This window comes from Neopsephotus bourkii, unplaced genomic scaffold (assembly GCF_033783945.1).
Source record: "Neopsephotus bourkii isolate Nb327-2 ecotype Australia unplaced genomic scaffold, CSIRO-AGI_Nbou_v1 NB_196, whole genome shotgun sequence".
Taxonomy (NCBI): domain Eukaryota; kingdom Metazoa; phylum Chordata; class Aves; order Psittaciformes; family Psittacidae; genus Neopsephotus; species Neopsephotus bourkii.
Genome location: NW_026900709.1, coordinates 1,604,054 through 1,676,142, shown reverse-complemented (window position 1 = coordinate 1,676,142; position 72,089 = coordinate 1,604,054). Strand labels below are relative to the sequence as shown.

At 44.4% G+C, this 72,089-nt stretch overlaps 1 protein-coding gene across 1 annotated transcript; it reads right to left on the bottom strand.

Moving 5' to 3' along the window:
• Window positions 1-38,890: 38,890 nt before the first annotated feature.
• Window positions 38,891-48,177, bottom strand: NABP1 (nucleic acid binding protein 1). Its single transcript, XM_061376632.1, has 6 exons — window positions 47,872-48,177; window positions 47,581-47,719; window positions 44,421-44,492; window positions 42,999-43,071; window positions 42,663-42,729; window positions 38,891-41,248 (listed from the first exon to the last, which is right to left on the bottom strand). Exons 1-6 carry the CDS (start codon window positions 47,960-47,962, stop codon window positions 41,064-41,066), a joined length of 627 nt encoding a protein of 208 aa, XP_061232616.1. The 5' UTR covers window positions 47,963-48,177; the 3' UTR covers window positions 38,891-41,063.
• Window positions 48,178-72,089: the final 23,912 nt, after the last annotated feature.

Sequence of the window (72,089 nt, the reverse complement as noted above, 5' to 3'; positions counted from 1 at the left end):
ACTCTATAGTGACATAGATCTATCTCATATATGCATACGTGTATGCATACATCTATTTACCCATGTGACACATATCTATCTCTATATGCACACCTGTATAGCCATCCATACTATTTAGTACAGGATTAATGTGCTAAACCCTAAAAAAAAGAAATATTTGGCATCCAAGTCTCATTAATTTTGAAGACCTCTGCACACCTATAACTAATTCTATAAAGTAATAAAGACAAAGTTCCTCAAAGGTTTTCCTCCTGACATTTCTTACAGTGTTTATGCTATCACAACATTCAGCATCCATTCTAAAAAACTACACAAATTCAGGCAGTCCCCTTTTGCATGATGTGACAGTAGTCAAAAATATATGCCAGCAGTGGGATACTTGACAAAATCCAAATGGGCTTAGACAAAATCAGGGATAAGAGACCTTGAACTGGTTGTTCTTGATCACATATAACACTTACACAAACTGCACCTCTAATAGGAGTAATTTCATATTACAGAGAGTATTTTGCTGTAAGAGGATTTCACAAAATCACTTTGCAAGTCTTTCACGCACTGTTTTGTGCAATATTTGTCAGGCAGAGGCAATATTCACACTGACACAGACGCAACCTCACTCTGCCCATGCTTCAAGCCAACTGGAAGACATGTTAAATGTCAGACGTTGCCCCAAGCTAATACGCCACGTCTCTTATTAGCTCAAACAGGGCCCTGCACTAACTGCATCCATATGATGCCTGGTCAGCACAAAACACAGACAGGGTGAGATCATCTCTGCCTGTACAATACTGTTAGGTAACATAGAGAATTTTGCCTGCATGAACAACACAGTTGTAGGAGGTTTTTCTCCACTGTTGCTCCGTTAATGCCTAGCCTACCCCAAGTTATAGAGCAAAATACATTTTCAGACTGTAAATAAGCAAAATACATTTTGCTTGCGGCTAAATTGAGGAAGTGTGGTCTGGATGATCGGGTAGTGAGGTGGACTGTGAACTGGCTGAAGGAGAGAAGCCAGAGAGTTGTAGTCTATGGGGCAGAGTCTAGTTGGAGGCCTGTATCTAGTGGAGTGCCTCAAGGGTCGGTACTGGGACCAGTATTATTTAATATATTCATCAACGATTTAGATGAGGGAACTGAGTGTACTATCAGCAAGTTTGCTGATGACACTAAGCTGGGAGGGGTGGCCGACACGCCAGAAGGCTGTGCTGCCATCCAGAGGGACCTGGACAGGCTGGAGAGCTGGGCGGGGAATAACTTGATGAAATATAACAAGGGAAAGTGTAGAGTCCTGCATCTGGGCAGGAACAACCCCAGGTTCCAGTATAGGTTGGGGAACGACCTGTTAGAGAGCAGTGTAGGGGAGAGGGACCTGGGGGTCCTGGTGGACGACAGGGTGACCATGAGCCGACACTGTGCCCTTGTGGCCAAGAAGGCCAATGGCATCCTGGGGTGTATTAGAAGAGGGGTGGTTAGTAGGTCGAGAGAGGTTCTCCTTCCCCTCTACTCTACCCTGGTGAGACCTCATCTGGAATATTGTGTCCAGTTCTGGGCCCCTCAGTTTAAAAAGGACAGGGACCTGCTGGAGAGAGTCCAGCGCAGGGCAACTAAGATGATTAAGGGAGTGGAGCATCTCCCTTATGAGGAAAGACTGAGGGAGCTGGGTCTCTATAGTTTGGAGAAGAGGAGATTAAGGGGTGACCTTATTAGTGTATATAAATATATAAAGGGGGAGTGTCACGAGGATGGAGCCAGGCTCTTCTCAGTGGCAAACAATGAAAGGACAAGGGGTAATGGGTACAAATTGGAGCACAAGAGGTTCCACTTAAACCTGAGAAGAAACTTCTTCTCAGTGAGGGTGACGGAACACTGGAACAGGCTGCCCAGGGAGTTTGTGGAATCTCCTTCTTTGGAGACATTCAAAACCCACCTGGACACGTTCCTGTGTAACCTTATCTAGGTGTTCCTGCTCCGGCAGGGGGATTGGACTGGATGATCTCTTGAGGTCCCTTCCAATCTCTAACATACTGTGATACTGTGATACATCTGGTAAGCATTTTACCTGCAGTTAAGTACTGAAGTTGAAGAAAAGAATTCGGCTGCTCAGAACTCATCTGATTTGCTTGTTATAGCAGGAAGCATGGCATAAATTCTTCTTTGATGCCATCCTACTGGAACAATCTGAAAAATTATTTTGGCCTTATAAATCTTAGTCGTCACACTACAATACAGCACTTGGTGTTTGCTTTCATTTACTCTGTACAGGTCCAATACAAGACGAAAGTAGGGATCAGCTAAACTGCAGTGATTTTCTCATGGTCTAAATCCTCTGGGTAAAGCTCACAGTCAGATCTGTCAACAGCAGCAGTTCTCCCGCCGTGGTTCTGCCATCCAGATGACCACAGGGACTTGAGGTGGAAGAAGAGGCAAGGTGCTCTTCTGACATTCCTGAGATCTACAGAATTCAAGAAGGCTACACAGAATAATTACTTTGTGTAGGTAAGGACAAGGCTTTAGCCTACTTCCCACTGTGATGGAGACATTTTATTCCTTAAGATTATATATTATTCAGTTGATTCTGTAAGCTTTCTCCAAATATTATTTTCACTCAACAGTGCAGCTGGCCAAATACTGCAAAAAAGCATTGGCTGAAAAAATTATTTGTGAGGAAACAGGGTTTCCTCTTCTCCACCTAATGCATTCCAGCAAGTTCCAGCTACAGTGCTTCCTCCCAGCATTTAACTTGACAAAGCATGTGGTAAGCCTGGCAAGAACCTGGAGACACCAAATGTTCACGATTATCAGCATTAACAGTTGTTATTTTTCTTATATCTATAGTTAAAGCTTGCCCTTAGCAAGAAGTAGTTCTTTTTTCCCTGAAATTTCTTTTGCACAATAACCCTCTTTATATAGGACCATGAGATTTTCAGATTTTCATTTTCAGCTTTGAATGCTACAGGAATACTGCCTGGTGAGGAAAAGCCTGCTACAATTAATATATATTATAGTTTCATTCTTAACTGGATTTTGTACAGTGATCACTTGTTCCTTTCCCAAGCTGCACTGCTGCGGCTGCTGCCTTTCAAGTTTCTGGTTTGTTTTGCATCCACATTTCCCTGCCATTGCCACCACAATTTATGTTATCAGGTTGTTTTTCACCAGGTTTCTAGTAACACATGTTAAAATTTTCAGCCATCTAACTATGGTTTTTTTGGTGGTGATGATAGGGGACATGTGATCCTGACATTCATTAGCAGTGGCATGCTGGAATCATTTGCTGCACCATACATTTACTTACATTTATCCCAGCCATATAGTAAGAGTCTTCAAATCCAACTGAGTTGTACATAGAATACCCAAAAGTGCCATTTTCAGAAAGAAAATCGTAAGTGGTTAAACTGAGTGAGGGGTAAGTATGTGAAACTTAATTCTACTCTTGTATACATGGATGTAGGTTTGGAATGAATGCACTGAAGCCCATGGAGCTGTGTAAGCTCTGTCTATGCTATGTAGCAGAAAAGTTGGTCATGGACCAGATTCTTTCACAACTAGGCTGGGATTGCAAAATTCCTATTTGTAGGAATACAGAAGCCCTGTTTGAGCTTCTTCAAAAGACAGTTTCTATCACCTTCAGGACTAAAAGCCTTACCTGAGAGCCAACTGATGGACTCAAATCAACTCCAGCATGCTTTGCATTTGATTAAAACCAAGATCCCCCTCTTTGCTCAAACTTCCCCGAATACTTTCACTACATAAACTAGCTTTTAAGATAACTTTCTCTGAACACAGATCGAGTACACATCTGTGAGACATTTCTTTGGATTCAAGGTATAGTACCCAGATACTGTTCTGAGGAATACGATATACAGATCTTAATTCTCACTCAAACAGTTCCTGTTTATCTGCTTGGAGGACTAACTCAAATATTAGCTTTTGGATTTGATAAGGGACACATTAAACAAACACTGATGCCTGTATCATAAAAAAGATGGCTTTCAGCCAGATAAGTGGAGCGCCGACTACAAGTTAAGTATTATTATATTCAGGCTTTGCTTGCCATGGTGTTTTCTTCTACAGACTGCGTGTTTCTTCAGTAGTGCATAAGCATATCTAATAGAGTAGCTCACAGGGAGATTTCAATCACCCCCTAGCACATGACAAATGAGACATTTCTTATGCAAGCTCAGCTGCACACACTATTCCTCTCCTTCCCAAGAACTTCGGGTCTGAGACAACATTTTGTTACTGCATTGTCATGCCGTTATGAAAGACATACCACTTTAATTGTTTTCGATCCATGAGTTAATTAATTACTCCCATCTCTAAAATAGAAAGGCAACAAAGGAAGGTGCATGAATAGTGATTTCCTTTGCCAGTCAACAGTTAAAACACTTGTCAAAAAATGTGACAATCGGTAAAAATCCACATAAAATTTGGTAGAAGCTTGACATTTTCAACATTGCACAGACTCTCACCTCATACTCCCAATTAATCAACCTTACTAAAGCTGAATGGCTCTCTAAAATGAATGGTGCTTCCTTTAGACTATGCTGCTTCTCAGCATGAATTAGACAAGAAAAAAAAACCCTGTGCTTTACAAGGAAATTTTGAGGTAGGTCTACATTAACTCCCAACTGATTCAAAAAAACCCAAACCCAACAAAACAAAATCAGCCAAGAAGACAAACTGAAAAAGAGGGGTGAGAAAGGGTCACATATAACAAAAAGAAATGAAAGCTTCCACAAGCATTTACCAACTACTTTACCCTGCAGTGTGCATATGTTTAAAAACACTCTTACTAAATCTTCCAACAGATAGAAAATTTCACCCCTTGAAGTTGATTTCCAGATCTTGTTAAGCCTGTGTTTTACCTCTGTATTTTCAGAAACCACAGGCACAGGCTAAAAATGCCAGAATTTGCCACTGAAATGTGCTGTCTGAATGCAGTAATACTTGTGCAGCTCCACTTACAAGCTCCTCTTCCGAGGACTCAGCCTTCTGCTGCTCACAACTTGAAGTAAAAATGCTTAAAGGAGTTACATTGCTCATGCTGGCCATGAATACTAACAGCTCTGTCACTCACTTAGAAACTAATATATTTTTCCATAAAACTTCAGAACATACCAAACTTCAGCCTGTCCCTCAGGAACTGTCCCCTTTCATCCTAGTCCCATTCATCATCAATTCCCTGCACAAGGGGGCTCTGAACCATGACTGTGGCTCTCAGATACTACCACAATAAAGAGTAAATAGAGGAAACAACAACAGGTTTCCCCCCAAGAGGATTGCATCCAGGCACTTGCCTCACAGCGATAAGCGAGCATCCAAACAATCAAAGACGCAGATGACATTGCTCTCAGAATAGTTCCTGTGTTCCTGAGTCTTCAGAGAGGTGACGGAGATTTCCCTCTCAGGGGCCACCACCATGCAAACACGCTTTCCTGAGCCCTGGTTCACCCCTGGCCCTCGCTGCTCAGCCTGCCCTGCTCTCCAAACAATTCAAATGAGTTAATGCCAGAGTCGGAAGCAGCACAGCTCACTTGTGCACTGTTTGCTGTAGATTTAGTGTGCTCTCTAACCAGCCCCCCCCAGGTTCAACAGCATTGGTTGTACCTGAGCACTACTATCTACACAGGGAGCATTGCTGAAACAGGTCATTGATGATGAGGGTCACCTCTCATGGAAAAGCAGCATTCTGTTTCAGAAAAGCTAGCTTAGAGCCTAAAGTAGCAAGAAAGAAGGGATGAGCACTGGCCTTTCCTCAGGCAAGCAAGCATCTGTTAGAAAGCTATTTCCAAAGATTTAGGATAGACTGTAGTACCTGCTAGGTGAAATAGAGCCCTAAGCTTCCTCAGCAGATCTTGTTCCACAAGCAGGTAAATAAGCTTTCTGCAGCTGAAGCGCAACACCCAGCTTTTGGTTCACATCCAGTAGAATCACCCAGGAAGTGAGATTTATTTTGCTTAAGGGTACAGAATGTCTGTTCCCACAAGAGAGCTTCTCTTCCTGCTTTGGGAAAACTAACTAGGTTGATTATGTCTGCTACAGCCTCATAAATCCATGTCAGATGCTGCCTCAGGGAGAGCCATTGCTCCTCTGGGTCATTTTCTTCCTCACTTAGAGAAGATGAACAGCTGGATATCACAGCTCCGGCAAAACACCCATAGCCTTATGCCACTGAAGGAGCAGGTTTCTGTCCCTGAGACCATAGGAAAGCAGGAGGCAGAGCAGAAGCAGCTTGTTTGCTTTTGCACCAGCTTTTTCGGGTCAAAAGACAGAATAGTCAGAGCAGGCTTTGGTAGTTGGCTTCCCAAACAGATCTAGAAGCAAACAAAGCCAAAGTTTAAACCTGCTTATGAATATCAAAACAAGTATAATTTGCTTGCACAAAATAATAATCTTATATACTAAAAACCTGCACAAGCTTAGATAAAACAGATTCTGTGCTGACGATGGAGGGCTGCTACAGAGAGACTGTGTCTCCAGACAGATGAGTTTCCCATGCTCTTACACAAGGCTCCAGTGCCAGGGCCACATCATGCAGACAGCACTGGTGCTCAGGATAAACAGCACCAACAGCTCTAGTGATGCAAACTTCAGATGACCCACAGCACACCCTGTAACCCACCCCAATTCAGCCACAGGTACAGCCTGTAGGTTGCCTGTGGGCTGGCAATGGCAACCTGGGCAGTGCAGTAAATTGCCGGCTGTATTGAGTCATCTGGATCCCACATGGTCAAATGCAGCTTCTCAGTCCAGGGCTTGGTCTCCAGGGTCAGCCTGAGCTTTAGGGAACCTGGGCTCATGCTACAGATGTACAGGCAAAAATACTCATCATCATGAGAAGATTCAGTAAAACCTGGTCACTACAAAGCTCCAAGAACTACACGCCTCTGAAATTTTCTCTGACAACAGATAAAGCTCCACCGATACCAACAGAGATACATCAGCTCATATTCACTGAAAATCAAGTGCAAAATAAATTAGGGTAACACTGGCAGCTTGGTGCTTGTAAGAATTTTTTAACACACACAGTTCTGCATGCATATTGGCAAGTTTGCAAGGAACATAAAGTTCCTTTACACTGGGGCAGAAGTATTATCACATGAGTTCTCAACAGTCTGCTTTTCCTTTCATAGCTGGACGTGTCAAACAGACCACAACCAGCAGATAAGAAATGCCTGCAAAATCAAAGTGCTGATTGGAGAGGCAGCAACGGCAGCTGAGAGAACCTCTGCCACAGCTGTGAGACAGATCAAGGGAGCTGAGAAAAGCTAAGTGCAGTTTCAAACTTTACATGACATTCAATCTATTACATAAATAAACAGGCCATTACAAGGCTGTGAAAACACTGATTTTCTTTCCTGCTTGTTAGCCATGGACTCGGTGGCATCAGCTGTGGCTAGCGCTGCCGCTCACGATGCCGAAAGGCATGAACACAGAGCTAAAATAAATTAGCCTCTCCCCTCAGCTTAGAGGGAAATGTTCATGTATCGTTGTTTGTGAGGATGTATACATCTGTTTTTCAGCAAACTGTCACAGCAATATTAAAACCTAGAACTATTAATAAGGGAGTGCTCTGTGATTCAGAGACATGCCTGACATGTAAATCTTTCCCTCCAATGTATGCATTCCCCAGAACTAAAGCAAGTACAACTAGACTAGAGTTTGCATATCCAGGAACAAATTTATGTCATGCAGCATCAATGTAAGGAATGCAATAAACAATGTGCTGACAAGGCCTGCAGTATTTTCCAATTCTTTGGAGTTACAAGTCAGCTGCCATCATCAATACTGGCCAAACACTTTGTGTAAATGAAGCTATGCAATATGGAAGTGGGTCCTAGTAGAGAGATCGAAAAAGAACATGAGATCATGAATTTCCCCAACTCAGACAACACAGGGCTCTGATCAGGCAGCCCTTGCTCACATTGGTAGTGGATCTCCCACTGGATGATCACAGTGGGCACAATCCCCAACTGAGCGAATATTGGCATTTACAGGTGCTCCGTGGGCTTCAGGCAAGCAAAGCCACTACATGTATGGAAAGACTAAAGCTAAGCATCTGCTGTATGGGATCATGTGGGCAGATGAAAGCAGTACCAGCTAGGGGAATTTAATTCCCTTTAATAAAATATTGTTTGTTAAGCCAATTGATTTGTGTTTGCAAGTGAGGAAAATTAGTTTATTAGGCACCAGGTAGTTTGGTTTAATTTTCCCGAATTTCCAGGTGGGAGCTCCAACCAGTGTTTAACTAGCAAACCCTCTCAATTTGAGCTGGATCCACGCAGCTGCATGCCAGCCAAACTCTGGCAGAGGCTTATCACATCTATAACAATGAGAATATCACCTGACAACCAGTGCCCTGTAACACCAACTCACATTGAAGAATCTTATAATGTAACAGCCATTGACATTTCCTAGCTGCTCCCCAGAAGGCAGCCCACAGAGCCTAGCTATTTTATCTCAGCTTTGCTCTAGTTAGAGGCAAAAGTACCCTGAAAACACATGGCAGAAATCAGACCATGCAATTTCTGATTGCAGTGTCAAAATGGATATGTTAAAAAAAACCTTAAAAACCATATTCCTCTTCTTCACCATTGTAGTCCTACAATCTGTAACAATTCTACCATCTGAAACCCACCATGCCCAAAACACATCTTTCTTCTTGCTATGAGGACAGCAACTCAAAGTGAAAATATTGGGTGAATGCAACTGTGTCCCTGATGTCAAAAAAAGGAACATGATCTAAGATTAAACAAGTAAAATTTACATGTCATTTGTCCTTCCCTGCAGAAGAGTGTTATGATGCACTGAGATCCATAATGCTCCTTAAAGCACATCTTCTGTCTGTACAGCTTAAAGCACTGTACCTTCCAGGATTGTATTTTTCCCCCACTCACAATAAGCCAAATAAAAAGGGTTGGAATGAAATTGCCAAAAGTAACAAAAGCCATTCTTGCAGCTTCAAACATGAACCCCATTTACTGCTCCATCTCAATGCGGCTGAAGACAGGTTTCTGCTGCAATGATGAAACTACTACAATGCACACACAGTACAAGAGCTAAGAAAAACATCCAGGGTGTTATTGAGTATCAGTAGAAAATCTTATAGCACTTAAAGCATCCAGTTATTTTTACCCAGGGTTCTGGTGATTAACAAGCTGTGAATGTCAGATCCATCTAACTCACCCTGAAAGTACAGGAGAGGGAACTGAGGAACAGGTCCTTAGCACCACTTACTGAAACAATACGAAAGTAAGAATTATTATTATTGCTAGTTCCACTATTGCACTTCAATTCAACTGAAAATCTGCCCTCCAATAGCACAAAGGTGAGTCAAGTGCCTCAGGAGATGAAACAACCAGCATTATTCTCCAGCTTGGCTTATATTATAACTTGGCAAGATGAAGCTATTAGAAATCAACATTCTTTGTATTCCTCACATATGCAGGTGCTTTTAAACCATAGCTCTGCCTTCTCCTCCCCTCCCCATGAAAGAGTAGGAAGGTTATGAATATCAATTAAGATAAGAATATGGTGCAAAATGCTTAACGTGCCTCACTACATGCTATCGACGGAGCGCATGCCAGCATGGCAAAGCATGGGGCCAAAGCAGGAGACAGTGTCTGCTTCAGGAAAAAGTGTGCAGTCAGGAATTACCTTTCAGTGGAAAATATTTAGCCAGATGGGAATTTTATATAGCTGTGGCACGTCCCATTAGCGGCAACTAACGCCCATGGTATGAAATCTCTTATTACAGCACCAGAGTTACGCCACACTGTCACTAATTAATAGCGCTATTCTCTTTTTCCTTCCCCAGCCTGTACTTTCAAGTCGTTTATGCAAGAACCACTGAACTATTATGGTCTGGTGGCCCACTTAGCACAAAGCAAAGTGGCAGCCAGCAGATAAGCAGCAAGGGAAGAGGGGCAGTGGTGGAGACTGGAATTTGTCACTGCGCTATGATTCACCACTAATTTATGTGGGATGCTGCGCAGCACAGGCAGAACCCAAGGACACACTCAAGTTCACCCTCTGCGTTTTCCTTTCTGCTCATAGGTGGGGCTGGGTTCACAGGATTTCCCCTTCCTCTACCGTCACAGATCTTCAAGGTCGCTTATCCGACAGGGACCAGGGGTCGGAAACGCTTTGAGAAACCCCACGTTTCACCCCAGCTAAGGGCAGTCTGTGCTGTGCCCTTGAGACAGCTCAGCTGCCAATGCCTCAGGACCAGCAACATCTGGGATGGGTCAGTGTATATTCGTACACCTTCCTTCCACAGATACTGTGCTTAAAACCCCAGTATATGACTCTTATTAAGAATAATATTTATTGCACATCGTATAGCACAAAATCCCAGTGAAGCCATGGCACGGGCAAACAGCGCCGGCCGTCCCCAGCTGGAAAAGCCTGAGGACCTGACCCCAAACACGCAGAAACCGGGATCCGACAGCCCTGTGGGCCGAAGCCCCCTCCTTCCGCACCATCCACAACAGCCGGGCTGACTGAGAGCCCCGGCTGGCCTCCACCGGCCCTTCGGCCCTCACACACCGCTCCGGGACCGGGGGCACCGCTCCGGGGCCGGGGGGCGGTGGAACCCCCCCGGCTACAGCCCTCCCGCGGGCAGCGCCCACCGCCGCGGCACTGCGGCGCCCCCTGGCGTCTCGCCGGCAGGCCGCGCCCGCCCGTCCTCGGGGCCGGTTACAGGCGGCGTTCAGCCCGCTCCTGCGGCTCCCTCGGCCGGCCCTCCGCCCGTGAGGGAGCCTTGACAACCCTCCCGGGAGCGGGTTCCTCCAGCCTCATCCGACCCGAGGGCTCGGTGCTCCCTGCGTGCCGCCGCCACGATGGGAGCCCAAACACGGCCCCACCATGCCACCAGGCTGCTCACTCCCCTTGCCCAAGCCTCTCCAACAAGAAACCTGCAGGCAGGAGTGAGCCCTGCGTAGATAACCTGGCTGCCTTCCACTCTGGATCTTCTTCCTCAGACCTCTCTGGATCTCTACAGACTGTAGGCTGTCAGGGGCAAAGGCCCATCTTACTTGTGACAAAATGGGCTAAAACAAACCAGTGCTCTGGCAGCAGTCCTCCGGCGGCTTTCCATCCGTGTTCCCCTCATTAAATCTCCTTTTAATACAGGCCTGCTGATACAGCAGCTTTCAGAGCTGGTGTATGTTCTGGCTGGGTTTCAAGTCCTGGTTGAAAGCAATTAAAACTGCTGGTGTGGTGATGAGCTCCCAAGGTCCCAGGCCTTGTTTACTAGGTCAAGGCTGGCAGGGCAGCATAACAGCATGTCCAGTCAGCATGTCGTGCCTTGGGTTTGTGTAAAGGCAGCCTGGTCAGGACATGGTATGGGATTACACCTAAGGAACGAAGAGAAACAGACTCAACTCTGTGCTGGATGACATGAGAACGTGTGCTTCTGTCTTAACGTTGGTCATCCAAATCCCATAGGACTCAGAGGAAATGTGGAAAGGAAAATCCTTTGTGTGCATTCCTTCTACCTTGGCCTGTCCATCAAGTTTGTCTGTGGCTTAATGGGATCAAATAGTAGGACAGGACAAAACTTGCATGACCACCCACAGAATCACAGAATGGTTTGAGTTGGAAGGGACCCTAAAGCTCATCTAGTTCCAATCCCCTGTGACAAGGAGGGACACCTTCCACTAGAGCAGGTTGCTCCAAGACCCTGTGTCAAACCTGGCCTTGAACACTGCCAGGGATGGGGCAGCCACAGTTTCTCTGGGGAAAAAGAAGTGATGATCTTGTGCTCCACTTACTAGAAAAGAGAGTGATGATATATATTTTGCCTTCAGCAAGGCTTTCTTTTCAGACATAATCATAAAAAAAAGACATGACTTAGAGTGCAGAAGACACTCTGTCCTCAGAGAGCAGTATCAGTGGTTCACTGTCAGATTGGAAGGATATTTTCCATGATGATCTGTCTTGGGTGACGTGAACACTTTCATAAATAATTTGGATGATGGAAAAGAACATGCTTACTAATTCTGCAGATGACAAAAGCTTTAAGGAGGTTTGAAGACAGCTAGAATGAACATGATCGTGACAAACCAGGAGAACAAATAGTCTTGAAAATCTAAGTCTTAAAAATGTAACTCAGTTTGCAACCTGGTGAAGAAAAATTCAGTGGCCTACACTTAGTAAGGATAAGCACCTGTATGAAACAGGGAAGGGCAAGGCAGTGGCACAGGAGTGCTTCTGGGATGCTTGTAAGTAATCATCAAATGAATATGTGTCAGAGTTACGCTGCTGCAAAGAGACTTACATCATAAAATGCAGTATCTATAAGAAATCCCCATGGTGTAACAATAACAGCAAACCCAGCAAGTCCTTAGACCTTGGCCAAAATACTGCATTTGGAAAGCTACAGGCCAGCAGGAGAGAGCCAAGTGTGTCAAAGGAACAGAAAATATGACATGATGCATTTGTCACAATTCTCTCACTCTTCCTGCACAAAGAGAAAGTTGAAGGAAAGCATAACTAACTGTCAGATACAAGGAGGACTTGCCAAAACTAGGTATTATCTCCCTAAAGGAAGGGGAAATGTAATGACTTCAGATGTCAAAGGGGTAGAGTGAACAGCAGAAGGTGTGAGGGGATGTTTAACAGTAGTCACCACAAAGTATAGCATGATTGCTCTGGGAGGCTGAAGAGTCTCCATCATCAGATGCTGATAAGAGCAGGTTGAGCAAATCAGGAATGACGTACCTGCAGCACTGCACCTCCAGTTCTGTACAATGGCAAGGATGGGAGACAGGATGCTTCTGAGTCAGCCTGTCCTCAAGTCTTCATCAAGCATCCACTCAGCTTTTTGCTGCCCTCAGCCTGCAGGAGTAGAAACACCCAGTGAGTTTTAAGAGATTGACCCTTCCTCAGAATGACACTGCTTAAAATACCTCTCTTCCTCCAAGGGCTATAAACAAACTCTGCATGTGAAATGCAAAACTGGAGTTAAGTCTGACTGGCCACAGGAAACGTGAAATTATATACTCTGACTTGAAAGGTTTATGTGAATCCAGTCAAAACTTTCTGAAGTGGATGCCTCAGATCAGGCCATTAAATCCCTATACAGAAGCCTAAATCAGTGGCCTCATTTTCAAACACACACTGAGCACTCAAGCAACTCCTGTAGAGTCTAAGAGGAGCCAGTGATTGCTTGTCACATCTGAGAACTTGTGCCGCTTTGGCTCTGAAATGTGGACCTTAAAGCAATTTCCTATGCAATTTTTCACAGTTCTAATCCTTGTGTTTTGTGAACATTTTCCTTTTTTTTTTTTTTTTTTCCTAGGCCATTATTTTCTTTGTAATGTTAACATTAAAGCAACTCCAAAGCTTCAACTCTGGAAGTCTTCAATGGGTGTAGAACTTCAGGCTGAGAACTACAGAATGCTGAAGATTTTACCATATCAAACACAGTTTGCACTCCCACATCCCCTCCTGCATTCGTAATTACATTCTGACTTGTGTTATAATCACATTTGGGTCCCAGTCCTGCTTTGGAAATTTCATGGCTGCAGGCAGGGACATATCTTCCAATGCACAGCACCCAACCATTGGTTAAGCCACATGCAATCATCATTGTCAGAGCCAAGAAACTGGTTCTTCACCATTTGAATGCACCAGTTACTGCATCTGGACTTCTGGCTGCAAAAGCCATATGGTGCAGAGTCCTCGACACCCTCTTTATTAAAGAGATGCTAAAAAGGAATACAGTTCTAGTACTAAATGGAGGGATTTTGTTACTGTAACTCTGAAAGAAGTTATAATGCTGGGGATTTTTTGGAGCTTAGCACTAGAACAAGTACTCTGTATCTGTAGGAGGGACAAGAAGTTGTGCTTGCCTACAATTATAGTAGAACAGGAAAAATCAGTTTTACCCCCAAACTCTGAATATTTTATGTAAAATGCATCAAGTGTGATTTTGGGTAAGCGCTGAATAGAAATTCAACTTTTCCCAGAATTCTTCCTCAACAAACTGTAAGAACACGTTTCAGGAAATTTGCCAGGAGGATGCACAGCCAATAGCAGATGCTTGCAACAATAATTAAAGCTCAGAAACAGGAGAAAAGGATCCACTAAAATCTTACCCTATTACTATGGGACAGTTGACATATGTGGTGGGATTACTGTCCCCTAACTTCAGATATCTACAAGGCAGACTTCTGCATGGGACACAGTCACCCTTGGCTGGCACTAGTACCAAAGAAATGAGCATGTGGCATCAAATGAAAGCAGCTTACCTAGGGCAGCAGCATTTGCACAGCGGGGAAAGGAAGAGCTCCTGCTTGCTTTAGTAACTGCTTTTCCTTGCATTATCAGTTGGCTTGCTTTAGTCAACTGCATTTATCTTCAGTGGTTGCTCGTATTTATTTTAGAGTGCTCCAATTCATACATTTCAACGTTCACTTTCTCTTTTTCTTCTTCACAAACCTTACCAGATTTATAGGGAGCTACACAGGTACCAGAGAATAAGAACCCTTACATGACCTAAGCTGCTTAAATTTCAGCCACTTAAATGAAGTACCAGTTAATTAGCAATCCATTTGCAGTACTTTAAAGACATTTCTTAAGCAAGCTTTATGCTTGTTCTTGCTGCCCTCTCATTTTCCACCCTAGAAATCAAAATATCCCAATATCTTTGAACAGTGCTGAAACTGTAAACATAGCCAAGTACGTCCTGAGCCAAATAATATCAGCAGCTTCCCTTATTTCAGTAATTTTCTCACTATTGAAACATGAGATTTTTCATATCTTAGCATTAAAAATCCTACCTGCCAATGACAAAAAAACCAAAACCTTCCAGTGAGTAAGTCACCCTGACATGCAGCAGCTAAAAATTTGGAAGCCATTTCCCACTCTCACATGTGACTCCTCCAGTTTCTCAGGGGAAAGTCAATCCAACATCACATTGCAGTCCCAGCTGCTTAATTAGTGACTAGGAGATGGCATCCCCATGCCTGCATGAGGCAGATGGAGAAAGCCACGTGCCACCATTGCAGAGGCCATGCAAGGTGGTGCTTTTCCATGCATCTGACACAACTCGCCTCTGCAGCACCCCACAAGGCAACAACCCACAGAGCCAGTGAGCAATTCACTACTCTTATCCCTCTCAATACATTACCTTCTGAAAACAAATAGGGAACAGAAAACAAACCAAGTCAACATCAACAGGTGCCTGAAGGAGCCACAGCTCTGAAGAGCTGAGCATGCAGCAGCAGGAGGTTAACAATATTAACATTATTTTGGGGTAGAATTATACATATTTGTAAAGTGACTTTGAATGCTTCATCTCTTACCAGGGAAGCTTTTGTTATTAAGAATTCTTTTGTCTGAGATTATTTGGGTTCAGAGAAAGAAGAACGGGCAGTGGGTTTCTTTGCATAAGAATTCAGTTGTATTTCAAGGTGAGTAAATAAATCCCAAACTAATTTTACCTATTAGCTACTCCAGTTAGAAATGTTGGGAACAATATAGGCAATACTAATCACAAGCTTACAACTCTTGATTAAATGATAGACATTTACATTTACCCTTAATAGAAAGTACTAAACACTGAGCACAGTCATCAAGGAGTTGTTTCGAGCAGAAGAGGCTCTTAATAGAAAGTACTAAACACTGAGCACAGCCATCAAGGAGCACAAGAGTCAGGCTTGTGGGCACTTCCAGCCCCGGAGGACGCTGATGTCAAGGATCAATCTGTACAAACCTCTTGAACATCCGCTGTCAGCCACAGGAGGGCAAAGCGAACCTAGCCAAACTAAAGAAACCACAGTAAAGCAGCCCAACCGAAGCAGGATCACTCGTGGTAAAGGGGAGAAGGGCTCAGGGCCAACCACGGGGAATACAATTATTTCCATACATCCTCCAGACCAAAGTGTATTTCTACTACTCATTAGCAGCAGGACCAGCTTAGGAAGGAGCAGCAGAGGGAAACAGCCTGCTGGGGCTGCCAGTCAACAGCAAAATGTCTCCCGTAGACCAGACCCTCTTTGCTCAAGCCAAGTCCCTGCCGGCAGCATTCTGCACATCATAAAATCAGGCCCAAACCCTCCATAGCTGCCAAGCATTTGCCAATCAGAGCATCAAGCACTGATTTCAGAGTAAACTTATTTGGCTGTCGCAGACACTGCAGCTATTCATAATGCCCCCTCCATCAAACACAATTCTGTGATTTGAAAGAATACTTGTTTTTCATAAACCCTGGCATCTCCCCAGCAATCAGTGAACTCCCTGGCAGCCGGCCAGCACATCCACTGGTGGCAGCAGTAATTCCTTCTCATTATAATGTTTATATGTGCATAAATCTAAGCCAGGTGAATTCACAGTATGCAGTGCAATGATAAATGTATCACATACAGCAAAGGATCAAGGAGGTGACTCTGGAGATTTTGCATCTCTGAATGGCAGCATGATCCAAATACACAGTTCTCAAGGTTTTTGAGTTCCCAAACTCATGGCCAAGTTTCTGCTAGACCTTAGCATTTTACAGAGTCCACAGATTTGCTTTAGTTTTCATTAAACAGATGATAACTTAAACAGTCAAGAAAATGTTTTTAAAAGTAAATGCTGTGTTTTGCTTTGAAAGATAAGGCAGATCTTTCCCAGATTTGCTGCAGGACCTGTGGGAAATAAAGGGTGCTTATTTTATGCATTTCTCAATGTAGCTTAGAGTTGTTACATACAGGTTTGTTTACTTCCCCACTTGAACACATTCTCTTTTCTCACTACCAGAAAATCAAGGTGGGGAAGAGGGGATGACACCCAACAGAGCACAAAGGATGCTCAAGATTTTAATTTGTTCACAGTATGTTTACGTCATCCAAACAGGAGATTACTTCAACACAGACATGTTGGAGACATGACCAGGAAAAGACAAAAGGCTGCCTCCACCTTCGCTGGTAATGAGGGATCTTTAACCAAGATGTGCTTTCTTCAAAGTGCTCGTATCAGCAACCATGTTCAAAAGAGCCTGGCTAAAAATATATGTCTTCCAGTGTGAGAGAAAACAACATACAAATGCAAAAGTCATACAAAGCGAAAGAGACTTTTCAAACCAATCTTTTCCACCCTAAGATATATTCCAAAGAAGCAAAACCAGGGGAAACTGTTCTTTCAGGTACCACATTAAAAATAAAAGCCATCTATGAGTAGTTGCCAGCAGCACACCAAAATTATCACCCTGGTTTCCTCCAAAGAAATCGTGACCTCTGGAGCCAAAATGCTTTAAGATAGGGGGTTCTGTATCTTTGCCTTGTGGTTTTCAAGGCAGTTGCGTCACCCTATTGAGCACTCTCATGCTTTCAGGCCAATTTGGTTTAATGAAAGCAGTCTGATCACAAGACTGGAAGCTTGAGCCCTAAGGAAAATACTGACTATCATGAGACTCCCCAGTAAAAGAACAGTAGTGAATTGTGAAGCACAGAGGTCTTTCAACACAGAGGCTGTGTTTCATATCTGTGCCACTTGCCTGTTTTTGCAGGAGGCTCATGCCTCGTTTCTTCCCTCAGGTGTCAGGCACTTGAGCTTTCCATCTGAGAACTGAATTTGCAGTTTCCTGGTGTATTTCAAAAGGAATCTGAAATATTCCCTGCTTGTCTGCAGGTATTTCAATCCCATCACTCAGGCAGGAACTGAACAGCTGCCACATTAAAGGGAAAGCCCACACGTCAAGGAGAAAAGAGGAAGACGTTACAAGCAGACCTGAGCAAAAGGCAGCTTATGATTAAGTCATGAGAATGTAATTAAGGGTGTATGAGCACTGGAATACCCTAGCTGATACTTTCTTTGGGGCCTCCACCATGGTAGGGCGTGAGGCTCTGCCATAAATGCATGCAGGATCTATGTCAGCTCTTCTTTGTCAGATCCCTGCTAACCTCCAGGGCTCCTACAAAGAGACAAGCTAAAGTAGGACCTCATGGAAGAAACTGTTGCCACCATCCAGTTAAATGTAAAGGACAGTTATACAATAAGGAAGATTGACTTGGGAAAAGATATAGAGCCTGTGGTAGCCTGTCCTCATGCATTCAGGTCTGCCATTAAGTTGCCCCAGTTACACCTTCTCGAGTGAGGATTTTTAGCTCATGGTTGCAGTGGGGCTGCAGACAGGCAGGAGAAATGGGATGCACCAGAGTGCTTAAGGCAAGAATGTAAAGAAGGAATAAGGCAGTAACTGAAGAACCAGAGAAGTGCTGCTGTAGTTGGATGCAAGAACGTGCAGGCAAGCAGAACAAAAGAGCATCATTTCAAAAAGAAGGCAGGGACAGGAACAGAGCCAGAGATAGCAGGAGTCAGCAGGGGAAGGACTTTGGGGAAGACAGAAGGAGGGAGACACTGCACTGAAAAGCTTAAGTGAGAAAGAGACATACTGAGGGTTAGCAAATACAGGAAAAGAGGGGAAAGTCAGAGTCTCTCCATACAAGGCTGTTCTGAGGAAGGTCAGGGTCCATTCCTTGCACTTGGCAGGGAGTGGAGATAAGGATTTTTTGTTTTAAATCCTTGAGCTGCTTTGATGCCTTTTGAGTTAACTCAGGTTGAGTTAATTCGCTGTTTGCATATAATTAGTTTTTACTCCTAGGTGGTCATATTTGCCACTTTGAGTCTAATTAGTCATTAATCACCTGGAGTCTTTCTACCAACATCTGAGAAATTCCATATATAAAGGCAGATTTGCTTTGGTTTGTGTCTTCGCTAGCCAGGGACAGAGCTGACACCACCCTAACGCTGCACTCTTATAACCTTCAAACCTTGGCCATATGCTACATCTACAAACATTTTTTTGCATGCACTTCTAAGTCAAATTCTATACTCGGAATATCTTTCACTGCAAAAATGATCTATTTGGTGCAGAAATAGATTATTAAAGTCAAATACATACAAAAAATGTAAGGGAGGGAGTAAAAATATTTCCCTGTCTGTGTGTGCTTAATCAGGGAGCCTGCATTAGGTGCCTTCTCAGGCAGTCATAGCTGGTGAGATGGGAATCTCCAGAGGAGGATTCAGCATTATCAGGACATTCAGGACAGCAAACAGACCCTGGGGAATGGCACAGCTCAGGGGACTGACAACAAGGTAGAAAACATGGGGCTAGGGATTCAGTTCTGCCCATTTTGCAGGGAGCAATTGTAATATCTGTTAAAACCAGGTGCTGATGCAGAGGGTTGACCAGCGTACAGGGGGGTTGTAAGGGGGGTTGTACGGGGGGGGGGGGGGGGCGGGGAATTTGCTTGCTTAACCAAAGGTATTGTCTGTACCTATCATGCCTACTAAGCAGAACAAAGGCAATAACTATTGACAAGGAAAAGCAGATACTTGGTTCTATTGACAAGGAAAAGCAGACGCCTGATTCTACTGATAAGCACCAATTGATAGGGAAAAGCAGACCCCTGAATCTACTGTTAAGGGGGAGAAGCAGATGGTTGATGGCTGGGACCAAACCCTAAGGCCATACGTGAAGACTAAAAGGTGAAAAGTTCAAGAAGAGGAAGACTCATTTACTTCATCTTGAAGACCCCTACCCACAGGAGGAAGACTCATTTACTTCATCTTGAGACCCCTGCCCATGACCAGAGGGGGCACTGCGCAGGCGCAAAGGACCTTCTAGCTCACTGTAATACGAAGCGGGGATAGGACATGAATATGTATAGGTGTATGGTGCAACCTTATAAATGTAGAGGGAAACAACACTGGGGTACGCATGACTTTGAGGAATTATCCCCGTGCGTCTCAGCACTGAATAAAAAGCATACCTACTTTACAACTTTAATGAGTTGTGGAGTCAATCCGTGCATCAGTGTTCCCAAGGAGCAGATGAGGAGGAGGTGTCTCAGACACTGGGACTCAGCCCAGTGAAGACCTTGAGGACAGACCTCACAGTGCCCTTGCCAGACTCTGAGCAAGTATTGAATGAACTAGTACTGGTTATCTGGGCAGCCAACAGGAATTAACAGGGTAAAATTCATAGCAGAAAGGTTTGTGAATATCAAAACTCACAATAAATACCTCAATTCTGAGTGCCTCAGACAGAGGAAACAAGGCACATTTCTGTCTAACACCGATTTACCAGAGCTACACTTTGCATTTTTGCCATAGTTTTGATTGACAGGAGCTCATTTTTAATTAGCCAGATCAACCAAGGCACAACATCAGCATTTCAGAAAGCATCTGAAAAAGCAGCCTACTTCTGCAAGAAAAGCTTATTTCCATTTGAAGATTAAAGGCTCCAGACAGCAGCAATATGTTTCTATCTGCCATTTCAAAAGGGAGACTTGAAAACATCAGGCTGTACCACAGGAGAGATTAAAAGATACAGGGAGATAACTCGCAACCAATCCTGCTTCTCAGAGGTCTTTCTTCCTTAATCCTGTCCAGCAACAGCCTTTAACAACAAAAGCATAACTGCATTAATCAAGGATTATTAGCAAGAAATCTTAATGCAGCATTTTCGCCCATCCATCTCGGATGTACGCCATGTACATCCTGTGTACAACTCACTGGAGAGTGCCATCATCCCTGAATTCATCCACAAGAGAATCACATGCTATGAAGAGGACTGCGTTGCATGGTTGGCCAGAGCAGGGGAACTGGGGACAACAGCAAGGTCTGCTCCTCAGCTGCACTGACCAGAGATCCCTACAGCTTCTCCCTGCATCTTCACTGCAACAGCAGCAGGAGGAAGCTGTCACCCCATTCAAAACTGTGCTGTGGGAGAAGAGGCAGCCAGGAAGGGGAGGGAGAGAATGAATGAGAGATACCAGAGCATGATTTGCCTTAGTTTTGCTCTTCCTTCCTGTCTGGCAGAGGCCTTGATTAATCCACAAATGCAGCAAAGTGACAATGTAGTAGAAGAGCTGTCCAAACCCCGTTATCTCCACTGTTCCTATCGCCCGCAGCGTTCTTGCTGTTTCAGACATTTTTAACCAAGCAACACTTTCCTGAAGCATACTGCTTTCCAGAAACCATTTCAGCTTGGAGATAGACTGCTTCCAATTAAAGCTGCTTGGGAAAACAGGCAGGGATGCTGAATGGGGGGCAGGCACACACATGCACACACCATGGGGTTTGCAGCTTGGTGCCACAGTGACCATGGGGGGACCTGAGTCTCCCAATAGTTGCACATGAGGACAAGCAGAAGCAGAATGCACAGTGTTGAGAACACACTTGCTATTTTTAAACCCAAACCAGATGTTTCCATTTTGATGAAAACATTCCAAAAGAATTTTTTTGTTTGTTCCAATATGAAACGGACACAGTTAAAAACCTTGAAAGCTGCAGCAAAGAGAAATCATCATTCCCTGGACAGCTGTGAGCAGGATGACTGCCAGCTACAGGGCATGGAAACAAACCCTTCTAGTAAGTATTCCAGGCTTCACCACTTACCTTTGTCCTCGACTTCATAGTCTCCTTATTAAACATTAGAGGGCCTGAGCATTGATTTCTTCTGCTGTGGAGTGGACCTGCAAACAGCTATCCACTGGGATCTGTTTGGAAGAAAAAGGTGAACTAAACATTTCCATATGATAAATTTAGACTCCACAAACCCACAGTTAGCTGCTGGAAACAAACACTAGAACAGAGCTCCTCTGGCAGTGGAGCCAGAGCCTGGAACCTGATGTTCCTACAGACCGCTGACTCTCCCTCTCTGATTCATACCAGATTTCCTAGGACTGCAGCACAACCACTTGTAAACCTTATAGGATATGACTAGAATCTGATCAGCAAACCATGCAATTGCATGCTCAGCATTCAAGGACTTGTTAGACACCCAGCTTTGGTTTAGACAATCTTTACTTTTAGCAGTCATAGCTACTCTAGCTGACACCAGGAGCTTTGTCATTTCTGCTCAGCATCAGCAAGGCTTTCACTTCCTGTCATAACCACTTAATGCTACACAGAACATGGAGACTAAGAGTCTAATTTCTTCATTGTCCTCCCTGCTGCAGCTTTTTTTTCTCCAGGACCTCATTTTAGAATCACAGCCTGGTTTGGGTTGGAAGGGACCTTAAAGCTGATCCAGTTCCAACTGCCTGCCACGGGCAGGGACACCTTCCACTGGAGCAGGTTGCTCCAAGCCCCTGTGTCCAACCTGGCCTTGAACACTGCCAGGGATGGGGCAGCCACAGCTTCTCTGGGCACCCTGTGCCAGCGCCTCAGCACCCTCACAGGGAAGAGTTTTTTCCTCATATCAAATCTCAGTCTCCCCTGTTCTCTCCTCCTGGCTCCAGAGCAGAGCTGCTGCAGCCCTCACAGCATCTCTGTGGCCTCCTCTGGACTTGCTCCAACAGCTCCACGTCCCTCTGGTGTTATTGCCCTGAGCTGGACACAGGACTGCAGAGGAGGTCTCATGAGAGCAGAGTAGAGGGGGAGAATCCCCTCCTTTGCCCTGCTGGTCATGCTCTGGGGATGCAGTCCAGGGCACATTTGGTTTCTGGGCTGCAAGTGCGCACTGAAGCTGGAAGTTGAGCTTCTCGTCAGCCAGCACCTCCAGGTCCTTCTACTCAGGGCTGCTCTCAATCCATTCTCCACTCAGTCTTTATTCAGGCTTGTGATTGCCTCGACCCAGTACCCTGCAGGACCTTGCCTTTGGCCTTGTTGAACCTCACGAGGTTGACACTGACTGAACTCTCCAGCCTGCGAAGGTCCCTCTGGATTCATTCCTTCCCTTCACTGTGTACTGAGGGAGCAGCACTCACCTCTCTCAGCTGCAGCAGTTGGGCTGTGCTGCAGGGCTGGGGGAGCCCCCAGCAGCAGACCTGGTCATTACCCTTGAGAGTTCACCACTGTCTGCCCTGACCCTCTGCTGTAAGACCTGTCCAAAGGCCATCCACCAGACACATGGAAGTAACATACAAGAGATGACACTGCCTCTGCTGTTTGGTACTGCCCTGACTATAGACAGTACTTATAGTTAAGATTCAGCTTTACTTACAGCAGGCACAGTGTTTAGTTTTTCCTTCTCCAATCCCACTGTTAGCCTGACAAACATACCGGAATCTTTGACTAAATGTTTCAGCTTTCCAGAAACTGCAGCAAACTTGCACCACCTATCGACACGGCAGAGCCATTGGTTTAGGGCCAGAAACCAGACTCGATTCAACAATGCAGTTCAGCAGTGCTCCTTAGCATGGAAACTAATCCTTGTACTGCCAGCATCTTACATTAAAACATGCCCCAATAAAGCAGTGTGTTATCTTACCAGCTGTTTGGCAGGCACCAGGGTGCATCGGACCTGACAGCATCCTCTGCCCTCCTACATGTCCACCCATCCCAGTACGGTGGGTGAGTATGGAAGGCCCCAAGGTGGGTAAGGGGAGCTGCTGCCCCTTCATGAGTGACTGCAGAGGAGGTTCTGTGCCTCCCCACCTCTAGCTCAAGCATTTCTGAATTCCTTGTCACAAAAGCCCTGGTGACAGAGAACTTCCTCTGCTTGAAATGAACTTTCTTTCACTTTCCTATGTATTTCAGGAACTCAAAGGCATCTTCTCCAGTTCAATTTATTCTTGCCACATAGGAAGCTCTCAGCTTACCCTTACACTCCACTGGTCCTGTAGCAAAGGAATGCCCATCCCTTGCGCAGGATGAAGACATCTCTGGCACCTGCACACTGCCGAGCCTTCCCTGCACAGTTCACAGCAGGCTCTCAGACAGCATCATCATCAGAAATACCACATTATATAAAGATTTCTCCCAGCATCATCTGCCCTTTGTGTGCATCAGAGAGCTACAGACATGTTGGGAGGCTGCCCCATCTGGTGACATAGGTGGTGACCTTGAATACCAGCTGCAGCTATGAGTGCTGAACATGATGGAAAGCCAGCACAACACCAAAGGATTCACTTTCTTCCTCACCTTTGACCACTCCTCAGTGCCCTGAGGCCATGGCCTCTGTGGAGGAGGCATCTCTGATACTGAGGACACAGTGGCATGACCAAGATGGGTATCAGCCCTGGGAAGCTTTTGGTTTTCCCTGGAGTCGGAAAGGAGATGTCAAACGCTCTCAGAACAAGCTCTCATAAGGAATATGGGGTTTCTGGCAAAGCTCTTCCCAGCCAGCTTAGCTGCTGTTCAGTATGCCCCATGTTTTGACCACAGAAATAGTGTATAAATTCCACTGTAATGCACTGAGCTTCCTGCTGTGGGTATTGTGGATTTGCCTCATATTGTAAAAATTCTAACTTGCAGGCTTCAGCATTACCAGCACACATTACACTCCTACTCCTTCAAAGCCATGTACTTGCTGGAGAAAGCTAGTTTTATTCCCATTTTCTCCATTCTCCCTCACCCATGCTCCACTTTCTATCTGCTATGACTTTTTCCCCAAGAATCAAATCAAGGCAATGGTGTCAGCATTTTCAGACTAGGTACAGATGTCTGAGACCCTCAGGGACTCATTTTATTTTGCTCATAAAAGAAAACAGGGGAAGGCACTACCACTCAGGATTTGTTCAGCACCTCCCTGTTCCTCGTAATGAATCTGTATCTCAGATATGCACATTAAGTCACGTCTCTTTCAAGTCAGATCAGTTCCACTGAAGATAAAAAAGCAGAGGCAATAGGCAATACCCACCAGGTGAGAATTTGCCCAGCAACTGTAAAATGCATGGTGCAGAGTGCAAAAACAAGCTGGCACCACTCAAAACCTTCTGCAGTAACACGGTTTCCCTTCAGCCCCTGCCAGGACTCATGCTTCTCTCCCTCCCCTGCAGCATGGGTCTGCTTTGATCTCTTTATCTACAAACCCTTTGGCTCCCAAGCCTTTCATATCCTCATTAAAAATACACTGAAATACACATAGCTAATGGAGGCTAAAATTCATATGTGGGCACTGCTGCTGTCAGCTCAGCCCATGGGCTTGCAGCAAACTGGACCCAGATGGAAACCTCTGGCTCAGGAGAAAGCTCTGGCCTCAGGTACCACATCTGGAGCCAGCCCAGAAGTGATGGGGAAGGGGAAAGGCTGGATAACTCTTTTGTCTGAGCATTGTACCAGAGTCTTCACATCTCTGAATGCTGTAAGATGCACACAGCAAACCTCAGAGACAACCAGAGAAGGGCCCCAGGCAGGTTCAGAGGTGGGACATGATGGCTCTGCTTCCAAAATGCTTCAGTGGCTTCAGCTGAGTTGCCTCAAGCTCAGAAGTGCCTTTTTAGGGCATTTTGATGCTTTGCTTTTAAGTGGAACTTCCTTCCCTAATGGAAATAACATACAAATCCTTCCAGGGAAACAGCAGCTGGGGAAAAAATATAAAAACACTGATTTGGGAAAATCTGGGAGCTTGGGGTTTCAAAGTTTAGCTTCAAATTTTATTAAGGTGTGCAAATGCTTCACACCTGTATCATAAGAGGTAGTTTGCTGGAGAAAGCCAAAAATACAATTCATTTCTACTCAGTGCCATGTCCGGTTACCTCTGATGTCCTTTAATGTAACAAGAGACTATTTCAGTCTTTATGTTATATTGATGCACCACGTGCAGCTAGGATACAAGGGATTCACAATTCGGAAGATACTTTTTCTGGCAGCTTTTAAAGACAGAGGGAGAAGCCCACCTTCACAACAGAGCTTGTTCAAATAAATGGATATTTATTTGAATATTCAAATAAAATGCTATTTTAGTCTTACTAGTATGATCTACTATGGTAGGAATCCATCAAATCTTTCAGAGATCCCAAGCAGCTTGTGTTATGTGCTTACACCCAGGGTATACTATTCACACTTGGAGGAGAAATTGGTGGCATCCAGAAGCAAATTTATTTCTTCTTGCAAAGGATTCAGCTTCATACCAGCTTTGATGCTCAGTTTTACATCACACAGCATCTGCCAAATGACAGCAATCTCATGCACAGGTAAGAATCCCATGCTAAAATACAGCAGTTACTTCTTCAACAGTTCATAATAAATATGCCTTAGCTTTTCAACATATCTATTAATATTACCCAGGCCATTACTCTGCATGAGCTGTACAACTGCCAGATTTGAGGTATTTTAATCCATTTTCTTCCAACTCTCTGATATTTGGAAAAAAATACACTGAAGTCTTTCTTCATATATATCAGTAGTTATTTGGGGCCTACAAGGATGCTGGGGATGGACTCTTCATTAGGGACTGTAGTGATAGGACAAATGGGTAACAGGTTAAAACTTAAACAGGGGAAGTTTAGATTGAATATAAGGAGGAAATTCTTTCCTGTTAGGGTGGTGAGGCACTGGAATAGGTTGCCCAGGGAGGTTGTGAATGCTCCATCCCTGGCAGTGTTCAAGGCCAGGTTGGACGAGGCCTTAGGTGATATGGTTTAGAGCGAGGTGACCTGCCCATGGCAGGGGGGTTGGAACTTGATGATCTTAAGGTCCTTTCCAACCCTAACTATTCTATGGTTCTGTAATTGCAGAATAACCTACTGTAGCTAGAAATCAATTACTATTGTTGCCTGGTTTTGAATATTCTTTGCCCAGGACACTCCCTTGACTGTGATAAAGCAAGCACTAAGGAACTGCAGTGATCCAGAAAGTGCTTGGCAATTCACATGAGGGCCAGATTCTCATCTTTATTATAATATTATTTCTTTCCAAAAATTATGTATGAGACAAGTGTTTTGATATTCAATAACCTGTTTACAGGAAATGACTTTACACAAAACATCAAATGAGCTGACAGCAAATTGAATTTAAAATATGATTTTTTAAAATGCTCATGAAATTCATACTGCTTTAAATATAAATTAGCCACAGTGCCAGAAGGGATGAATATATTTCACTACTTGACTGCAGCTAATTTAATTGTACAGTTTTACCTATGTTCTCTGTATTCATTGTACTTTCTTATTAAGGGATGAAGGAGCCTCCTTTGCTGCTCTGCTGCCTGCTTATATGCATTTCGTGGGAATGTCAGGAGGTGAAAGGGTGGAAGGAGAAGCCTTTGGATAGTCACACTGCTGTACCAGTGCCAGACCAAACCTGGCTAGCCTGGATCCACAGGATCCCAAAAGGAAACCAACAACTGCATGAGATGAGGTATATCTTTTTGCTTTCCAAGCCAGCTTGTCACCTTGGTACCAAGAATAGTAACTGCACTGCTGGACATGTATCCAAGTTAATAGTGAAAATACATCCTTTTAGCATCTGATCAATATTCACCCTATGTTTTCCCTCACTTAAAGCAGTATCGTACATCCTGGTCAGATTCCAAATCTAATAACTACATTCTTCCAACATAAATTCTTTCCACAGCTTTAAATAGAGTCAGCATTCTTTATTTTTGGCCCATAAGTACTCTGTGCTTTCAGAGATTTGCTGCCTGCTACTCTGAAGTGAGGCTGAAGTGACACATGCAAATTACTTTGAAAGGCCTTTCTGCTCCTAAGAAGAAATATGCTCAAATTCATAATTCTACCATCATTAATAACTTCATACAGGAAATAATAATACACATTCAATGGTTCAGACTAGTCTGATAGTCGCCTTAATAGTCATAGTCCCACAGCTGAGCAGGCTTGAATAAAATCAGATCCAAAATTTCATCTAAAATCTGAATTCAACCTCTTACATGAGAAATAACTTTCCCTTTGCTTCCTTACTTGCCATGCACACAACCAAACGCCTCTGGACTTCCTATTTTTGCAGTGGAAGCAAACCACAAGGCAGCCAAAATGATGAACCAAAACGCAATGTAACTTATCTCCACGTACTTGAGACAGAGTCCTCAAAGCCCCAACGCCTGCTCAGCCGTATGCTGTCTCCACATGAGCTCTTATTTCACCCCAACTACAACATATTTAAAGACATGGTAAAGTGCCGCAGATGTGCAAAGTTTAAGAGTGCTTCAGCAGAGAGTGACAACTAAAATAAACCTCTCTGCATAAAATCAGCTCTGTTTTTCCACCCTCTATCAAATTACAGCATCCCCAAATTATGTTAGGAGAAGCCCTGTCTAAAATGCGAGTTGCTGTATTTCATCAGCTATCAAGAGATGACTCAGGATTATAAATACTGAAATAAAATGAACACCCTGTTCCAGCTTCTTTAACTAAGTTCTCTCCCTCAAATAGCATCAACAAGTGACTCAGTACAATGTCATAACAAACAGTACTTTTGATACAGCAATGTACTTGGCAAACAACAACTCTTGCAAATACATCACTCACATTTTACTGTAGTTGCTAACCAAAAGATCTTCATTTTATCTTGAGGAGAAAAAAAAAGGAAAGAATGTATAACAAGAAGATAGCAAGTAAATAATATTGTTCCCATAATAAGTGGGAAACCTATTTGTCTGCATTTGGATGAACCAATAAAGGATGTTTATGACTAAATTTAGCTTCAAACTGTGACACTGATGTTATGGCGAGAGTGTACCACTGCAAGTTTCTTACATTTAAGGATCCTTGTAAAACACCCAAATAGCACTTTTTGCTCCTGAACAGTCAACCAAGGTTAGGTTTTGCACATTATATTTGGAATAAATACCCAAAAACAAATCAAAAGAAAACACGACCTACATCGCTACAATATCCAGTTCTTGGTAGATAATTCTGGATGAAAATACATGCCATATGGAGAATCCATTCCCATTAAACAAAAATCTCATTTAAAATAAGCTCCTTCTCACCTGTAGCTAACTCAATAATTAGCTGCAGCTACATTAATTAGTTATAATCCAGAGATTATGTGGGATAATAACATGCTCTCATAAGGAAAAATGATGCTCTGTTTTTGAACATGTGGGTTTGCAGCAATTTCCTTAGGGGGGAGCATGCTTTATAAAAACCACGGATTCAAACAAAAGAGCAATTTTAATTCTTTATTGTGAGAAGTGAACATGAAAACAGTTCTCAGAAGGAAACCAATTTTGCTTTGGCCACTTTGGTGGTTCCTTTGGCCACTCTCTTTCAAACATCAGGTAGTTACTTTGAAGCTTGGATTTCCATTGAGTAGTGTGAGTCCTGTGCTGCCCAGCCCAGCAAGGAAAGAAGCCATAGCCCTTGGGGAAAGACCAGAGTGCCTTCTGAGGCAGGGGTTTAGTAGCACAGATTAAGACATGGGCAGCCAACAATGCATGGCAAATCATGGTCAGAGCCTTCATCTTCTCATCAAGAGTGCAAGCAAGGTGGCAGGGCCATAACTGGATCAGCAGAGATGAAGGTTTCCTTTCTTGCTGCAGACATTAGTTTGTGCTCACCATCTCTACAGCCCTTAATAACATTCACTATGAACCACTCCACTGATCACCTCAGCTGCCCACTTCTCTATCAATTCATCTTCTGCATATTGGGGTTAGCCTAGTTGTATACACAGAATTCAAGGAATACACAAAACCTCCCATTATTCAACACCTCATTTCACCAAGAGAAGCAAAAGCAACATCTCTACTGCTCTCCCATTTGACCTGCCAGCTTCCTGCTAGATTTTTTGCATCACAGTTTCACCACATGAGACAGACTGCACAGCAGTCTCCCTCACAAATTAACCAGGCAGCAGGGCACTGGGTCTCACTGCAAAACCAACATAAAGCTACTAGCAATAAAAGCAAGCACAGATTTTGGGGAGGGTGATACCACATTTAAAGGTTTTAGTGGATGGAGCTGCTTTCGTTATTGTAAATGGTGACCTATTCTATGTGCCAGTAGAAAGCAGAATCCCTCTTTAGCCCTATAGATTCACAACACTTGTGTTTTTATACCTGAAATCATGCGGTTGTGCTTCAGGCATTCCCATGGATAAGCACTTGGCCTTTCAACCTTCTCTTTCCAAGTTAAGAAACAAAGTTGTGGTCTTCCAAATAGTTTTATAGTGACTTCATATTTAACTTGCATCCCAGCAGGCCAGAACACTTTTGATCATCTTTAATACACTTACGTGGTGCAGATGTGAGCATATCAAAGGCAGCATTTGCAGAACGCCTTCTTTAAATCACGTAATGTTTTGTCTCAAAAGAATTATTTGTTCAAACCCTAACAAGCTTCATGCTATGGAATTATCCACATAAACGTGACAAACATACAGCAAGTGATTTTAAAATGCTTATTCTACAATGATGCCACTAAAGCTGTTTTCTTAAGCAATTGTAGAAAGGCAGATGCATGGAAACAAATTATTTTTATCTTGTAAAGCTAAACATTTTTCTGCTGAGGAGAAAGACATTCTATTTTTAATGTAAATCTCTCTAGAAAAGGACACAGCTGCTGTTCACTCACTTAACCCACTACTGCCGTAGTCTTCAACAGCCTCTTACTGCAAACTCAGCCTCAGCCTGGGGATGTTCAGATTTAGTTTGGGACACTTGAATGGGAACCCCCATGAAGTGGGCTTCAAGCTGCCATTTGTTTAGTACCTGGGATGCCCCTGCCTCACACGAGACTGCCATATCAAATGCTCAGTCCAACTTTTCAGTCAGTTGCAGGTTTCAAGGTGTCCTGGAGTGGTATTTGAGGGCCTAAAAGTTGCTGTCAGCTCAATGTGCTGTTTCTGAGCCCTCACCCACAGACTCACCCCCCGGAGAACCCAGGAACGGCTCTCTGCTCTGCTCGTCCTGCTTTTAATGATTTTTCTGCAACAATTCCTTCTGTCACTGCGGAGTAGATAAAGAAAAGGATCAAACTGAGATTCATTAGAGCAATAATTAAAAGCTGACCTTCCAGCAGTCAAGCCAGACATCTAGCCTTCTGAAAGAGCCCGTCCTGCAGGTGCAAAGGACAGCTTTGATGCTTCACCCACTTACAGATGTGCAATTTGCCTCATTTTCTAAATTAGTGCCTCAAAACAAGACCAAAACAACCCAAACCACTCTCATTTTCCATTTGCAGGACTCAGTGCTTTTTCTGAAAGCATAAAAGCATCTATTTCAGTGGCAGAAGGAAAGCAGATTTCATTTTCCCCTGTACTAATCACTCCCGTCTTTGCATACAGAGATACAAAATAGGTGCTAGAGGAGAGGCAAAACTTACCCACTCTAGATTTAATTTCATTATTTTATAGCACAGATTAGAAAAGATCCTTTGTAAATAGCTTAAGCTAGCCTGGAATTAAAACAAGAGACTGACATCCCCATTTCTCAGCAGAATCCTGGTTCCCTGGGCACAGTGAGAAGGAAGAACAGCAGGAGACCTAACCCACTGCCTCCTCCACCCTAGCCATACATTGCTTTTACTCCATGGAGCTTTGGCCACCATATGTACCGTGCAAACATCTAAAAACCCTCTAAACATCCAGCAGCAGAGCACTACATGGTTTGCTGGATGGCAAGCAGCCACCAGCATGAGCCACAAGCACTGCAGCTACTCACCCCCTCCATCACTCCCCTCAAAAACTGATGTAGCAATAGGTATTTCCAAACCCAGCCAGCCAGCCTGGTGTGACAGACTCTGGGTTTGGTATTTGGAAACACAACAGTCTTGGTTTAAGCAGATACTTTGCTGTTTGTTCAAGCTCTTTTGTCCCACATCTTGGTGTCTCGTAGGCATAGGCTTCACTAGGCACTTACACGGCAAAGGTGCAAAGAAACCATCTGGTTAATTTAAGAGAGTGCAGCCCTCACAGCATCATCCCCCCCCCCCCCGGGAATTTCTTGAAGCACACAAAAAAATTTTAAGTTGCATCACTTTTTCTACCACATCATTAGTTCTATTCCCAAATCCATATCCTGAGGCAGGAAATAAGTCTCAATATCCTTTCTGCATTAGGCTACGAACTTTGCAGGGACAAAAGGAGCTCCCCTTTACAAGAAGAAAAGTTAACAGCAGGATTACAGTTCCACTTACAATCCAAATTGCTGCTGTTCCTGCCAAGAGTACGTTTTGTCACTAAAATAGTTGCAGGCCTGCATTAGCACAGATCCACCACATGTCAATAGAAAACAACTAACATATACCTATACCGGTTTCAACTTCAGCCCTCGGCAGGGACAGTGACAGGCAGTGCTGAGAAGCTTGTATAGGGCTGACAAGGGACAAGCTTAGGATCGGGCAAAGTGCGAAGCCAATACAGGGCAGGAAAGACAGGCAGGGTCCTGGAAGCCCTTGGAAATGTCAAGGTAACAGCTGAACCGCTGGAGCCACACAAGTTTGGACAAGCCACAAAGCAAGGCTGGGAACAAAGGAAGGCAAAACATCATCTATCAGTCTGTTTCAGCTCAAGACACGGGAGCAAGAACTGTAAGGAAGAAAGGGGGCTATTGCTCTGTGGGACCGTTGCATATTTAGACATAGAGCTATTTTAGAGACCCCCTTTTAGCAGGAGCAGGTATTGTTTAGGCAGCTTGAACAGCAAATCTTCCCAAGGCCATGAAGCCAACCAACAAACCCTTATCCTAGCCTTGTCCCCAGAAACTACCCATTATAAGGCTACTCCACAGTCCTCACTCAGTGCTCTGCGCCCCATCTCCCAGTGCAAGGCATGACAGTGACATTCAAAAGCAATCCAAGTCCACACAGGGCCAACCTGCCAGATGTCGGAGATGCAGAGCTACCACAGCAAGTCTACAGGGTATTTACAAAGCAGTTTGCTAAACTTATACAAAGGGAATAATTTGCAACGTAATGGTGTGTTTGCATTTTGAATATCCGATTTCCTGTTCAGCAAATAACCTAAACACTCCCAACCAAATGAAATGTAGACAAGACTTAAAATGTTTGAAGAAAAGCACTCATCCAGAAAATTAAGGTCAACACGGAACAGATGGTGCTTCTGAAAAATGTGGCTTCAACATTTATCTTTGTGTAAAATAAAAATCTCTTAAGAACCTCCGGCTGTTTGGTGACAGTCCTACTTGAAATATTGAATCTCGCACTCCACAGATAATAAAGAAGCACTAAAAAATTACTTCAAAATACTAAATCTAAATAAAGTTCTCTCAACTACTGCGCAATAAGATTTTTGTAGGCATGTAAATACATATCAATAGAAGATAGATTTGAGCGCTTCTGTAACTGCTATAAATATTGCAAGTGCTCTCCCCATTTCCATAAATATGACCCACGACTCCCAAGTGAAAAGCTTTTTCATTTGCAGCAGTCAGGGGAAAAAAAATGATCCTTTCTTCTTTATCAAAGCCTTCTGAAAGGCTGAATTTGAAGCCCAGTGCACAGGGAGCTGTGAACAGCTTGTTAGGATGATGCATGAAATGCTTTCTTCCAGCCAAGGTGGATTTGCTCAATGGGATTGCAGGAGAACTGCTGTTATCCTGGAGGGCAGGCAATGTCACACCTACCTGGGGAGGAAAATGGGGGCTTCCAATTAGGCAGGTCTGCAAATTACTTCGGTAGTACAGAAATGAGCTGGAACAACCAGAAATACTGAGGCAGACCTGTCAGACGCCCAATGAGCAATAACATGTTAGAGACAAGTCAGAGCGATATTAAAGAAGCTGAGTGTTGGCGTAAGTAGCAGTGCAAGTAATCACATGGCAAGGTGAGCAAGAGGCAGGGGAAGGCTCGGCAGGACAGCAGGCTGTTAGCAAGGATCTCCTCAGGACAGGTAAAAGAAAGGGTGGTCAGGGAAGACACAAAGCTGCACAGCAGGGATCCTTCAAGTTCACCTGAAACAAGAACTAAAAACCCAAACCCAAATTACACACATCCTGGGCCAGAATGAACCTGATATTTCTGAAGGAAAACACCTGCAGTGCCTAAAAATACAGTCCCAGGGAGATGTCCTCCTGTGCATCACTGACAGAGCACCCTGCTGACAGCCAGGCCCTCCGACAGGCTGTTACTTCAGATTACAGGGTACACATCACCTGAATCCCTGAATTTAACTGCCAAGGGGCCACCTCAATGCCTGGAATGAAGAAACATCTTGTGATAAGAAGTTTGGACATCCAGCTTCAGACATCAAAGCAGCCACAGCAGGATCTATGGGCTCATACCACCCATGCACATACACAAAACCGCGAGGTAATTACAGATCTACTGCTGGTTTCTGTTTGACAGTCACCAGACATCCAATAGAACAGCCATTATCAATGCATCTTTTTTTTCCAATGCGGCTCCCAGCCATTCGTATCTACTAGAAAGACACGGCTTTTTGTAACTCAAGCCTTCAGCCACAACACTGATGAAGTTGCACAGAAAGCTTCTACAAACCCTCTTTGCTAAAAAAGCTACAGGAAGCTTATTGCAGCAATTCTCCCAAGTTGACACATCCTTCTTACTGGCTTCATGATCCTAACTTACTGAACGTTTTGGGTCTCGCTTCCTCTAGAAATTACCTCTAATTCCCTGCTCTACTGGGGAAAATTAGCTCAGCAAGAACGTTTAGACTCACTGTTCTTAGCAATGGGCCCTGCCATCAGTAAAGCACAGCCAAAATGAAAGTAGATTGTGTGTTCCAGGGAAAGGCTTTCAAGAGTAGCCTCTATACAGGGCTTTCTTGCTTCAAGGCCATCCCAAATCACATCATAGGCAGTTCTGATAAGCAACAGCACAACAGCAGCTCACTGGAGTCTTACAAATAGTAGAGACTATCAAGGTCTCTTTCTCTCCTTACCTAGGGCTTTTTAAAACTAAATTAGACTTTTTCTCTTAAGAGAAGGTTGTGTTGGTTTTGTTGGTCCTACTGCACGGCCAAGCGCTGCTGCTGCACATAGAAACATCTGTGGGCATCAGGTCTCGACTCACTACTTCTAGAAGTAACATAAATCATATTAATTTGTTCCTCCAGCACTTGGTGCTTAAAGTTATTTCTTGACAACTTCTGTTCTTGGCATTTAAGCATTTTTCATATTCAGCCCAAGTCTGACAGCACTATTGGTTATCCTTCTCTGCCTCGCTAATAATTTGGTTGATGGCATGCAGGTGGGTTTCTCTTAATTAAAAAACCCATTTGCAAAGTTTGCATTAGGTGATCTGAAAAAATAGAACACTCCACTCAAAGGTTAAATATAAGTGGGCTGCAGAGCTCCATGAAAATATTGCATAATTTAGAGATAAAAATAGCTTTGCTTTATTCAAGCTAGGCTGGATAGGTAGATTTTTATCGCAATCAGCCTAAACCCCATCTCTCCAAGTTGCATGCTCAAGTTGATTACAGAAAATTAAATTTAGTATTAATCAACCTAGGAAGAAGGAAATTACAAAATTAAGCTAATGCATAAATCATGGAAAATAATGGTGCAGCTACAGCAGATCATTTAATGCATCTTCATGCTCTTCCCATACCAGAATCAACTCCCCCCAGCCCTCCCGACAGGTACTTGTCCTACCATTATAAAATTCACTCACAACACAGGTACCAGGGCCCCAATCCTCAGCCTTTCTGTTACAGACCTTGCACGAGCATCCTCCAGCTGTCCTGGTTTGGGCTACCTCCAAATTGCTGCCGTGGTGGGAACACACAGCAGGACGCAGCGGAAGTGCTGGGTATAACAGATCAGTTGCCAATGGCTGCACTACCCACCCGGCTGGATGTATTTTTCCCTTTCCTTCAGCAAAAACTAAAAGCAAGCTTCACCTGCTCAAGCAGGCTTCACATTGCTGGACTGCTGTGCCTGGCTGCGTTGCCATGTTCAGAGCCACAGCTTTTCACCCATGCCATCAGAGGCACCAGTAACTGGCACTAGGGTGTAAGGGGCAGCCTTGCCCTACCTGCTTTGGGGCCACACAGGTGCCCAGAGTCCCTGCACCATGCAATGGCACTACTAGAGCCCAAGCTATGCAGCCACAGCAGAAAGCACTCCTTGAAGCAGCACCAGCAGGCAGGTCCCAGGGAAGCAGCAGCCTCTCCTGGTCGTACCAGCAGGCTCTCCAGGACTGACAGGTCACTTGCAATTTTGGGCATAGATTTGCAGCACTTGGCACCTCTGGAAAGAGAACAAACCCAAATACCTATATAGCTATACAGAATCTGACCTTAGGAATAAGTATTCTTGAACGCTTCTTGATTTAGGAAGAAAAGTCTACACACTGATTGTGGATTTTTTATGCCAGTTTATCTAACACATAGCAGTGAGTCAGGACTGCAGAGCAGACACCATGCCATTTAAGCTTGCATAGTAATGAAGCATTTAGCTCTGAAGGCACAAGAATTTCCTAAACTAAATCCTGGTGTTTCACTTCTTCCCTAATCTTGCTAAGCAGGAAACATACAAGTCTGGACAGTCCTTATCAGCTGAGGGTGTGGGAGAGCAGTTTTAGATGAACTACATTGCTTTCTTCCTCAAAAAAACCCAGCAATTTGGAGACATTAAACAGAAACGTGAAGTTTTTAAGAGTTCCCTCTAGTCACTTCCAAACTTTTTTTCTAATCTCTTTTTCTAATCTCTTTGAACTCCGTCTTCTGTAGTTTAATCCAGAGTTTGATTAGGATTAAGTTTTTCCAACAAGACACTGTGTATGTTTATGCACGTTATAAACACACACAAACGTCCAACACCGAACAAATTAAAAATCATAATCCTTATAAAGAGCCGTAACAATTTCCAGTTCTCTGGAATCAAGAATAAAAGAATTAGCAGCATGATTAAGGCTGAAGTCAGAAAGCGTGTCTCTGAATGAACCCCTAAGGGCTTTGCTGAAAGCTTCCATCTCGGTTTTCAGGCAATTGCCCTTGTTTTGGTGTTTGTTTGGTTTAATTGAAGCCATGTCCACATGAGCAGCTCCCCCGTTCAGCCGGCTCCAACCTCCCTAATCACACAGATGCAAACAAAAGCACACCAGCACAGCGCCTGTTAAACCAAATAGGCACACAGCCCTGTCAGGTCTGCGTGTTTCTATGCTAAGCAGCCATCTTCCCCCTCCACAAAACCGAGCAGGCACTGGGAACACGGAGAGGCACCACCAGCGCTGAAGCACCAGGCAAGCCACTGAGGTAGGCAGAGCCCCTCTGTACTCTGAAAACACGGCACCCAAACCACTGCTCCGATAGAGAACATGAGCTCCTGCAAACAGCCAAGCAAACACTGCAGCTCCCTCAGCAGCCTCAGCCCATCTCCATGCCTTGCACTCTACCTGCAGCACAGAGGGGCTGGGTCACTGTAGAACCCACCCTACCCCTATGGGGTACTGCAGGCCACCCGAAGCAGGGCAGCCAGCCCAGGGGTTCCCTGGGATCCCTGTGCTTCCCAGCAGCGAGGGCCAGGCTCACCCCCAGCATGGGGAATGCTGAGCTCAGACGCAGTACCACACAGCTCTGCTGCAATCAGTGATGGAGGCTCATCAGACCCCCCACAGGAGTCACAGCCCTGTCACCTTCTCAGCAACATGCACTAGTGCTGGACTGAGGGAAAGCTCCCACCATCAGACAATTCTAGCTCAAGAGCTAGCACAAGCTGCAGGGAGAAAGCGAGGCAACTCCTGTGATGCCCTGTAAAAGAACTGCCAGAGACTGCACTCAGCAGCACAAGTAATTGCTGAGCTCGAGGGCTAAAAATAAACAGCATGTCTGAAATGGAGTCTATGGACATTTGAGAGAAGCAGGGGGGACAGCCTGGCAGCTGAAACCACATGGGCCATGAAGCAGCCCAGGAAACTTCCCCTGAAACACTCCAAACCCTAGCAGTGTTATTGATTCCTTACAAAGCACTTGGGGAGCTGCTGATGAAAATTGCCTCATAGAACAGGAGAGGATCCTTTGTTCTGAGGGTTCAGACATGAGCTGCAGATGATGACCACAGCACAGCCAGGTCACTAGCAGAACCCAAACATTAACATCCAGGAAAAACACAACACCCCAGTGGGCTACAGGGAACAGCAATTTGTCTACTAAATGTACCTGTGTCCAGAGACACACAAGCATTAACAGAACACAGATGACATCCCTGCAATGCTGCTAAGGGTATCATCTGTACGGACTGCACTGATGTGGAAGAGAGGTCTCATAGCTCCTCAAGCAGCTTTGTACAAGCAGCACTAGCTACATACACCCTTACTGAAATTTGTGTGAGGCTGAAGAACTACATTATTGGAGTGCACAGGACTGTAACCTGCCAGTCACCAGTTAAGGCCAAAGCTAATTAAATGAGTTATGGAGGCAGATGATGTATCTATCATGCCTTGCTCCAGCACATGTCAGCTCTACCAGCACCTTCCCCTTTTCACTGTGGACATGGAAGGCATGACTACCACACATCCAAGATTAGGGCAGTATTTCACGGTACAGGACTGCTTTTCCACTTTTGGGATCAAGGTGAAAGATCAAGGAACACATGGAAGACTCTGGCAGGCAAACAGGAAAACTCTCAACTGCAAAACTGCTACAGTCTGCCATCAGTCCTTTTGCTAGGCTGGCGAGATGAGAACTGTTGTGGGGTGATGAAAGCCGGGTGCCTTGTGACTCAAGTGTATAGTGGCTACTGAGCTGCACTGAGGCACTGCAGTTAGTCTGGACATGTGAACACCTTTTAGAGTTGTTTTTTGCCTTTGGCAATCTACAGTGAAACTACCCTAACTGCAGCCTTACCCTTCAATATCTTGGGAAGACTCTCTAATGACCTAACCCACTGGGCACTTATGAACTGCCTTATAGTGTCAGAGTAGTTCATGACAACTGCTTGTTTACATATTGGAATGTGTCTCTCTGTGAAGCAAGGTGGTATGATCCAAACAGATGTAAGGCAGGCTCCCAGATTCCTCTGCAAGCTGAGAACTATCTTGAGGCTGATACCACTGAGGGCAATGACTTTGTCTTAGGTTCACTGGAAGATCAGAAGACCTTGAAAAATTCCTATGATTATATTTACTTTAAGTCCATGCGACTTTTCAGGGCACAGATTTCCCCTGCAAAGAAGTAAAAAATTATTAATAGACTGAAATATTTTCACATAGGAAACAGGGAAGCAGGAATGCTACTAACCTTGAGAACATGAAGACCAGCCTCTTGCCTTTTTCCTCCCAACTGCAAATCAATCATCCACTTGGCAGAAAGCTTTCAATCTTATGCCACTTATCAGCAGTAATCATCCCACTTTCTATTTGGAATTTATGAACAAGTATTGTTTATTTCTTAATAAAAGCTCAAATGCATAGACCTACAAACACCAGGCACCTTAGCACACACCAACACAGGGTTCCCACCTACAGCAACCTTCTTTATGCTGTAGAGAAGTCAAGACCACCAGGACTGAGATCCATGGTGGAGATACCCAGGTAAGTATGAAGTGCCCACCATGCCATCACTCACTACCTTTACAGCTACTACTGGAAAGCACAGCTCTCACACCATACTTTTGTCTCATCCACCTCCGAAACATGTCATACATACTTCACAGGTTTGAAATCCTCTTGGCTTCCCTGTCACAAGCATATCAAATGTCTTAATGCAACACTGCATAAGAGGTTGTCCATGCATCCAGACTATACATGACTTACTTAATAAGCAATCCAAAGTCCCTGAGTTACACATCACCTCCTTACACCATTTCTCCAGAAGTCACTGCGTGCTTTTTCTTTCACCAGTTAACAATGCTCTTCCATAACAGCACCCATGGGTGATCTCATGAGGCATGCCACCCTCTTGTGTCCAAGAGAAGTTTCACTAGTTCCACCTGAAAGCAGGTATCAGGATAGCACTTCACTAGACCAGAGGCAAACAGCCCTTGGGTGTTTAAGCACACAGTCTCTACTAAACGTCCTTTGTTGTTGCTGCTGTTTGCATTTAGAAGAAAGTTCAGTAATTCAGACTAAGCAAGGACCTTCTGCCAATTAGAAGCAATTTCCAACAAGCAATCACAATAGAGTACCAAAAGCACAAGTATCAAATAGAAATAACATGTAAACATATGTGACATAGTAGTAGATTCAATTAACATGTACAAACACAGAGACAACTCACAATTCGGAAATAGCCTTTTGTCATGAAGTCTTTATGGCTTGACAGAAAGAAAAGTTAGATTTGTTTTTGAAATGGTTAGTGCAATTTTTTATTTGAGAGGTCAGCTATAAGAATTAAACATATGAATCCAGTATGACACCTCAGCTTCCAAGTTGATTTTTAACCTGATCTGAAATATGGCACTGGACTTTTATCTAGAGTCAAGGCATTTGTGATCTCAAAATAAAACCACAGCTGTTTCCCCCCAGGAGATGGTGGTAGTGGGGTTCTTTAAGGAATTATTCATATTTCTTATAAAATAGATGAAGGAAAGCCTAGCAGCTTAACAGCATCAGAAGTGCAGCTGAGTGCTTGGCCAGTACCTCTGCAATCCACATATCCATCCATACATAATTCATTTGGAAAAGTGAATGAAGGAAGAAGGCAGCCTCATTGAAGAGATGGGTAATGCAGCATTTGATAACAGTTCTTTCCTGGAAATTCAGACTCCTACAATGTAGCCTTAGGGTTTTTACACAAGGAGTGGCTACAAACAGCATATTCCCCCAGTACTGTCTGAATTCAGATCCTACTCTGCTGCCATTTCATGCAAAGCAAGAATGAATAACTAAGCTTCTATGCAAAAATCACTGTCACTGTCCTTGACAGTGATGGGGTTAATGGAGACTTTCTAAGTAGCATACACCTTCTTGGAACCAGCAGTCATGCTTCAAAACACTCACCATGTCTTCAACTTTTAGCTGAGTTACCTATTCTCCAACTCAGGAGACTGGGTGCTGGTGCCACCATTTCCTTACACTTATTGCTTTTACAAGCTATATTCATTCTAAGGACACCCAATTCACTAGCGCATCTTTGCTCTTTCCCTTCATTTCTCTTTCAAAACAAAGAACTCCCATCAACCCTAATAGAAATCAACATATGCACACACAAGACATAGACCTTTTAAGGCTACATGGCTGACCAACAGAAAAATACATACATGTAACTGAAATTTTCTTCCATTTAGCAAAAGGTACCAAGTTTTAATTGAGACACTTCAAGATGTTACCCTTAATTTCTTAAATTCACCTTCTCCCTCTTCCCCCTTAATGAGTAGGGAAGACTTCACTGTGCTTCCCTAAGCAAAATAAGAAATAGATCACATCAAGTTTGCTCCATAGACCAAAAGGTAAAAAAAAAAAAAAAAAAAAATAAAGGACAAACTGGTTCACAGTTAACTATAAATAAAAGTGCAATAAGTGTTCAAGTAGAGTGTAGAGTTTAAGCAAGCTGTACAACCACATTTGGCATAGTCATCTTTTAAAGGCTCTGCGTGGGTCCCTCCCATTACCAACAGGGAGAAAAGGCTGAACACTATTTGCTGGTGCTGGATTTACAGGTCCTCGTCCATTGCCTCTCCCACTACCTGCGTAAGAGTGGCCGTGATTATATGTAAATGGAAATCCACTTGATTCAGGTCCAGTTTGTAAACCATTTCCTAAAAAGACAGAAAAAAGGTTATCAGGAGTTCCACAGACTGAAATCACTGCTCCCTTATGTAAGTTTAGCAACAGTGAATGCATGGAGTTTGTGGCAACAGCAAACCCCAAGCAGCAGAAGAAAAAGGCCCTCTGGTATTTTTGCACCCTCCTAAACTACCTCCCCACCATCCCTACCTCCACTCCCAACTGAAGCAAGAAAGGTCAGAGTGGCATGCCAGTTCTTTGCCCAACAGAGACTGGAGTCCTGTGAAACTGGACTAGTGCTTTCAAAAACATGCATTGGCTTGTAGCTCACACACCAAGATGCTCCAGAGAGACAGCACAGCAGCAGAAGTCAAGTAGAAATCAGCAAAAGCAGGCTACACAAAGTTCCCTGTGTCATTCCCCACTACCAGGAACACAGACATAGAAAGCTGCCTTGTGAAGTCCAGCCACAGAAGCAACTCAGCTAGCACCAAGCTCTCATGAACTTAAGCTTTATAAGCATCACTGCTCATGTTTTGCTGGTAGGAAGAGGGACAGAGCTGAAAAGGCAGAATGATGACAGGAAGCATAGGGAGAGAAGGAAGAGACAACAGGAAATCACTGCATTTAAAAACCACACAAGAAGCAGGAATAAACCACCAGAAGTTTCAGAAGATATGCTCACGTTCAGTAAGACAGCTGTCTGCCACCCAAAGCAGGGGCAGTAAGGAGGCATCTACACACTAATTGGGCTGAAAGTGAAAGCCTACTCGCCTCCCCCTGGCACTGAGGAAAAACTGGCCTGAAAGCACTGCATTCCGTTGCTCAGGATAATTTATTTTCATGGGAACAGAAAGAGCTTGTTTTTAATAGCAAATTATGGAATCAGTATGCTGTCACCAGCAGGGTTTAGCTATACAGCTTCAGGTACTGAGTCTGGACATTAATAGCTGTAAGCTGAGAAGGAACCTCAAGTTCTTGAACCATTTTCTTATTTAAGCTTCAATGCTTAAATAAATCACAAAATAATCCAGCCAGGTCAAATACTGGAATTCAGATTACCACCACTTCTGTTCTGGGGAGCTAAACTGGCAGGAAAGCCATGGTGATTGGCAAGACTGAAGTATTAAAGTTTAAAAAACCCCCAGAATTTCAAGTACTGCAAAAACACTTTGAAACCATCAAAACAACCTAGGATCAGTCAAGTCCCTTTACATAATACAGGCACCTTGAACATTCTGATCTCTTCCTCTTCCAGGGAAGAAATCCTGAAACCATTATCCATTAAATGCTCATGCTTATGTGCTTGCAGGTTCAGGCCCCAGTCTAAGAGACTTTTCAGAGGGTAGTATACTTTTGCCCCAGAGTGGTGAAACCTTAGCAAGATAAATTTCTTTTTATTAAGTGTTTCTCATCCTTTCATTTCCACAAAATGAAAAAACTTACCCAATGGCCCAAAAGTACATGAACTCATATTACTTGATGCAGAACTATTATTCTGTTCACCCTGTGCCTTCAGAGAAAAGGAAAAAAAGAAAAAAAGAAAAAAAAAAAAAGAAAAAAAAATGGATCAGATACATTTCACATTTTTACAGGAAGGAGGTATTTCTCCTGTGTTCTTATAGTGACTCCATATGTAATTTATCTGCTACTAGTAATTCATTAATTTCTTATCTATCAAGTCCATTTTTTCCAGAAGAGTCACATCTGATCCCAGCCTGGTATGAAATACTCAGAACAAACAGCACTTTATGCCAGAAGCCTCAAACAGGTTTAACATACCAGTTTGTTCTGCCCCATGTGTTCCGTGTTGGGCTCGCTGAAGTTTGGCACTTCTGAATATACCATACAGAACCTGGGGAGAAATTAGGATGATGAGGTAGTTCTAAAGCCTACGGTTCTCAACTCTGCAACTCAAATGTTAACCTCTCCCATCACCTAGAAATAACTAATCCAGACCCCACCATTCAGCAAGAATTCATAGGTACTAAAAGGCTCTTTGAACCTTTTATAGGCTTGTGGTAAAGCTGCCACATCTTCCTGGTGAGGGTGTTTCAGTCAAGCAGAGGCAAGCACACAGTTATCTAAGAGGTAAAGTGGCCTAAAGAAAACAAAAGGTGATGAAAGGGCTGCATCCACCTCTCTTCCAGCTGCACAATCTTGGCCAGCACCCACTCACAAGGTCACCTGAGACAGAGTCACCCAGTCTCCTCCCAGATTGTGACTCCATTAGATCTCTAGGGAAAACTTGTATGTTCCCACACACTTCCACATAATGGAGTGCCCCATTAACATAACAGCAAAGAGGAATCCAAAATAGGGACTTAAAACATCATTTTCCACCTAAGGGGACTATGAAGGAACAGGCCCACCAACTCATCACATGGAAATTATGGCAGAGGGGAAGAAAGATTTGGATCATTACACAGCCTGGAGTGATTAAGAAATGGAGCACTCACCTCCTGCTGGGAGGCAGAACCCAGATAAGGACTCGCCTCTCTGCAGCCTGCTGGAGAGTAAGCCAACTGGCTGATGCTTCTGAAGCAATGCTTTTATACCAAAGGAAATCTAAGGTCATCACTTACAAAATCCAGCTGAATATGGGGTATTTCTGAACCATCCAAGAAGAAAGGTGGCCACCCCAAAGTCCTACTTTGCTGATCACAACAAGGCCTTCCACAGCTCTTCGTACAACCACAGTAGCACTCTTCTGGTTAGAAAACTGTTGCTATTTTTTCCTGTTGTTTGTCAAGTGTGTTACTCATGCTTGTTCTTAATCAGGAGGAGTCACCACTTCAGTTTGTGGGCAGTTTAAAGAAGGTTTAATGAAGCTTGCTTCTGTTTAGATATGATTCACTGGAGTTACCTCTCTCTTCCTTCTTTGCACTGCCTGTCTCTCAAGCATGATATACACACCAAAATAAAGTGGCTAATCAAGCTGAGGCCTAGGTAAGCAATGCAGATTAAGTCCCTTGTTATTTATACACCTCCTCCCTCTAGGTAAAAACCAGACCTATGCCAGTGATGGAGGCTGATTTTCCTCAACCTACTTAGAATTCAAAGAGGGTCAGAGCTCATTACCACATGGACACTTGCACCACAGTTGCCTGTGCTGTACCTATTCATGACTAAGAGCCACCATGTCTCGTACTTACCATGATGCTCTAAGTGGACACAACACAAGTATGAACATACAATACTTACTCCCCAATTTTATGCAGTTCCCCTCCTCGTCCTGTATAAAGTGTCAGGCATCCTTTCCACAGAGATGCATACCTGGTCAAAGAAAAGGGAAGCAAAGCAATCTTAGCAAATGAGAACTACCACTGTTGAAGAAAGTGGAGGCATGCTGTATTCCATGAGTTAGGAAGTATTACATACCACCATAAATGGATTAAAAAATTTCCCAGGGACTCCAACTTCACTGAGCTAGAAGTTGATGGATCCCCATATTTTACTTCTAGCAAGAGGTACTGGAAGCTCGGATGACTCTTTTGGTAATTCCAGGAAAGCAGCCAATTACGAGATTGGATGCTCCTTCCTTGGCTGAAGCAATCCTTATGACTAGTCCTGCAGAGGAAAGGCATTTTGCCAAACGCAGCATAGCAGTATCTGTGTTACCATTCAGAGATAACTCTCAGTATGAGCCAGAAAGAATCACCTTTGTTCACTGTATATATAGATACTGCTACAGAATGAGTGTGACAGGAAGTGTTACTTTTTCAGTATAGGTCCTTACCAGATATATATGTTGGGGTTTTTTAAGGCACAAGTTTGACCATCATGTTCCAAGTGAAGCGCAGAAATGCAATGAAATCATTTTTGGATTGCAGAAACATTCACTTACAAGACAGCATGAGAGCACTCCAGTCTTTGTAGTGGCACTTCAAGCACTGGAATTTAAGTGATGCAAAACTTCCTGCATAATTGTTCCTTTTGGTGAGGGGCATCACGTATAGGAAGAAAATAATGAAAATACAGGCCAGAAACCCAGGAGCAATCCAAGGGAGTTAACAGGCACATGGGTGTCTTCTAGCAAAGGAATAGGGAGCCCCAGCAACTGCACTCTCAGGAGTCACAGATAATCTGGACAAGGCACCACTTCCTTATGCTCCAGGTGTATCTCTGGAACACAGATAACCAACCTTCCTCTTGCCCTCTGCTTTATCTGCTGAGACTGGGAGCCGTTCAGCTGCACACAGAGCCTCAAAGAGAGGCACCAGGGAGGAATCAGGCCAGCACAACAGGACTGCAATGGAAATCCAATTATAACCTTCCCTGTACTTCAACATGAGCAGTAAAGCATAGTATCTACATTTACAGTGCCTGTTGGGAGTTTTCCATCCAGAAGCAGGATTAATGTGCTTCATAAAGCTACCTTTCACTTTAAAGATTCTCTTTATGCACAACCTTTAATAACCAGATAGTTGGACAGTCCTGTGGCAGAGCACAAGGGAAGAGAGCTACCAACTAAGCCAAACATACATTTACTGGGACAAGATTCAGAACATCATGGGACTGATAACCTCCAGCACAAAGTTATTCCACATATGCAAGCATTTGTTTTCTCAGGAAGAGCTGGCTATAAAGCACTAAACTCCAGAACTAACCTCAAATTTAGAAAACCTTAACCGCAACAGCTACCTATAAACGGATTTAATCAGCCAAAGACAAAAATCGGCCACAGTGTCTGCTTTGCAGAGGAATGCATCTATAAAACTTGAAATTCAGCAGGAAAAAAAAAAAAAAAAAAAGACATATTTACATGTGGGGTCTAGCTAAGTTTTTCTGCTTGTAATAGTGTGCATCTTGAAAAGTCAGATTAGCGTACGGAGATGAAACTTACCTGCCATTTAATGGCAACATCACATGCTCAGTCTTATTTAAGTATAGGATTGTGTTTGGAGAACCCTGCATGGCAGCACAAGGGCATTTTTTGAGCTTCTGCAATTTCACTCAGTACATAGTCCTAAGTGAACATGCAATTCATTTAAATGAAGGCATGACTTAGCCACCCACCAGAAGAGTGATGTCAGCTCATGAATTTAATTCACACAAGCCAACTTCACTTTTCAACACGAAGGGGTGCAATGAGCCTCCCATTTGTTGCACTGAAACACCAGAGCAGCTACTGCAAGCCAGCCACAGAGCAGAGTACAGTGACACTGCTGAACAGTGTCATTAGTTTGTTTCAACGTCATGTACACACAGGGCTTTGTGCTGGCTCAAGCTCTGCTTTAGTTCCACCCACAGTGCCTCAGCACTCCACGTGTTCTTCACGCAAGCAGGCTTCCTCAGAACCACCTCTGCTGAGTCGTCGGCTCTCTCTTGTAAAAGGACATTAGCATAGTATGAAGCAGCTGTAGTTTTGGTGGCAAAGGTTATCCGATTTCATGTCAAAACCAAAAATTACACTCAGATAAACTATTTAAGAGCAGCTCAGTTAGCAGCTCCACTGAGTAACCTTTTACCTACTTTTTCACAAAACCGAATTAAGAAGACGTTACACGTTGTGAAGCTCCACCATCTCCCAGAGTGCTGTAGGCCAAGGGATCAGTGTAATGCATTTCTAAGTGTAACTGGTATAAAGAACTCAAACTAAAATGATTTCACACTTTGCTATTTATAACTTAAGTGACATGGTAAAGGATTTTCAAGCTGAATCTAGTATGCTTTCTCACAACATAAGGTTTTGGTTTTGTTTTGGACATTTTTTTCAATTAAAACAGCTCTGGAATAAGTTAATTGCACCTCACCGAACTAATAACGCTCTATAATGTAGCCATAACATGAATGTTTACAGTAAAACTGAAAAGGTTCTCCCCTGCCTGTCATTTCTGTTAAACCCACTGCAATGAAAAGCAACTTTTCTGCATGAGAGACATTAATCATCCCCTTCTTCCATTAAGGAGCTGACTGCTAGAGTAAAGAATTGGCTGTGAAAATAAAAACATGCTTTTCACTTCCCTGCTTGATTTACATACTAGGACTGACTGTTGCATTCACCCCCCACCCCAAAAGAAATATTTTCCCTGACAGCCAAACCAAGTCTCCTATTAAACACCACCTCCTCATTAAAAATACAAGCCCCTCCTAGCTGTCTACCTACTATATGCTCAAGCCAGGCACACTGTGGGGTGAAAAAGGTGGTGGGATGTCAGGGTGCCACCTGGGTAACAAGAGAGCCGGGCCAAGGGGGTCCAGCTCTGTCATCCGTTCCTCCCAAGAGGCGGCCGAGCTACTCAGAACCCCGCACCTCCACCTCGGTGACAAAGGACTCCCCGACCCAGCGTGCCCTGGAACGGAGCGCAGGCAGCACCCGGCCGGTCTGGGCAGCGGGGCGGCGGCCCGGCCCCGTACGCACCCTTTGGTCAGGCGGATGATGTCCCCCGGCTGGATAAGGCCGCCGATCTCGTCCCACACGGAGATGGTGATGCTGCCCGTCTTGTCCGCCACTTTGCAGGACCTCACTTCATGCCCGTCCTTCGTCTTGGTGACTCGCCCTGCAGGGAGAACGGCGGATCAGGGGAGCCCGGGGGGGTAGGTAGGGGGTAGGCACGGCACATAGCACGGCCTGGCACCGACAGCACCCCCACCCCCTCCCCGGTGACACGCATGGGCGGCCCGGGGGTGGGGCGTGCCGGACGCCACTTACCGATCTCCAGCACAATAAAGATGACATTTAAGTTTTTCAGTCCGGGTTTTATGTCTTTTATAAGGAAGTATGTATCGCTCGCCGCGCTCATAATGCGGCCGGCACGGGGGGCAGGGCTGACGGGGCGGGCCGAGCCCGCATCCCGCGGGGGAACAGCGACAGCAGCGCAAAGCCGGGCAGGGGGGCACCGGCAACCCTCACAGGGAACGGGGACACGAGCACAGAGGGGCTACGCGGTAACTGTGCGGGCAGCCCGACCCCCACGGCTCCCAGTCCGAACCAACACCACTAATACAAGCCCCTACAATCTCCCGCTCCCGCCGGCACTGAGGAGCACATGTGCGCGGCGCTCGCATTTATAGGAACAGGGCGGGACCACCCCAGACGCCGGGTGGGGGGAAGAAGGGATGACGGTGCCTAATGGAACCGTCCTGGGGACGCGGAGCGCCGGGACTGGGGAGCGAGCTAGATCCGCACGCTGATTGGGCCGCGCTGCGGCCATCTTGTATTGGTCAGGGAGCTGACGAGGGGGAAGTGCTGGCTGCTGAGGCGATTGGAGGCAGCCTGTCCGGGCCGGGCCGGGCTGGGGCTGGGGCTGGGGCTGGGGGTGGGGCTGGGGCTGGGGCTGGGGTGAGCGTTCCTTAGGAGCAGCCATGGGTTGGCTCATTCATTCACTCACTGAGTTTATTTCTTCCGCGAAACAGCCCAGCAGCACCCCGAGGGCGGGCAGAGAGGCAGAGGGCTGTTAAGTAGCGACTCGCCTCCTCGCCGCGCCATTTTAAGTCCTGGTTGTAACACCGAGAGAGGTCTTCCAGAGATTTCTTGGGCACCGATTTCTCAACAGTTCCGGCCTCATTCGCTGAAAATACACGTTTAGGAAGACGATGTGTTTATGGGGGTGCCCGCTAGGGGCGGGTTTGTTTTTATTCTGGGGAAGTCTGGTTCGAGTCCCCACCAGGCAGAAATCACCGTTGGAGGGACTGAAGGGAGGAGCAGAAGTGCTGTGTGGTACCTCAGGGCTTTGCAGGGCTGCACCACAACCTAATCTGCTGGGACTAAATGTTCAGTGGATGTAGGTAAAGCTCAGGGTTATGCAGAAGTTCATGGTGCTGAAAATGTGAGCCAAAGACCTCTTGAACGCTGAAAACACTATCAAAGCACCCTGAACTCTAAACAGGAGCCTTCTGGGGAGACAGCTTACCTGACCTTGGTTAGACTGGGTCAACCATGAGGGGCAGGCAGCATCTCCAAGGGGAAAGCTGGTAAGGTGGTGGACTAACAACAAGCTCCCCCAGCCTTGTGATGGCTTTGGCTGGAAGGTTCTGAGGAAATGGCTCCCTGACACAGAACAGCCCAAAGAGATGCAGATGAATTAGAAATTCAGCTCTCCCCCTTAGGAAAGGTAGCAGAGTGCAGTATGTGCACTTTGCTTCTTCTTTCCAGAGCCAGACTTGGCTAGTTGGGCTTTCATCCTCTATTTCTGTAAGCAGAAGTCCATAGATGACAGCAGTTGTGAAATTCTTGGCCATGCATTCTGCCACATTGGAGCCTTGGTCCAACGAATGTTGCGTAGTGCTTATCTGTAGGCAGTGGAGCAGTGCTGCTGGGTACAACTCAGAGCTTGGAATAAAACGTGCTGCTTGCAGGAATATGAAAGGAAAGCGACATGAGCCACAGGAGATTTTGCTTAAAGCCCCAAAGAACTTAATCCACATCTGTCCTGAATCATTCAGTCGGTGCAGATGGGGGGATGACAGACTCCCTCAGTAGCCTCTCTCTTGACTGGCTCTGTAAATTTAAACTGGTAATGCTAAAACCTCCAGTGATCAACTGTATGTCAATGCATGAATGGCTTTAATTTAGTAAATTCAGAAGGAGTTCAGTCCAAACTCCAGCAAAAACTGTGTCCCTGGCAAAGGCTGCACAAAAATTGCTGTACAACTAGCAAAAATTTTCTATACAGATGAGATTTTTCTGCCCCATCTATTTTGAGCCCTTGAGAAAGAATCATTTTGCATGCTGTGTGCAAGCGCAAGTATGGTAAGAGCCTGTCCTGGATCACTCCAGGTGCTACCAAAACATGACAGTACCAAAACGTCTGGAACAGGACGGCCAAAGGCCATATACTGCTCTGCTTCAGGAAGCAAAACCCAATGGAACACCTCCGGAACAGGACAGCCGAAGGCCAAATATTGCTCTGCTTCAGGGAACAAAACCCAGTGGAAAACCTCTGGAACAGGACAGCCAGAGGCCATATACTGCTCTACTTCAGGGAGCAAAATCCAGTGGAAAACCTCCACAATGGGTCCCAGCTCTTGTGTTCTGACTTAACAGGAAGAGATAAAAAAGGGAGAACAATCATAGAGCAGATCTCATTGGAGATTTGAGGAGAATCCTTCATTTTGTATGAAAAAAAGTAATACCTTATGGTGAATGGTGGGTGGAGAGGAAGACATGAGGATGGTTAGTTCAAAAGCAGAAAACACTAACGAATGCTTCACCAAAACACACTTCTAGTCATAAGTCACTGGTAATATAGTTTCAGGTGGACATCTGTCCAGGAAGACAAGTGTCAGTGTGACACAGGAGCGAGAGAGGTGCAAAGGACACCAGATGGGAGCTACAAAGCCACCTTGCAGTTCTACTGGGTATACTTGCAGGCAAGCTACCTTTGCATCAGGGAGTGTGCCCACTTCTCTGCAACACATCGTGCCCAGGCTGCCTGGTGTTCACCACACAAGCCAAATTTAGCCTGTAGTGGATGTCTGCAGCAAGGGTTCCACTGATGAAATTAAATCTGTTTCCAAGCTCATTTGCTTGCTGCAGAACATTTTTCTTATGTGTGCAGGATGCAGGTGTTTGTAGGCTAAGACTCATGAGAATGTTTCAGTCCAAAGCAAAATCAGGGTTGAGTTTTAGAAGAGCTCTCTGCAGTCACAAGTCTGGCAGAAGTCCTGTGCACCTCAACAGGTCTGGGATTTCACCCTCTCGCTGTAATGCAGTTACTCCAGCAGAGACGTCAGTCCAAACTGCTTTTTTTCTGCCAGTTGCTCAGTATTCACTGCTTCTGGAGTCCCAGAGTAGATCTTCCCACAAGAAGTCTGCGAGCAAGAGCTATGTTTAATATTTTATTGTACACAGATATTAAAAAATATACAGAGACTTGAAAACACCACCTTTAACCAAGCCTTACCAGGCCATTACCGTACATCTGACAAGCTCCTAAATGAAGCTACAGATTCAGTCAGCTGGTTTTTAACATTGATGACACTTCAGCTCCCTGATGCCACTTCACAGTGGCAGCCAGTCTGGCATTATGGAGACCCCAGAAAACAATGGTTTGGTTCCTTCAGCATCTCTTAAGCACCCCATGTTCAGCCACTGGGGTCAAGATTTCCTTCAAGGAAATATGAATGACTTCAGGTGAAGCCACACAGACTTGAGGGGAACATCGACCAGAAGTCAGATGCCTGAAGCAGGAAGGGCTCCCAGGTGTCTGACTCCAGGATTTCAGGCAGCTTTTTCTACCACCTACCTAGCTGTTAGCTGAGTGAGCTGACTGAGTACCATGGCATCAAACCGTACCACAGGAGAAAAAACAAAACAACTAAAAATGAGAGAAAAAGCAACTGCAAAGTAAACATTCTGAATTTGCAGCATTCTTTCCAGAGGAGCCACGTGCGTGTCCTGCAGCACTCACACAGCCTTTTCATCTTCAGCAACACATGCTCTAGCAGATGTTTAGGATGACTTAATGAAATCCCTGATGTGGGGTAATTCTAGGCAACTTCCCTGTTCAGGTGTGAATCTGGGTTTGGACCACAGGAATCTGGATCTAGATGGAGACATAGGAGTTAGTGTGTCCTCATCTTTTCCATTACAGATCCAAAGGACAGCGCAGGGGGCATGTCAGGGACATGAGCTGGAAGGAGTGGGGGAGAAGGGTGGCCTTGAGGGAATATCATGAGGGAGTATGAGGGGTGGCCGTGAGGGGTGATGGGCAGTCATGAGGGGAGATCATAAGGGGACAGAGGGGCAGCCATGATGGAAAATCATGAGGGGAAAGGAGGGTTTGCCATGAGGAGTGAAGGGTGGTCATGAGGGGAGAGGAGGGGTGGCCATGAGGGGAGATTATAAGGGGAAAGGTTGGGCAGCCATGAGAAGTGAGGAGCCATTGTGAGGGGAAAAGAGAGGCAGCCATGAGGGAAGATTATGAAGAGAGAGCAGGGGCATCCATAGGGGGTGAGGCGTGGCCATGAGGGGTAGGGTGGCAGCTATACATTGTGGGCCACTATGGGGGGCAGATGAGGGGTGACTGCAAGTGGGGATCAGTTTGCCCTTAGTGACACGGTTTAGTGGTTGGCTTGGTAGTCCTGAGTAATGGTTGGACTTGATGATCTAAAGATTTCTTTCAACCTAGTTGATTCTGTGATTCTGTGACTATGCACAAGAAGTCTCAAAGATCTGTGGGCTTTAAAACTATACTCACAGCTGCTGTTATTTGGGTCTCTAACAAGTGCTATGGCAGAAAACGGATCTCACAACTTTGCTCCTTCATCAGACTGATCTCTACTTAAAAGGTTTAACAAGTGCAAATGGAGGGATTAGCACTTTTCCACTGTAGCTGTGCCAGAATACCCCCCCACTGTGATCATGAAGACACCAGTCACAGTTGCCTAAACCAGTTCGGTAATTCCTGTTTACATGGAGAAAATAGATACAAGCTTTACCCCAGCAAAACCGTGGAGTGATCCCTTGAACTAGCCCCACTGCCATGGTTGGTTGGCTGATAAGAGAGGCAGATGCTTCAAGTCAGAGGAAGAAGGCAGTTCCAGTGGGGCACAGAGCTGTCTGCACAGACCTCTGCCTTTCCGCCAAGTGAGGTGAGTCACTAGTTTCACACAGTCGTGGCTCAGCGCAGGGCAGTCAGCACTAGGGAGTTGTCTAAAGTGGCTCAGAAACCCTTAAAATACCAGCAAGGCAAGCCCTTTCCTACTGGTGTTAGCCAGAGAAAGCTACATTTCAAATTGCTTTACAGCTGCAATCTCCTTTTGGCAGCCCTTGTGGGCTAGCCCTCCAGTTTGTCCCATGACACCCCCATGGCAGCAACATACGCCTTTAGAGATGAGGATCTCTTTAATGCTTTCTACCCCAGGAAGGGTTTTGCTTCTCACCTCTTCTCCAGTGCCTGGAGGAGGTATGCAGACATACCACATCACCCGTCTGCAGGCTGGCTCCACAGAGGCTAATGGGTTGGAAGTTCAGTGTTGGTCTTGCATCAGCTAATGCTGACCTTCAAAGGAAAAATAGGGGATTTATGTCCAGGAAGGAGGCTTTGAAAATTTAATTTGGTTTGGATTTATTTTTTGTAATGGGGATTTGGGTTTCTTTTCTACTTTTTTTTTTTTTCTCCTCCTGTAGCAGTGTCTGGGTTTTTTTCCTAAAGGTTTGTTGGTAGTCTCAACAATATAGACTTCTACCTTTCTCAGATCTTAATAGGTTGTGTTAAGGATGGGAAAGTCTCAATCTTTCTACAGGTCTGTACCCCAGGCAGAGAAGCCACGTTTTGTCTGCACTGCCACAGAGCTGGATGAAGATGGGATGACCTTCATCCTGCCCAAGGAAGTCACCACCCCTCCTCCCTGAGCTCCCGACAGTGCTCCACGTGTGACCGCTGCATTCCTGTTAGGCAGACGGCATGCCTGCCGTTCTGCAACACCTGGTGGAAAAAGGGGGTGCGGTTCTGGGATGAGTAACTGTGGGAATATTAGCCTTACCCTCCGTGCTGTGCAAACAACACCATGCTGCTGGTGGTGTGGCTTATAGCTGGAAGGCGTAGGGCACGGAGCAAGCTTGTATCTGCACAAAGAGCATGTAGATACAGTCTCAGTTGTTTAGCTCTGTGTTAACAGTGAAAAAAAACAAATCCTAAGTGGACTAAACAAATCTTATCGTGGCAAAGTGCTCCATAAATTAGTAATTCAGCCTCCGGCAAACTAATAGGAAATCAAGCTGTTTACTTCAGAGTATGACACACTTTTCTTTCTTGCCTTCTCCCTGTGGCACCCAGATAGATTCTGATGTGCAAAGCTTTGTGTCAGTGACTAATGAGTACTTAGCAGTTGCTGCAGATGTCCATAGGCTGCACATTATCACTGCTATTTACAATATCAGGAAAGGACCTAAGTATCATCATTTGGGCCAGAAAGGGTCAGCAGATTAAAAAATGTTCTTTCAGAACATCAAACCTGGCAACGCAACATGTTTCAAGTGCCACTGGCAACACAAAGAGGTTTTGTACTATAGCTTTTGCAGTTCCACTTTAATTTTCTGACCATATATAACATGAATGTTCCTGTCCAGATGGGATAACAAAGGAAATAGTTCCTTCTGAAAGCCACCAATGTACGCAGTCTCAAACGGACACTCCCAAGTGGTCTTTTGTGATGAGCACCTCTGGGAAGGTACTGTTTGAAACCAAGTTGGAGTTTAGGATATTTGTAGGAACCATTTTACTGCAGTCTGTGTTGTTGCCCGAGTTGTTAGGGTGTGGGAGGGAATGAAAAAAATAAATGCAGTGAAAGCTTCCTAGGGTTTCCTAGCTCTTGGGTTTAATGAAGGTTGACAGCTCAGGAGCAGACATTTCTGGACAATTCCCGAATAATCCAGGCAGGGCAGTTCAGAATAGGACAAGCCACCCTGCAATTTACTTGGACATAGATGTTGCACTTTGAATTCAGATACAGCTGAAAGGCATACACTCAGGAGAGGGCTGAGCTGCTCTGGCATAACAGCACAAACAGGGACAGAGCCATACAGCTCCTTGTGATCCTACAGCAACTCCAGGCACAAAAGCTGTGCAACAGGCTCTCGGGTTACCAGCCTTACGTCAACAGCTGCAGACCAGCTGGGTGATCATTCCCTCCTGGCATCTTACCCCTACCAGAAGGTTAACCTTTAGAGGCTTGATTTAGTTCTCCCTGCCTCCCTTAGGAACTCCTCCAAGAAGGCAATGCCAGTGGCATAGTAAAAGGGGATTCTACACAGGCTGTAAAAAACCAACCACCCGTTATCAGGTGTCTTAAGTGAATGCAGCTTCACTTTAGGAAAGAGGATTGTGATTCTTTACTGGCACTGCTGGGAAAATGGTTATCCCAAGGTTTCAGATGCCCTCACTGCTTTTATTTAGAGGTTTGCCAGTTGGGTGGTTTTCTGCTACTGTAAGACTTGTACTACCTTGAAATAATTATTTTCTGTTCTGCTGGGTCTCCTTGACCTGTAAAAGCCTATAATAATAGTAAAGTATCAGATACTGTGTTCATGTTGAGGCAAGTCATTCAGTTCCCTTCCTGTTACTTTCAGATATGTACAAAAGAGAGCTAGAAATTCAGTTCTTGTGTGGACCATTTCTTCTTTGTTTTTAACCATGGAGACACTGGTGCTGCCAGGTATACATCTTCCTGTTGAGGTTAAAGCATTTCTAAGAGTCTCATCTTTGCTGCAGGCTGGTATTAGATAATAATATATTTTCTGCAAGAGGGTACTTAATTATTGGAATCAAGCTTTCTTGTATTTCCAGAGGACCAAAAATTCCTCCAGGTTGTTCAGTTTGCTGGTGATGCCTTAATTTCATTAAGTTCTCCATTCAAGTTAGACAATACTGAAATCTTAGCAGACAAGAGAATTATTTGGTATTACAGATACTTCACGATTCTTTTGTAATTTATAAAGAAATAGAAGAGCATCAGTCCAACTGTTTTATGTAAGTCATCTTCACTATATGTAGATTTTGACTTCCACCAGGTACAACCTGAGGGCTGTGTTTGGCATCTTGAGCTCCAGGAGGGAGTTGGTCCTTAAAAATTCCACCCAGCCATTGCAGAAAAATACCGTTGGCCTCTTCTCCAAAGGCTGGGTAGGATGGCAAGAAAAATATGAGTGACCCTACTTCAGATTTGAAACTTCATCTCCTTTTTCTCTCATGTCTTTAGAACAATAAGAAGTGCTATGGAGAAAGTAGTGTCAATGATAACAGTGAGAAAAAGAGTGTTAGTTAAGTGGCAGCTACCTGAAGATAACTTGTGAAATACTTTAGATAATGCCTAACCAGCAGAGCTTTTGCTGGCAGATGACCATGAGCTTAGAGTAGGGTTGTTGACTGTTGATTTACTTCCTATTATGAAGGATTTTAGTGTAATCAAAGTCTCTAATCTGTTGAGTTTGTCTGTATGCTGGAGTTCAGTGTGAAAGATTAAAGCCAGTACACATGTATAGCAAAATTTTGTTTTACCCCTTCTACAGCAGTCTTTTACCTTCTGCTGCATTCTCTAATTTTCACTGTACCCACAAGGAGTTTTTCCAGTAAGTTCCACTACAGGTTTGTTAGACTGCCGTTTCATATGCTGTTAAAATAGTGCCAGGTAAACTAGAGCAAAATCCTGTAAAAACAACCCACTAATCTTGCAGTACGGATGAAATGATAGTATTTTATACCTCTCTACCATCTTCTATTGGGTAGAATCCAGGCATGTTATCAATGGTATATTAATTTAACCCGTTGAAATGATTGTAAATTACTGTATATTATATTTGGATAACAGGTGAGGACATACAAAGGAAAGTGGGTACCTGCTCAGTTTGGGACCGGCTAGATTTCGGAGTAAAATCCAGTTGTATTGCAGTGTCCGCTATTTCTTTCCAAAGGGGGCAAACAGCAAACAAAATGATCTCACCACTGACATAAGTAGGAGCGGTACTTCATTCCCTGATACAAAGTATTTTAAGTGTTTTCCTGTGTTACCCTCAGGGCATTCTGCCTCTCCCTGCCATGTGAGCGCACACAAAAACAGTCTGACTGCGAAAGTACTGGGACCTATGTGTGTCCATGGAAAGTCCTCCATTTTGTCCAGGTTGTTTACTTTCTATAGGGTCATTAGGAGGCACATCATCTGCTCGTTGTCATTTAGTTATCCTTCTATTATGACTGAGCTTCAGCTGCTGTGATGCAGAATTGAGAGACATCAACACCTCAGTAACACAGGGGTTTTAGTAACCCCCTAAGGAAGTTAGATCCTGATCATTGTCAGACGCCACATAAAAGATAGGTAATGACACACACGAATATTTTTGTACAGGTTTTCCATATTCAGGGTAATTTTTATCTCGTGGTAGATACAAGAGTTTTAAAAACAAAAAGCCGGGCTTTAACCTGATGTTAATTTCAGAAGCTTGATGGCACCTTTCAAGCTTTGAAAGCCAGACCTATATTGTAACTATAACGACATTGCAATATACATGTTATATTAAGAAAACTCATGACATTTGTCAACCTAACTACCAGGGTGAGATCATGGCTAATCCATCGTAACAGAGCTGGTCGTCCCTGCCCTTTTGCAATGCACAAGGACCATCGAGCAGATACCAAGACCACCTTGCTGAGACTCAGGGGTTTGTTTAGGCTGACAGAAACCCTCTCAGCACAGCCCCCTGCCCTGGCTGCTCGCCCACAGAAAACCCTGCTGAATTCCCAGCACCGGGAGCCAATCCTGCACTTCCCCTCCGCCTTCTCTGAAGCCTGCAGGGCAAGAGAGCTCCCTCCTCTGACAGCCTTTCTGCATGCCTGTAGCACTGTGGCATCATTTTTCTCCCTCCTGTTTATTTTGCAAAAATGCATCTCTGACAACGCGACTGGGTTTCTTTTCCAGCCAGATAAGAAGAAATGGCTTTTCCTACCACAGTGTGCTCACTTCCCTAGAGTTAGGAACCATGACATTTGTATACATTTGCCTCAATATTGCTGTATTACTGAACAGGAATATCAGTAAATCTGAAGAAGATAAAAACCCAACCAACCAGACAAGCAACCACTGTTGTATTAGTGTATTAGCGATTCCAGGTTCTCTGTTAATTTTTTTCCTTCCTCCTCCAATCCTCTGAATCTGATGGTCACTGCACCAGAGAACACGCATCTCAACTTTGCATCTCCCCTTAATTAGCAGGTAGCAGAGCAACACGTAATTAGCCCTGTTGTCTGTTTTCAGCCAAATGATGCACCAGGGGAGGGTGCAGAGAGCTCACATGGAGCCTGTGTCATGCAAGCCACCCCATGTTGGCATTACAGCCATGCGGGCTCTTCCTGGGAGAGATCTCCAGGTTACTAGATACCTCAGCAGCTGAGAAGTGCAAGACACATCGTTTTCATAGCCACCCTCTGATTTCATGGGGTTGATTTGGCACGGAGGTATCCGGTATGCAAATCACAGACCAGGTTAAGGGCTTTATAAATAGCCCCAGGCTTTCTATCAACCATTGCCCCCTCATCCCACTAGCAAGAGGTATATCAGTAGCTTGAACCCTGTTGTTAAAGGTGCACCAAGCAACTGAAGTCAGCAGTTGTGGCTAGTGTTAAAACACTTGCTCTCTTTAATGTCAAGACCTAAGAGTGAGAAATACTCATTTTTACCAAAGCAAGAGTAAAGATACGACAGAACAGTTTCAAGTCAGTGGGAATTTAGTCAAACAGCTTCAGTTTGTTAAACGGCATAAAAAAAACACCAACCAGTAGGCATTAGCAGATATATACCCAAGTTGCCAGAGTACTTCATAGGAACTACTGTTAAATTATTTCTGGACTCCATTGTCGTGCATGGACCATGTCCCCCCATTTAATTTTCTATCCCACTGTACCCACTCAGCACCAACAGAGTCTCATATGGTTTCCCAGAACAGTACATGGCACAGGAGATGCTGCTCTGCTGAAAATCTGGGCCATGGAGGAGAACTGAAAACACAGGGCATCCCCACTGCAGTTCCCATGAGCATTGCTGCTGCTCAGGCAGGGGACTTCTCTGCCCGGCTGACCTGGCAAGCACAGCTTCAGCATTTTAGAGTCGTGATCTTTTTTTCAGCAAGGAAAATGACTGTCTTTGTCTCTCCCCTGGGGGAAAATGAGTGTCAAAGCAGCAGAGTTCTCTGTGGGACAAAATCTGTTGTTATCAGCTCTCCTGCCAGGAGCCCAGAGCCACTCAGCCCTGCCCAGAGGAGGTCAGCAGCATGTGAAGGCTGCCCTGCATGCACCCTGTCAGTAGTGGATAGGGACAGCCATCAGCAGTGACTGGGAAAGTGGAGTAAAAAGAAAAAAGCCCAAACCACAATCTGACGTTGGATGCCAGAACACCATCAGCGAAGCTTCCCTGGGCTTCCTTATCAAGAGTGACAGTTTTGCATGGATGCTGTCAGGCTGCACAGCACTGCAGTCCCACCGGGACTGCCTCCCCCAGCACACAGCTGTGCTAAGTGACCCAGCACACACCTGAACCAGCACATTAAATTAATTCTGGTTAACTCTGCTCAGGGAAGTACCACTCATTTGAAGAGCCAGTCACTGGAAACCAGGTAGTTACTAGGGCAGGTAATTAAACCAATTTTGACATCCAAATGGCAGTTATCTTGCCAAGGTGCAGCAGCTCCTGGCAGGCAGCCCTCCCAGCTCTCCTGCATCCCACCGTTGCCATGGCAGCACGGGGGATGTGCACCTTAGTGCTTATGAAGCGCCAAGAAGCATTTCCCATGTGAATCAGGCTGTGCATTCACAGGCACAGAACTGTTAAACCCTCATGGTATGAAAATTAGCAGTGGCCACAATTACACAAAACTTGAAGAGCTGGAAGAGCGCTCATCTTCTCTGTGCGTTGGCTTGTCTCTATTTAAGGCTTTATCTCTTCACTTCCAAAGCACCCCCAGTAAGCAGTGTCTGCCATGTGGGGACACCAGGTAAACAGCCATCCTTTAACTCTGCCTTTGACAAAGGAACCTTCCTCCCTTTCCACTCCTGTTACAGTAATTCCTTTAATATTTACCCCTCCATGCAATGTTTATTCTGCAGTCAGAAAGGAAATTCATCTGCTGTGCCTGTGCTAGCGACCTCCTGGAATTGCCAGCAGCAAATGTAAACTCCAGCGTGACCTCCTGGGTCTATAAAGTCTGTTGCCCTGGATCCTGCTCTGCTGTTTTATTTTTTTAGGATTCCACAGATGCCAAAAGTAATCTTAGTTTACTTTAAGTAGAGACAGGTCAGAGGCACTTCTCTGAAGCCAAGAGCCCTACTTGCATGGGTAGGGCCTACTCACAGGAAAAGGATTGCTGGTAGAAATAGGGATTAAAAGACTGAAGCCATCAGACCATAAGTCTCTTTTTTATTTTGCTATGTCGGGTCTTGACTATATAAACTGATCACTGGAGCTGAAAGACTCCCAGGATGACATTGCCTGGAGATCACAGCCCCACCTACATTCCCCCAAGTTTAGGCTTGGGGCTTTTGAAGTTTTTGCCATTTTGGAGAACACCCAAGCCTAATTACAGCAGGACTGGGTGCTGCCAGAAGCATGGAAAATGTCTTCATAGCCTAATATTGCAAAAGTGGTTTGGTGAAGCTGAGCAGTCGGCCCAGGCTCTGGCTCCCAGCAGAGCGGTGCATTAAGGAGTGATGCAGTGACCCCTTTCTGGGTTGTCACAGCACTCTGTGCCAGATTAGAGCATGGTCCAGCTGGCTGGCATGAGGGTCTTTAAAAGCACAAGGGGTACGAGTTTTGACAAGGTCAGTAGCAGGTTTTGGGTGACCCAGAGTGTTAATTTGAGACTTTGGCAGCAGAGGGGAAACCCTGCAGTGTTGAGTAATGTCACACAGCCACTACATTGGGCCTGTGATGTGGCTACAGCCAGGGATGTTGCCCTGCCTCCTGCATATTAACTGTGGCACAGGGAAGGGCTTTGACCAGACTGTGGCCTGAGAGACTGAAGAGTGTGAGACAAGGTGCTTCTGGTCTCTCTTTCTCTCCAACTAGAAGAATCTGTCTTTTGCAATGCATCCTCCACCAGTGAACTCAACAGCTTTCTGTGATGGCTCCAGGTCTGTCATACACTCTATAGTAGTGGACATCACAGCACTGATGTCTTTGCAGAATGGGGTTAGGTCTGGTTAGGACTTCCTCACATGTTGACTTGGTACCAGTTTCTCTCTGACCATCCACAACAAACGCACACCTCCTAGAGAGGATGACCAGCAGCCTGGTAAAAAACACTGTGCTGACAAGAGTAGCAATCTCTGTGGAGTGGGTAGGATCGATGAGGAGAACACTAACACAGGGACAGAGAGCCTTTTCTTAGCAGCCTCCAGTAACAGCAGCACTTCAAACCCCCACATACATGCAAGCTGATATTTCAATGCCTTCAGGTTGCTACGGACAACCAGAGATTTCTAAACTGTCTTACAGAGCAGAACCCTATCACACTATACACAACAACAACACTTGGCATTTTTATTACTGAGAACTCTTATGTCAGAAAGTAAGAAATATTGTCATCGCTTTACAACTGAAGATACTGAAGTTATCATGACTTTTAGGTAAAACTGATCCCTTAGGTAAACCACACCCATTTAAATGCTCTAGTACCTGAAACTGTCTCCTTAAACATACAGCCCTTCAGATAACCCACACAGGGCTGAGGCACAGGCAGATATATATGCAAGTCACTGGGATAAGAAGAACAGGCTCTAGAAAATGATAGGGGGATTACTGGGAAGAAAGGTCCCTGGAGTGAAGTTTCCCCACGTGTATAATCCCTGCTGCCGCAAAACTGCACACTTATTTACAGAGCAACCTGCTGATTGTACACACAGCAGAGCAAACCTGATCTTCAGGTGGGGAACTTTCCTTGCAAAGGGACCACTACAGCATGGGTGGAAGCATCAGATGATCAAGATGTGTATTCCCCTGGCTACCCCTTTGCTTGGGAAGAGGACCATCCTTCCCAGCTAGGCAAAGGCATAACAGGATTAGGGCTAATGTGATTGCATGCACAGTGAGTGGTGCTTCCAGGGGAGTGCATAGAGCTGAAGAGAAAGCCAGGGACAGGGTGCGAGCCTCAATGTCCCCTTGTCTGGCCAGCAGGCATCTGCTATGTGCAGTGCATTCTAATCTCACACAGCTTCAAAAACCTGAATATTTTTAAAAAACACACCCACAGGTTCTTTCTTTGGATTTATCTCATTAACATAAATCCATGTGGCATTATTAACACTGTGCCTCCTGGACGCAGAGGGTACTGTTACCTGTATTCAGACAGGGAAAACACAGTAGACCAAAATGATGTGACCTACCCAGCATCATGCAAGAGGTTGGTGGTGAAACTGTGGCAGATGTAGGTCTCTGCAGTCTGCTGACAGCATTGCAGTTTCATCAGGACCAAAAGAGCTATGAAATCTAGCAGCATTACTCCCATTTTAAGCTGGTGAAAATGCCTGTATAATCTGCAGAGTTACAGAAACTCACCCACTGCAACCTGTTGCCCTCAGCGTAGAAATACACTTCCATTTGCTCTAAAATGGAAGCTACAATACAAAGTGATGCAGGATAGTTAATAAAATTGCCGTCTCCGAACTGTTCTTTGGCTTAGCACAGAGAAAATGTCACAGAAAAAGGTCTAGGAGTAGATTTTGCTTATCCTTCTCCATCTATACTCAGTGCATGCCCTCCTCCCTTTGAGCAGATCTGCAAAGCACCACCTAATTTATCTTCCCACCAACACAAGCGCAGGGAGCATACCTCCATGATTAATGGAGTTTTTTACCCTAGGAGTTGGTTACATTGCAGCAGACAATGAGAAATTTGATTACCCCTAATACAGTATTGACACAAATGTCAGTGCTGCAGACAAGCAGTATCATTTTGAATCAAGGATTCCTTTTGTTGTTATTTTTGCCTGCTTCTTCCATTGTAATAAGGTACTGCTTTGTGTATTACCCTAGTACTCCCAACTAAAACTGTCTGGGGACAATTTAGTTTTTATGTAACCCTTCATTAAGTAGGGGGAACAGCTTTAACAAAAAGGTGCTGTGCGTTCACGTAGCCCTATTACCATTTAAATACACAATAGTCCAGCCAAAACCTCCTGTCAGCTGATGCATTTACCTCAGTAATGGCTAATCTGCTGCTTTGTCAAAGTCAAATACAGAAGGAAGCAGGAACAATGGCATATATTTTTTTGTCTCTGGAGAATAGAACTGATCAGATCACTCAAATCTTGTCAAGATCTCCTCAGAAATAAGCATGGGAATTCTGTCACTCAGCCAGATGACTGAGGGAGTTGTATCTGTGGGTGAGGATCTTTCCTTGCAAAGGGCCCACCCCAGCATGGGCAGGAGGCATCAGCTGGTCAAGGCTTGTGTTGCCCCAGCCACCCCTTGGGAAGAGGGCTATCCTTCCCAGCTGGGCAAAGGCATAACAGAGCTATGTGTCTGATGGGAGCAGTGGCTTGGTGTGGGGCTGAAGGGCTGTGCTCAACTCAAACACCTTTTCTGGTTCTGGATCTCCTTGACCAGGCTGCTGATTTTGGGCTGCAGGGCTTGACGTGGGCCTTACATCTTGCCTCCCTCCCTCCTCTGTCCCTTCCTCTCCATTGCAAATACCAAGGGACAATGGCTTCAGCTGTTTTCCCTGTCTGCCCTTTGGTGAGTGAATCTCTTCTCTGAAGGTACTTCCAGCCTTTCTGGGCTTTTCCAAGCACTACACAAACTCCAGGTCTCAAATGACATCCATCTTGGCAGATGGAAATGGATCCATGAAGAAACCCAGTTACCCTCCCTGAGTGATCATTTCCGTATCTTCAAGAAAGAATTAACTTAGCTTCTGGCACAAAAATTTCAATAAGGGCTATAAAAATAATCAGGATAGGAGAAGAAGCAGAGTTTCTGCAGTAAGAAGGAATCTTTTGATGGCATCCATGAAACCATTAAAATCCTTAAATTCAAGGATGGAGACTACAAGGATATTATACCAAGCCTTGAAGCCAATCTCATTTCTATCCAGAAATGAGAGCGAAGGGAGAGAAGAGGAGGAAGGGGAGAGGTGAGCCTTATAGCCAAATGGCAAAGTTCACACATTGCTTTGAACTTGTATACCTGCCCATCAGGAAATGAAAGCACAGCCCAGGCAAAAGCAGCACAACAAAACTTGCCTGGGAAAAATCTGAAGTGGAAATCAGCAAAACCAAAAAACAACTTTAGGAACTAAAGAAATAAAATACTGCATACTTTTTATTAGTATATTAAAAGATGGAAGTCTGCAAAAGCATTTGTAACCACATGGATGGAGCAAAGTATGAGATAGAAGAGTACTGTGAAGCAGCCAAATAATCTTCTGGTCTCTGTCCTACTGCAGGATGTGATACAATGGCATCTGCGTCCAACTTCCTCCTTGGAGCAATGGACAGAGGTACTGTTGGAAGTGGGGTGTGAAAGGAGGATGCACAAGCTCAAACCCATAAATAAAACGGTAAAAAAAGAGATCACAGGACTGGAGTGCTTTCATTGAAATTGTATTTATTCTGCTGTTACTAGTTTGCTTACTATTGTACCTGAAAGATGGGAGTGCCAGTAACAGAAAGCTAAGCTGTTTGAACAAGTGAATGAATTGCTTGTGCTGCAGGTATCCATTAAAACAAGCATCCTCTTTTCTTCTTCAGACATTATGGCCTCTGACAAACATGTTACACCTTCTGGTAAGCAATTACATACAATGGCCATTCCTTTCTTCCTCAAGACCTAGATATCCTCATAACCTGGTATTATCCTGGATTTATTACTCAGTGGTGACAGCAAATTTAAAAGCTTCATCAAGTGCAGGAACTGAGTCACAAACAAGAATGATTTGATACTACTTTGATACTACTTCAAGCTTGGGAGAGAGTCAATTCTACAAATAAGGAATACAGCCCAACAGACTAGATAGAAAAACAGCTTCTTTTGAGTCTACCCATTTACCCTCCACCCATGGAAAGTCAGTCTGCTCTTCACTACCTCCTAGGCATGACATTACAACTCCCGCAACAATAAAAGGAAGACGACAGATACTGCTACCCAAATGGTTGGTCATTAGGCAATCTATTAAACAACCAGAGACATGAGCTACAATTACACCAGTGAATATAAAAGTCGTATGGAAATGCCATCCATTTCACCCTGCAGGCTATAAAACATGTGACAGCTGTGACAAGGAAAAACATTCCCATCACTGGAGATTTAAAAAACTAAGTTAGACAAACAGCTGCCTGGTGAAGTAAAGCCAGTCATTCCCTGAGGCAGAGGGGTAGCCTCGATGACTAAAATGTTACCTAAGCCCAATCTGCTACAGTCATACATGTGCAATACTTCACAACTGCAGTACTGACTGTTCAGAAGTCATTGTCTACTGGCAGATGAGATCATGGTTACTACAGTAACCACAGCGATTTTCCCAGGGAATAGAGAGAGGGATTTTTTTTCCTCAAACTGTAAGTACACTCAACTCACATGCTTAAATGCCTGCCACTGTCAGGCTCTATCAAGTAGCCCTGAAACAAAGATAACAGTCCATGCATGAACAGTGGTGGTACCCGCAGTACTTATACCTGATGTTTCAGGGCTACTACTGAGTTTAGCACAGCTCTCCCAACAGCATTAAAAAAACAAAAACAAACCCTCCAAAACCCATCCACAAATATTCTCCCTCCAGATGCAGTGCTCAGTTTTTAAAAACTGCAAATTAAAACCTAAGTAGCTGAAATAGTTACAGAAAGGGAGAACATAATAACCATGAGAATTTAGGGTTCTCATTGGTAGGCCAGGAAGAAGCTTGGTGTGAGACTGGAAATTGCTGTGCACCCTGTAAATGAGAAGCATGGACTGCCCTCTACAGTATATCGTTAGACTGTGTTTTGTTGTTCTAAAGTCAGTAGCACTATTTTAAAATTCCAAGTTGTACGTTTAATTTATCCTCACACTCATACCATTGTATCCAAGTGTGAAAGCTTGATCTGCTGCATTTGTCTTTCTTTACTTCAGACATTTCTCCGTTGCTTTATGTTTACTTTTCCTAACAGACAAATAAAAGTTATTCTTCCTTTGTTAATCTACTAAAAACCCCTCACACTGCTAACAGGAATATTCTCTAGTGCTTCTAATCCTCCAGTCATTATATTCAGGGAGTCATTACTTGGGAAAACTTCTTTTGAATCATCAGACTTCCCCTGAAATTGAAATGATGGAGCCTTTGTTCAGCCCAGATGGAGCAAGATGAGCATTAAACACTCACCAGTAAGAGAAAAGGCTTTCTAAACCAGCCCTCACATATCACTGGGATTTAACACCTCCCATCCCAGTACTGATCAGTTGCAGAGATCGGCCTAAGTATATTTCTAATGCTGTGTAAATCTGATGTTTTGAATTAATTTATTGATACCTTGCCATATGGCTTGTATCCCATTTTCATTGCCATATGTAAAACTTGGGGTTTTCCCCAAGTCTGTTTCTCTGTACTGGGCACAGTTAACAGGATCACAAACTCCTTTTCCCCAGTATATAGTTTTCCATCCTGTTATATTTATGTGTCTGCTTGACTTCCTCTGCCAGAGAAAATAACAGCCTTTGGGGGCAGATGTTTCTTATATATTCTTCATGCCTAAAGTAATTGTAGCTACTTATTAAAAAATTCACTGACAGTGTGATACAATAACCTTTGTGATTTACTTATCTTTCAGTGAGCTTTAAAGAGAGCTACTGCCTCTTTTCCAACTTTGTACTGTATAGCCTATAATCAAATGCAGCCCTGCGCTCTGATGTTTGTAACATACTACAACAAGAAATTGGTCTTGGAATTACATTTATTCTACCCTTATCTAGTTGATTTACTGGTTCCTCAAATATTTGCTTCCTTACACTATCTTAATTGAAGATTCCTCCTGCCTATATTTTCTGTCACTGCTATTCAACACTTTCCTAACAGCAGTTTCATGCTGTCTTTCCCATTTTCTGTGTAGAGCACCATACCTGTTTTTCAACATCACCTCAAAAAAATCCAACGAAAAGATTTCAAGGGCATTAAAGCCAGTAGGATTAAGTAGGGGATGCATTTATTCTTTTCACCAAGGAAGTTCTGCCTTCTGAAGGCACAAGCGAAACATTTAAAGGAGGTACCAGCATCCTTAAGGAACCTCCTTAAGGGCCGTTGCCCTTGTCTTCTGTATGCCTAGTATTTTTCTGATAAGTTGGCATGAAAGGCAAAGGAGCTATTAGTTGCTGGTTGGTTTGTTGCCTGGCAACATGGCCAAAACCTTACTACTTTCTGGTCTGTTCCTGCTGTTGTAGCTTGGAATAACTCAATCAAAATCCACATTTCACTGGTATAATGGAGATCAGCATCTGGCCCCACAACCTGCGCAAAGCAGTGTTTCATATACCCAAAACTGAAGAAGTTTACCCTTCCTGTGATATCAAGAAAGTGCTCGAGCTTCCCTCTGTATGGGCTATAATGGACATACTGACTGATGGTGCTGTTGGATAGCCCTCAATGCACAGAGTCCTTCACTCTATGCATTACTAATGAGAGATGAATAGTAGATATTGTAGTGAATTTATTCCTGTGGCCAGTGTGGTAGGCTGATGCCAGTGTTGCTCCATATCTGCCAGCACTCTCCGAATCAGCTTTGGAGGGCACCTGTACTTATTTAGAAGAGGCTCCTGACATGGAAGCTCTTGTCTGGGTGCTGAGGCTCCTGCAGAGATCAGCTTGGAAAGAGGGAAGTTATGAATGGTAACAACTGCTTGGAATAAAACAAAAAAGTAACAGGTTCTTGCAGAAAAATACCAAACAGAAAAGGCAATTCTTAAATGTATTAGTTAATATACGTCATGGGGCTGGTAAAACTCAGCAGCAAGGATTGAGAAGTTCTTTACACTCTTTCCTTGCCCTACACCAACCTCTTGGATAAAGTGGTATTTAGCAGCAAAGATTTACACAAATTAATTCTGAACATTTCTTTGATTGTTTTAACTCCTGAATCATAGAATGAATCATAGAATGGTTTGGATTGGAAGGCATCTTAAAGATCATCTATTTCCGACCCCCTGCCACAGGCAGGGACACCTTCCACTAGACCAGGTTGCTCAAAGCCCCATCCAATCTGGCTTCTTGGTTTTTATATATTTGAGCTTCACTTGTTTATCCTTGAAAGAGAAAATTGAAATGGAGCACCTGATTATGTCCTCACAATATCGCAGAGTGTGGCATGGCACATGATGTAACTCCTTACCTTTTAAAGTTTCCCAGGGCTACTAACACGCTTGTAGCCCAATTTTGAAGCCTTAAAAAACCCCACACAAACCAAAACCCCCAAACCATCCAGTTAGAAGTGAGTTTGGCCCTTGAAAGCAAAGTAAATTTCATTTTTTTATTTCGTTTCTTTCCTGCTGTGTGCTGAAGCAGATCTATATCTTGTCTTTTTTGTTTTTACTTAGATCCAAAGAAGGCAACTAATAATGACCACAAACAGGAAAGCTTTGCTTGAAGTTGCTAATAATATTCTATTACCTTATCTTATTTTTCATGGATTATAGATGTTTATAATTAGGAATTCCCAGCTTCATTTTATCTAGTACAGCAACAGAATCAAAGTCATCCTGCTCTAAACTCTCTATTGCAAATCCTCTTTTTAAAGCCCTTGTTCAATGTCCTCCCCCATTTTCATTTTCTTTGCTGCTGCTTATTATACTAAAGCCTGACATCTGAAAATTGAACTGCAGTGTTAACCATTTTTTTTTTCAACACAGACCATACCTATTCTTTCTGGAGTTGATGCTGTAAGGATATTTTAGAACACCAAGCTGCCTGCAGTGAAATGCCTTGCATTCCCATTGTGTTACTGTAAATACCATTATTATGAAGAAATGATTGACTTTGCTTGACGCACTTTTCAAATAGTCTGCAAAGACATCTGTGGTGCCAGTGTCATTCCCGTGCTTTAATTACAATTTTAATCATCCATGATCTGTCATTTGTTTGTGATGTAAGCTAATGATTTCTTTTTCTATCACAAAGCACTGGAATGATGTCTTAGTATTAATAATTTTTATTATTAAGTAGATTTGTACATCGGTCCTGCTCACTCACTCTGCTAGATCCTCTGTTTCCAAAGCAGCTCCTAAAACCCCATGAAACATCTAATTTCTTCTGCCTCTCCCCTCTGCAGGTAACCAGGACATTTGATGGCTTGTTTAGATTTGGATTGCATCAGCAGAGTCAGACTGCAGAGTTAGTACCGGTAGATACCTACAGGGAAGTGGAACAATTCCGTACACCCTGCAGCCTGGGTCCTACAGCTCTGGGGACCTCTCAAACCCTTTTCCTTGCCCTGAAGTCAATAATTTACATCAGATATCCTCTCATCTTGCAGCAAACTGTATCCTTGTCTCTCAGGTCTTCCAATTCCCACAAGAAGGGAGATATGAGAGTGAGGAGCCCAACCTCCTGTGATATGTCTCTGCATTTAACACTACTCTTGTACTATCTTTGACAGGCAGATACAGGAGAATTTGCTCTGCTCTGCCATCTGGACACTGTAGTCATATAAACATGGCACCAGTCCTGAGACAATAACTCCAGATGAGTGGCAGATCATACTGGCTTGGGGCACACTAATAGCGCACCTCTTTCATCATACAGTGAGCTCACCTGAGGTTGCAGCAGGGCACACAAAGCTTGATTGCAAAGGAGCAATGTGTTGCTCAGTTTCTGAGGTCAGTTCAACCCCACCAAAAGCTCTGCCAGGAGTTAAATGTACTCTTATCCTGAAACCTGGCACAGCAGGTGGCATTCCCAGAGGATCCCAGGTGACTGCCTTGCCTAGCAAGTAAGGGAGCCTAAATCATTAATCAAGCTTATCCTAATATAAGGTTATAACTTTATTTCTAATTCCTATAGTCATGCAAGGAGAAACACTGCAGCCTGTTAGCAGCTACCCTCTGTGAAGCAGAAGACCATGTGGCAGCACACTATATATATTTATAAACCAACGAACTAGGGAATGTCAAAAATAACAGAAAACACTGGTTCTGTAGGATATGCTGTATTCGTTTCTCAGAGGGAGATTCACTGAGATGTTTTGACAGAAACTGTCTTTCCTTGAATGTAAACACCAGGATGCAATCAACAGATCCCCCGCTAATGCTGACTTATGGGAGCAGGTACTCAGCTGAAGTTCACTGCAAAGGCATGCTAAAGGAATCTGCAGCAGCTCTAGCCTGACGTCTGTGGGCTAAATGTTCAAAGGGCCTGTATGCATGTGCCGGCACACAAACAGGTGTGTGTTCACCTGTGATTTTGACATCTCATTCATGTTTATTAAAAATCAGCCTGACAAGAAAATGCCTCAAGTCTGAATACAGAACTTCTGGACTTTAAAATTTGCACTGCTCCACACAGCCTCCTGCTCCAACACAGCCTTAAGCCTAGCAGGGACATGAAGGACTCATGAGCCCTTTACCAGATCTCCCCTCTGCTGCAGCAGACTACATCGCAGGCTGCAGCTAGGCAAGAGAAAGTATGTAGGAAGCCACTACTGATTTTAGGAAATATCAGGGCTGCAGAACCTGACCCACATAGTCTGCTTGGCTACCTCCAAGAAGTACCAGCTCACCTGGCCAGGTTCATCCCAGAAGTGAGAAAAAAAATGTATCTCCACCCAATGTCCTTAACCAGTGTTTTTTTGATGCCTGTGCACACTAGAGAGTCTGCAGGTTGGCTCTAGGAGCAAGGAAAGAAATATGACAGAAACAAAGGGAGGTTTGCTCAAGCTGTGATGCTGGATTCATCTTTCAAAACCCCCTTGTTGCCAGGTGTTTGGGTATCAGTTGTTAGTTAATGTCCACGCCTGGAAACACAGCAAAATTGTGTTGCTTCCGTAATTTCAACGGGGAGGCATTAGACATGTTCTGAGGTCATTTGACATTATGCTTTTCTGCTTGTATCTATACTGTGGGTTTAGGTTTTCGCACCCGCATGTGCGGGTTCTCTATGCTCCAGCGGGTGCAGGGCCGGGCTTGGCGCGCCTGCCCTCTCCTGGCAGCCAGGGGATGCAGAGGGAAGCATCCTGCCCATCGGGAGCCGCTGTCATGCAGAGGCGTGACCCAAATCCCATTCACACAATGGTTTTCACCGGCTGTAGTATGTGCCAGAGTTTTCCCATGATGGATTAATCTTCCTATGTGAACTGTGCCAAAATACTACACTTTCAAATGTATCTAATATAGCAGGAATATTACAGCAACTGTAAAGCACAAAAAGGGGGAATAGGAAGAAGGGGAGAGCAGCCTCTGAGAAAAATGAACTATAATTTTTCTTCCCATCAAGCTTTTTTAGTCAGTATCTCTTGTATTTTACCTCCAACGCAAACACAGTAGCCATTCCCAGATACAGACACAAATACACCAAAGCAAATATCTTCACCACAGACAACTACACCAACCAGATAGGCACAAGAAAAGCATGCCTTTAGGCTGAAACAGGCAAGATTTAGATTAGACATTAGGAAAATATTCTTTCCTGTGAGGGTGCTGAGGTGCTGGCACAGGGTGCCCAGAAAGAGAAGCTGTGGATGGGGTTTGGAGCAACCTGGTCTAGTGGAAGGTTTCCCTTCCCATGGCTTTCCTTTCCAAACCATTCTATGACCAAACAAGGGCTAAAAACACTGAGCATGTCTGGCATCAGAACATATAGAACAGGCACCAGAGGAACCCGAAAAAAGCAGCAGGTGCAGGGTGGATTAAGGTCTTGGTGCCACCAAAACTTTGAGTGAGATCATGGCAATCCTCAGGGGCTAGGAGCTGGTCAGGCTTCCTGGTCTCTGCCCTCCTCTGCCTCCCAAAGAGGCCAAGCTGGCTCACTTACGCTGCAATGGAAACGCAACCCTTTGCTGAAAATAAGGCTGTTCTTCAGCATTCCTTCCTAGTGATAGTAAAGCTGAATCAGATGTGACTTACAGGGATGACTACCAGCTTCCTAATAGCCCTGACATTCCTTTTAAAGGCCACCCAGAACAATCATCTCCTCTTTTTTTTGCCTCAGTGGAAGAGTAATTAGCACCTAAACCATCAACCCATATGCTGAATGCTATGGCTGTGAGAGCTGAGCATTCATCAACTCGCATTTCACAGTTCCTATCCAAAAAGATGAAATCATTTTCACTACATGGTCTCAATTCATTTGACTTCACTTGGTTATTAGCAGAGAACAGCCTGTGCTTCTCGACTGATATTAGGGCCATAGCGGAAAGTTCTGACCTAGAGCGACCAGTGTCTGTCTTTTACATCGCACTCTTTGTTTTTTGCAGATTGTGTTTTCACGTTAAAT

Bases quoted from the DNA above. Each gene is read 5' to 3' on its own strand.
- NABP1 (XM_061376632.1), bottom strand. From the start codon at position 47,962: ATGAGCGCGGCGAGCGATACATACTTCCTTATAAAAGACATAAAACCC. The intron at 47,720-47,871 runs GTAAGTGGCGTC...TTCTCCCTGCAG, and splicing joins CTTTATTGTGCTGGAGATCG to GGCGAGTCACCAAGACGAAG. The intron at 42,730-42,998 runs GTATGTTAAACC...TTTTCTCTGAAG, and splicing joins ACATGGGGCAGAACAAACTG to GCACAGGGTGAACAGAATAA.